The following is a 72,089-nucleotide window of genomic DNA, read 5'->3' on the forward strand; positions in this document are numbered from 1 at the left end:
AACGAACGTCTCTCCACATGCTCAGGTCTGAGAGTTAAGTGTGTGTGAAAGCCGTCCTTCACCTAGCTTGTTGGGAACACAAAGATACTTCTCAGTTGCAAAATACACTCCATAAATATATATGGGTAGGTACTATCTCCAACTCGGTTTTACAGGGAAAACTGCAGGAACCTCCAACGGACACTAGGAAACACACTGAGAAACCAGAATAAAAGTTTCCCCTGCAACCCGTTCCCTTTTTGCTAGATGAATATACGTCTCTCCAGATGCTCAGATCTGAGAGATAAGTGTGTGTGAAAGCCGTCCTTCACCTAGCTTGTTGGGAAAACAAAGTTTCTATTCATTTGCAAACCACAATCCATACATATATAAGGGGATGTACTAGCTCCAACTCGGGTTTACAGTGAAAACTGCAGGAACTTCAAACCGGAACTAGAAAACAGATTGAGAAACCAGACAATTCTTTTTCCTGCAACTTGCTCCCTTTGTGCTAGATGAATGAACGTCTCTCCACATGCTTAGTTCTGAGAGATAAGTGTGTGTGGAAGACGTCCTTCAACTAGCTTTTTGGGAAAACAAAGTTTCTTTTCAGTTGCAACTGCACTCAATTCATATATATGGGGAGGTTCTAGCTCAAACAGGTTTTACAGTGAAAACTGCAGGAACTTGAAAACAGCACTAGGAAACATTCGCAGAACCAAGAGTAAAAGTTTCTCCTGTAAACCGTTCCCTTTTTCCTAGATGAACGAACTTCTCTCCACATGCTCAGTTCTGAGAGATATATGTGTGTTAAAGCCGCACTTCACCTAGCTTGTTGGGAACACAAAGATTCTTTTCAGTTGCAAAATACACTCCATGCATATATATGGGGAGGTACTAGCTCCAACTCGGGTTTACATTGAAAACTGCAGGAACTTCAAACCGGCACTAGGAAACAGACTGAGAAACCAGGGAACAAGTTTCCCCTGCAACCCGTTTATTTTGTGCTACATGAACGAACGTCTCTCCACATGCTCAGTTCTGAGAGATAATTGTGTGTGAAAGCCATCCTTCACTTAGCTTGTTGAGAACGCAAAGTTTCTTTTCAGTTGAAATCTACACTCCATACATATATACGGTTGGTACTAGCTCCAACTGGATTTTACAGTGTAAACTGCAGGAACTTCAAACCGGCACTAGGAAACAGACTCAGAACCCAGAGAAACAGTTTCCCATGCAACCAGTTCACTTTGTGCTAGGTGAACGAACGTCTCTCCACATGCTCAGGTCTGAGAGATAAGTGTGTGTGAAAGCCGTCCTTCACCTAGCTTGTTGGGAACAAAAAGATACTTCTCATTTGCAAACTACAATTCATAAATATATATGAGTAGCTACTAGCTCCAACTCGGATTTACACAGAAAACTGCAGGAACTTCCAACGGACACTAGGAAACACACTAGTAACCAGAGTAAAAGTTTCCCCTGCAACCCGTTCCCTTTGTGCTAGATGAATGAAAGTCTCTCCACATGCTCAGTTCTGAGAAATAAGTGTGTGTGAAAGCCGTCCTTCACCTAGCTTGCTGGGAACACAAAGTTTCTTTTCAGTTGCAAAACACACTCCATACACATACATGCGAAGGTACAAGCTCAAATCGGTTTTATAGTGAAAATAGCAGGAATTTCAATCCGGGACTAGGAAACAGACTGAGAATGCTGAGTAAAATTTTCCCTTCAAAACGTTCCATTTGTGCTAGATGAACGAACGTCTATCCACATGCTAACTTCTGAGAGATAAGTGTGTGTGAATGTATTCCTTCACCTAGCTTGTGGGAAAACAAAGTTTCTTTTCAGTTGCAAACAACAATCCATAAATATATATGGGGAGGTACTAGCTCCAACTCGGTTTTACAATGAAAACTGCAGGAACTTAAAACCGGCACTAGGAAACAGACTCAGAACCCAGAGTAAATGTTTCTCCTGTAAACCGTTCCCTTTGTCCTAGGTGACGAAATTCACTCCACATGCTCAGTTCTGAGAGATAAATGTGTGTGAAAGCCGCACTTCACCTTGCTTGTTGGGATCACAAACTTTCTTTTAATTTGCAAAATACACTCCATATTTATAAGTGGGGAGGTACTATCTCCAAATCGGTTTTACAGTGAAAACTGCAGGAACTTCAAACCGGCTCTAGGAAAAATACTGTGAACCCAGAGTAACATTTTCCCCTGCTACCCGTTCCCATTGTGCTGGATGAACGTACGTCTCTCCACATGCTCATTTCTGAGAGAAAAGTGTGTGTGAAAGCCATTCTTCACCTAGCTTCTTGGGAACACATAGTTTCTTTTCAGTTGCTAACTACAATCTATACATATATATGGGCAGGTACTAGCTCCAACTGGGTTTTACAGTGAAAACTGCAGGAACTTCATACCGGCACTAGGAAACAGTCTCAGAACCCAGAGTAATAGTTTCTCCTGTAAACCGTTCCTTTTGTCCTAGGTGAACGAAAGTCTCTCCACATGCTCAGTTCTGAGAGATAAGTGTGTGTCAATGCCGAACTTCACCTAGCTTGTTGGGAACACAAAGATTCTTTTCAGTTGCAAACTACACTCCATAGATATATATGGGGAGGTACTAGCTCCAACTGTGTTTTACAGTGAAAACTTCAGTAACTTAATTCCTGCACTAGGAAACAGTCTCAGAAACCAGAGTAAAAGTTTCTCCTGTAAATCGTCCATTTGTCCTAGGTGAACGAACGTCTCTCCACATGCTCAGTTCTGAGAGATAATTGTATGTGAAAGCCAACCTTCACCTAGCTTGTTGAGAACGCAAAGTTTCTTTTCAGTAGCAAACTACACTCCATACATATAAATAGGGTGTTACTAGCTCCAACTGGGTTTTACAGTGAAAACTGCAGGAACTTCAGTCCGGTCCTAGGAAATAATCTCAGAACCCAGGGAAACAATTTTTCCTGCAAACCGTTCAATTTTTGCTAGGTGAACGAACGTCTTTCCACATGCTCAATTCTGAGTGATATGAGTGTGTGAAAGCCGTTCTTCACCTAGTTTGTTGGGAACACAAACATACTTCTCAGTTGCAAACTACACTCCAAAAATGTATATGTGTAAGTACTAGCTCCAACTTGATTTTACACAGAAAACTGCAATAACTTCCAACGGACAATAGGAAACACACTGAGAAACCAGATTAAAAGTTTCCCCTGCAAAAAGTCCCCTTTGTGCTAGATGAATGAACGTCTCTCCAGATGCTCAGATCTGAGAGATAAATGTGTGTGAAAGCCGTACTTCAACTAGCTTGTTGGGAACACAAAGTTTCTATTAAGTTGCAAAACACAATCCATACATAAATAAGAGGAGGTACTAACACCAACCCTGGTTTACAGTGAAATCTTCAGGAACTTCAAACCGGCAATAGGAAAGAGATTGATAAACCAGAGAATAGTTTCCCTGCATCCCGTTCCCTTTGTGCTAGATGAATGAACGTCTCTCAACATGCTCAGTTTTGAGAGATAAGTGTGGGTGAAAGCTGTACATCACCAAGCTTGTTGGGAACCCAAAGATTCTTAACAGTTGCAAACTACACTCCATACATATATATGGGGAGGTACTAGCTCCAACTCGGTTTTATAGAGAAAACTGCAGGAAATTCAATCCGGCACAAGGAAACAGTCTCAGAACCCAGAGTAAAAGTTTCTCCTGTAAAACGTCCCTTTATCCTAGGTGAACGAACGTCTCTCCACATGCTCAGTTCTGAGAGATAAGTGTGTGTTAAAGCCGTCCTTCACCTAGCTTCTTGGGAACACAAAGTTTCTTTTCAGATGCAAACTACACTCCATACATATATATGGGCAGTTAATAGCTCCAACTGGGTTTTACAGTGAAAACTGCAGGAACTTCAAACCGGCAATAGGAAACTGACTGAGTTCCAGGGTACAAGTTTCCCCTGCAACCCGTTCCCTTTGTGATACATGAACGAAAGTCTATCCACATGCTCAGCTCTGAGAGTTAATAGTATGTGAAAGCCATCCTTCAACTATCTTGTTGAGAACGCAAAGTTTCTATTCAGTTGCAAACTACACTCCATACATATATATGGGTTGGTACTAGGTCCAACTGGGTTTTACAGTGAAAACTGCAGGAACTTCAAACCAGCACTAGGAAACATACTCAGAACCCTAAGAAACAGTTTCTCCTGCAAACCGTTCACTTTGTGATAGGTGAACGAACGTCTCTCCACATGCTCAATTTTGAGAGATAAGTTTGTGTGAAAGCCGTTCTTCACCTAGCTTGTTGGGAACACAAAGATACTTCTCAGTTGCAAACTACAATCCATAAATATATATGGGTAGGTACTAGCTCCAACACGGTTTTACAGGGAAAACTGCAGGAACATCCAACGGACACTAGGAAACACACTGAGAAACCAGAGTAAATGTTTCCCCTGCAAACCGTTTCCTTTGGCTAGATGAATGAACGTCTATCCAGATGCTCAGATCTGAGAGATAAGTGTGTGTGAAAGCCGTCCTTCACCTAGCTTGTTGGGAACACAAAGTTTCTATTCAGTTGCAAACCACAAGCCATACATATATAAGGGGAGGTACTAGCTCCAACTCGGGTTAACAGTGAAAACTGCAGGAAATTCAAACCGGCACAAGAAAACAAATTGAGAAACCAGGCAATAATTTCCTTTGCAACCCGCTCCCTTTGTGCTAGATGAATGAACGTCTCTCCTCATGCTCAGTTCTGAGAGATAAGTGTGTGTGAAAGCCGTAATTCACCTTGCTTGTTGGGAACACAAAGTTTCTTTTCAGTTGCAAACTGATATCCATACATATATATGGGTAGGTAAGAGCTCAAATCGATTTTACAGTGAAAAATGCAGGAACTTGAAACCGGCGCTAGGAAACATTCTCAGAACCAAGAGTAAAAGTTTCTCCTGTAATTCGTTCCCTTTGTCCTAGGTGAACGAACGTCTTTCCACATGCTCAATTCTGAGACATAAGTGTGTGTTAAAGCCGTACTTCACCTAGTTTCTTGGGAAAACAAATTATATTTTCAGTTGCAAACTACACTCCATACATATATATGGGCATGTACTAGTTCCAAATGTGTTTTAAAGTGAAAACTGCAGGAACTTCAAACCGGCACTAGGAAACTGACTGAGAAATCAGGGTACAAGTTTCCCCTGCAACCCGTTCCCTTTGTGCTACATGAACGAATGTCTCTCCACATGCTCAGTTCTGAGAGATAATTGTATGTGAAAGCCATCCTTCACCTAACTTCTTGAGAACGCAAAGTTTCTTTTCAGTTGCAAACTACACTCCGTACATATATAAGGGGTGGTACTAGCTCCAACTGGGTTTTACATTAAAAACTGCAGGAACTTCAAAACTGCACTAGGAAACAGACTCAGAACCCAGAGAAACAGTTTATCCTGCACCCGTTCACTTTGTGCTATGTGAACGAACGTCTTTCCACATGCTCAATTCTGAGAGATAAATGTGTGTGAAAGCCGTACTTCACCTAGCTTGTTGAGAACCCAAAGTTTCTTTTCAGTTGCAAACTACACTCCTTACATATATATGGGGAGGTAATAGCTCCAACTCGGTTTTAAAGTGAAAACTGCTGGAAATTCAAGCTGGCACTAGGAAACAGAGTGAGAAACCAGTGTAAAAGTTTCTCCTGCAACCCGTTCCATTTGTGCTACATGAACGAAAATCTCTATCATGCTCAGTTCTGAGAGTTAAGTTTGTGTGAAAGCCGTCTTTCACCTAGCTTGCTGGGAACACAAAGTTTCTTTTCAGTTGCAAAACACACTCCATAATTATACATGCGGAGGTACAAGCTCAAATCGGTTTTACAGTGAAATTAGCAGGAATTTCAATCCGGGATTAGGAAACAGACTGAGAATTCTGAGTAAAATTTTCCCTTAAAACCGTTCCATTTGTGCTACATAAACGAAGGTCTATCCACATGCTCACTTTGGAGAGATAAGTGTGTCTGAAAGCCGTCCTTCACCTAGCTTGTTGGGAAAAACAAATTTCTTTTCAGTTGCAAACTACACTCCATATATATATATGGGGAGGTACTAGCTCCAACTCGGTTTTACAATAAAAACTGCAGGAACTTCAAACCGGCACTAGGAAAGAGTCTCGGAACCCACAGTAAAGTTTCTCCTGTAAATCGTTCCTTTTGTCCTAGGTGACCGAACGTCTCTCCACATGCTCAGTTCTGAGAGAAAAGTGTGTGTGAATGCCGCACTTCAACTAGCTTGTTGGGAACACAAAGATTCTTTTCATTTGCAAACTACACTCCATACATATATATGGGGAGGTACTAGCTCCAACTGGGATTTACAGTGAAAACTGCAGTAACTTCATTCCTGCACTAGGAAACAGTCTCAGAAACCAGAGTAAAAGTTTCTCCAGTAAACCGTCCATTTGTCCTAGGTGAACGAACGTCTCTCCACATGCTCAGTTCTGAGACATAATTGTGTGTGAAAGCCATCTTTCAACGAGCTTTTTGAGAATGCAAAGTTACTTTTCAGTAGCAAACTACACTCCATACATATAAACGGGGTGGTACTAGCTCCAACTGTGTTTTACAGTGAAAACTGCAGGAACTTCAGTCCGGCACTAGGAAATAGTCTCAGAACCCAGAGAAACTGTTTCTCCTGCAAACAATTCACTTTTTGCTAGGTGAACGAACGTCTTTCCACATGCTCAATTCTGAGTGATATGAGTGTGTGAAAGCCGTCCTTCACCTAGTTTGAAGGGAACACAAATATACTTCTCAGTTGCAAACTACACTCCATAAATGTTTATGGGTAGGTACTAGCTCCAACTTGGTTTTACACAGAAAACTGCAATAACTTCCAACGGAAAATAGGAAACACACAGAGAAACCAGATTAAAAGTTTCCACTGCAAACCGTCCCCTTTGTGCTAGATGAATGAACGTCTCTCCAGATGCTCAGATCTGAAAGATAAATGTGTGTGAAAGCCATACTTCAACTAGCTTGTTGGGAACACAAAGTTTCTATTCAGTTCCAAACCACAATCCATACATGTATAAGGGGAGGAATTAGCTCCAACTCGGGTATACAGTGAAAACCCTGGAACTTCAAACCGGCACTAGAAAACAGATTGAGAAACAAGACAATATTTTCCCCTGCAAACCGCTCCCTTTGTACTAGATGAATCAACGTCTCTCAAGATGCTCAGATCTGAGAGATAAGTGTCTGTGAAAGCCGTCCTTCAACTAACTTGTTGGGAACAAAAAGTTTCTATTCAGTTCCAAACCACAATCCATACATATATAAGGGTAGGAACTAGCTCCAACTCGGGTTTACAGTGAAAACTGCAGGAACTTCAAACCGGCACTAAAAAACAGATTGAGAAACCAGAAAATAATTTCTCCTGCATCCCGCTCCATTTGTGCTAGATGAATGAACGTCTCTCCACATGCTCAGTTCTGAGAGATAAGTGTGTGTGAAGGCCGTCCTTCAACTAACTTGTTGGGAACACAAAGTTTCTTTTCAGTTGCAAAGTACACTCCATACATATATATGGGGAGGTACTAGCTCAAATCGGTTTTACAGTGAAAAATGCAGGAACTTCAATACGGCACTAGGAAACAGACTGAGAAAGTTTAGTAATATTTCCCCTGCAAACCGTTCCATTTGTGCTAGATGAACGAACGTCTCTCCACATGCTCAGTTCAGAGAGGTAAGTGTGTATGAAAGCTCTCCTTCACCTAGCTTGATGGGAACACAAAGTTTCTTTTCAGTTGCAAAATACACTCCATAAATATATATGGGTAGGAACTAGCTCAAATTGGTTTTACACTGAAAACTGCAGGAACTTCAATCATGCACTAGGAAACGGACTGAGAATGCTGAGTAAAATTTCCCCTTAAACCCGTTCCCTTTGTGCTAGATGAGCGAACGTCTCTCCACATGCTCAGTTGTAAGAGATAAGTGTGTGTGAAAGTCGTCCTTCACCTACCTTTTTGGGAACACATCGTTTTTTCAGTTGCAAACTACACTGCATACATATATGGGGAGGTATAATCTCCAACTCGGTTTTACAGTGAAAACTGCAGGAAATTCAAACCGGCTCTAGGAAACAGACTGAGAAACCAGAGTAAAAGTTTCTCCTGCAACCCGTTCCCTTTTTCCTAGATGAACGAACGTCTCTCCTCATGCTCAGTTCTGAGAGATAAGTGTGTGTGAAAGCCGTACTTCAACTAGCTTGTTGGGAACACAAAGTTCCTTTTCAGTTGCAAACTACAATCCATACATATATATGGGGATGTACTAGCTCCAACTCGGTTTTACAGTGAAAAATGCAAGAACTTCAAACTGGCACTAGGAAACAGACTGAGAAACCATTGTATGAGTTTATCCTGCAACCCTTTCCCTTTGTGGTAGATGAACGAACGTCTCTCCACATGCTCATTTCTGAAAGATAAATGTGTGTGAAAGCCATTCTTCACCTATCTTGTTGGGAACACAAATTTTCTTTTCAGTTGCAAACTACACACCATATATTTATTTGGGGATGTATTAGCTCCAACTCGGTTTTACAGTGAAAACTGCTGGAACTTCAAACCGGCACTAGGAAACAGACTGAAATATCAGAGTAAGAGTTTCCCCTGCAACCCGTTCCCTTTGTGCTCGATGAACGAACGTCTCTCCACGTGCACAGTTCTGAGAGATAAGTGTGTGTGAAAGTCGTCCTTCACCTAGCTTGTTGGGAACATTAAGTTTCTTTTCAGTAGCTAACTACACTCCATACTTATATATGGGGATGTATTTGATCAAAATTTCTTTATCGGTGAAAACTGCAGGAACTTCAAACCGGCACTAGGAAACACACTGAGAAACCAGAGTAAGTTTTTCTCCAGTAAACCGTTCAATTTCTGCAAGATGAACGAACATCTCTCGATATGATCAGTACTGAGGGTAACAGTGTGGGAAAGCCATCCTTCACCTATCTTGTTGGTAAAACAAATTTTCTTTTCAGTTGCAAACTACACCCCATATATAGATATGGGGATGTGTTTGCTCCAACTCGGTTTTACAGTGAATACTGCAGGAACTTCAAACCGGAACTAGGAAGCAGAATGAGGAACCAGAGTAAAAGTTTTTCATGCAAACCGTTCAATTTCTACAATATGAACGAACGTCTCTCCACATGCTCCGTTCTGAGTTATAAGTGTGTGTGAAAGCCGTCCTTCACCTAGCTTGTTGGGAACACAAAATTTTTTTTCAGTTTCAAACTAATCTCCATAAATATATATGGGGAGGTACTAGCTCCAAATCGGTTTTACAGTGAAAACTACAGGAACTTCAAACCGGCACTAGGAAACTGACTGAGAAAACATTGTAAGAGTTTCTCCTGCAATCCGTTCCATTAGTGATAGATGAACGAACGTATATCCACATGCTCAGTTCTGAGAGATAAATGTGTGTGAAAGCAGTCCTTCAACTAGCTTGTTGGGAACACAAATTTATTTTTCAGTTGCAAACTACACTCCATACATATATATGGGTATGTATTATATCCAACTATGTTTTACAGTGAATACTGCAGGAACTTCAAACCGGCCCAAGAAACAGACTGAGAAACCATGGTAAGAGTTTCCCCTCCAACCCTTTCCCTTTGGGCTAGGTGAACGAACGTCTACCCACATGCTCAGTTCTGAAAGATAAATGTGTGTAAAAGCCATCCTTCACCATTATTGTTGGGAACACATATATTCTTTTCAGATCCAAACTACATTCCATATATATATTTGGGGATTTATTATCTCCAACTCGGTTTTACAGTGAAAACTGCAGGAACTTCAAATCGGCACTAGGAAACAGACTGAGAAAACAGAGTAAAATTTCTCCTGCAACCCGTTCAATTTCTACTAGATGAACGAACGTCTCTCCACATGTTCATTTCTGAGATATAACTGTGTGTGAAAGCCGTACTTCACCTAGATTGTTGGGAACACAAAGTTTCTTTTCAGTTGCAAACTACATTCCATAAATATATATGGGGATGTACTAGCTCCAACTCGGTTTTACAGTGAAAAATGCAAGAACTTCAAACTGGCACTAGGAAACAGACTGAGAAACCATTGTATGAGTTTATCCTGCAACCCTTTCCCTTTGTGGTAGATGAACGAACGTCTCTCCACATGCTCATTTCTGAAAGATAAATGTGTGTGAAAGCCATTCTTCACCTATCTTGTTGGGAACACAAATTTTCTTTTCAGTTGCAAACTACACACCATATATTTATTTGGGGATGTATTAGCTCCAACTCGGTTTTACAGTGAAAACTGCTGGAACTTCAAACCGGCACTAGGAAACAGACTGAAATATCAGAGTAAGAGTTTCCCCTGCAACCCGTTCCCTTTGTGCTCGATGAACGAACGTCTCTCCACGTGCACAGTTCTGAGAGATAAGTGTGTGTGAAAGTCGTCCTTCACCTAGCTTGTTGGGAACATTAAGTTTCTTTTCAGTAGCTAACTACACTCCATACTTATATATGGGGATGTATTTGATCAAAATTTCTTTATCGGTGAAAACTGCAGGAACTTCAAACCGGCACTAGGAAACACACTGAGAAACCAGAGTAAGTGTTTCTCCAGTAAACCGTTCAATTTCTGCAAGATGAACGAACATCTCTCGATATGATCAGTACTGAGGGTAACAGTGTGGGAAAGCCGTCCTTCACCTATCTTGTTGGTAAAACAAATTTTCTTTTCAGTTGCAAACTACACCCCATATATAGATATGGGGATGTGTTTGCTCCAACTCGGTTTTACAGTGAATACTGCAGGAACTTCAAACCGGAACTAGGAAGCAGAATGAGGAACCAGAGTAAAAGTTTTTCATGCAAACCGTTCAATTTCTACAATATGAACGAACGTCTCTCCACATGCTCCGTTCTGAGTTATAAGTGTGTGTGAAAGCCGTCCTTCACCTAGCTTGTTGGGAACACAAAATTTTTTTTCAGTTTCAAACTAATCTCCATAAATATATATGGGGAGGTACTAGCTCCAAATCGGTTTTACAGTGAAAACTACAGGAACTTCAAACCGGCACTAGGAAACTGACTGAGAAAACATTGTAAGAGTTTCTCCTGCAATCCGTTCCATTAGTGATAGATGAACGAACGTATATCCACATGCTCAGTTCTGAGAGATAAATGTGTGTGAAAGCAGTCCTTCAACTAGCTTGTTGGGAACACAAATTTATTTTTCAGTTGCAAACTACACTCCATACATATATATGGGTATGTATTATATCCAACTATGTTTTACAGTGAATACTGCAGGAACTTCAAACCGGCCCAAGAAACAGACTGAGAAACCATGGTAAGAGTTTCCCCTCCAACCCTTTCCCTTTGGGCTAGGTGAACGAACGTCTACCCACATGCTCAGTTCTGAAAGATAAATGTGTGTAAAAGCCATCCTTCACCATTATTGTTGGGAACACATATATTCTTTTCAGATCCAAACTACATTCCATATATATATTTGGGGATTTATTATCTCCAACTCGGTTTTACAGTGAAAACTGCAGGAACTTCAAATCGGCACTAGGAAACAGACTGAGAAAACAGAGTAAAATTTCTCCTGCAACCCGTTCAATTTCTACTAGATGAACGAACGTCTCTCCACATGTTCATTTCTGAGATATAACTGTGTGTGAAAGCCGTACTTCACCTAGATTGTTGGGAACACAAAGTTTCTTTTCAGTTGCAAACTACATTCCATAAATATATATGGGGAGGTACTAGATCCAACTCGGTTTTAAAGTGAAAACTGCTGGAATTTCAGACCGGCACTAGGAAACAGACTGAGAAACCAGAGTAAAATTTCTCCTGCAACCCGTTCAATTTGTAATAGTTGAATGAACGTCTCTCCACATGTTCAGTTCTGAGAGATAAATGTGTGTGAAAGCCGTCCTTCACCTAGCTTTTTGTAAACACAAAATTTTTTCTTCAGATGAAAACTACAATACAAAAATATTTATGGGGTGGTACTAGATCCAACTCGGTTTTAAAGTGAAAACTGCTGGAATTTCAACCTGGCACTAGGAAAATTACTATGAAACAAGAGTAAAAATTCACCTACAAACTGTTACTTTTTTGCTAGATGAACGAACGTCTCTCCACATGCTCAAACCTGAGAGATAAGAATGTGTGAAAGCCGTCTTTCGAATAGCTTGTTGGGAACAGAATGTTTATTTTCAGTTGCAAACTACACTCCATACATATATATGGGGTAGTACTAGCTCCAACTGGGTTTTACAGTGAAAATTGCAGGAACTTCAAACAGGCACTAGGAAACAGACACAGAACCCAGAGAAACAGTTTCTCCTGCAACCCGTTCAGTTTGTGCTAGGTGAACGAAAGTCTCTCCACATGCTCAATTCTGAGAGATAAGTGTGTGTGAAAGCCGTTCTTCACCTAGCTTGTTGGGAACACAAAGATACTTCTCAGTTGCAAACTACAAACCATAAATATATATGGGTAGGTACTACATACAACTCGGTTTTACACAGAAAACTGCAGGAACTTCCAACGGACACTAGAAAACACACTGAGAAACCAGAGTAAAATTTCCCCTGCCACCCGTTCCGTTTGTGCTAGATGAATGAACGTCTCTCCAGATGCTCAGATCTGAGAGATAAATGTGTGTGAAAGCCGTACTTCACCTAGATTGTTGGGAACACAAAGTTTCTATTAAGTTGCAAACCACTATCCATACATATATAAGGGGAGGTATTAGCTCCAACTCGGGTTTACAGTGAAAACTGCAGAAACTTCAAACCGGCACTAGAAAACAGATTGAGAAACCAGACAATATTTTCCCCTGCAACCCACTCCCTTTGTACTAGATGAATGTATGTGTCTCCACATGCTCAGATCTGTGAGATAATTGTGTGTGAAAGCCGTTCTTCACCTAGCTTGTTGGGAATACAAAGTTTTTTTTCAGTTGCAAACTGCAATCCATACATATACATGGGGAGGTAATAGCTCAAATCGGTTTTACAGTGAAAACGGCAGGAACTTCAAACCGGCACTATGAAACAGACTGAGAAACCATTGTATGAGTTTCCCCTGCAAACCGTTCCATTTGTGGTAGATGAGTGAAAGTCTCTCCACATGCTCAGTTCTGAGAGATATGTGTGTATGAAAGCCTTCCTTCACCTAGCTTGTTGGGAAAACAAAGTTTCTTTTCAGTTGCAAACTACACTCCATAAACATATATGGGGATGTACTAGCTCCAATACAGTTTTACAGTGAAAAATGCAGGAACTTGAAACCGGCACTAGGAAACAATCTCAGAAACCAGAGTAAAAGTTTCTCCTGTAAAACGTTCCCTTTGTCCTAGGTGAACGAACGTCTCTACACATGCTGAGTTCTGAGAGATAAGTGTGTGTGAAAGCCGCACATCACCTAGTTTGTTGGGAACACATAGTTTCTTTTCAGTTGCAAAATACATTCCATACATATTTATGCGGATGTACTAGCTCCAACTCGGATTTACAGTGAAAAATGCAGGAACTTCAAACCGGCTCTAGGAAACAAACTGAGAACCCAGAGTAACACTTTCCCCTGCTACCCGGTCCCATTGTGCTGGATGAACGAACGTCTCTCCACATGCTCAGTTCTGAGAGATAAGTGTGTGTAAAAGCCGTCTTTCACATAGCTTGTTGGGAACACAAAGATTCTTTTCAGTTGCAAACTACACTACATAAATATATATGGAGATGTACTAGCTCCAACTCGGTTTTACACTGAAAACTGCAGGAACTTCAAACCGGCACTAGAAAACAGATTGAGAAACCAGACAATAATTTCCACCACAACACGCTTCCTTTGTACTAGATGAATGTATGGGTCTCCACATGCTCAGATCTGTGAGATAATTGTGTGTGAAAGCCGTCCTTCACCTAGCTTGTTGGGAATACAAAGTTTCTTTTCAGTTGCAAACTGCAATCCATACATATACATGGGGAGGTACTAGCTCAAATCGGTTTTACAGTGAAAACGGCAGGAACTTCAAACCGGCACTACGAAACAGACTGAGAAACCATTGTATTAGTTTCTCCTGCAACCCGTTCCCTTTGTGGTAGATGAGTGAAAGTCTCCACATGGTCAGTTCTGAGAGACATGTGTGTATGAAAGCCTTCCTTCACCTAGCTTGTTGGGAACACAAAGTTTCTTTTCAGTTGCAAACTACACTCCATAAACATATATGGGGATGTACTAGCTCCAATTCGGTTTTACATTGAAAAATGCAGGAACTTGAAACCGGCACTAGGAAACATTCTCAGAACCCAGAGTAAAAGTTTCTCCTGTAAAACGTTCCCTTTGTCCTAGGTGAACGAACGTCTCTCCACATGCTAAGTTCAGAGATATAAGTGTGTGTGAAAGCCGCACTTCACCTAGTTTGTTGCGAACACATAGTTTCTTTTCAGTTGCAAAATACATTCCATACATTTATATGCGGATGTACTAGCTCCAACTCTGATTTACATTGAAAAATGCAGGAACTTCAAACCGGCTCTAGGAAACAGACTGAGAACCCAGAGTAACAGTTTCCCCTGCTACCCGTTCCCATTGTGCAGGATGAACGAACGTCTCTCCACATGCTCAGTTCTGAGAGATAAGTGTGTGTGAAAGCCCCTCTTCACCTATCTTCTTGGGAAAACAAAGTTTCTTTTCAGTTTCAAACTACACTCCATACATATATATGGGGAGGTACAAGCTCCAACTGGGTTTTACAGTGAAAACTTCAGGAACTTCAAACTTGCACGAGGAAAATGACTGAGAAACCAGGGTACAAGTTTCCCCTGCAACCCGTTCCCTTTGTGCTACATGAACGAACGTCTCTCCACATGCTCAGTACTGAGAGAAAATTGTGTGTGAAAGCCATCCTTCACCTAGCTTGTTGAGAACGCAAAGTTTCTTTTCAGTTGCAAACTACACTCCATACATATTTATGGGGTGTTATTATTTCCAACTGGATTTTACAGTGAAAATTGCAGGAACATAAAACCGGCACTAGAAAACAGATTGTGAAACCAGATAATACTTTTTCCTCCAACCCGCTCCCTTTGTGCTAGATGAATGAACGTCTCTCCACATGCTCACATCTGTGAGATAAGTGTGTGTGAAAGCCGTCCTTCACCTAGCTTGTTGGGAATACAAAGTTTCTTATCAGTTGCAAACTACACTGCATACATATATATGGGGAGGTACAAGCTGAAATCGGTTTTACAGTGAAAACGGCAGGAACTTTAATACGGCACAAGGAAACAGACTGAGAAAGCTTAGTAAAATTTCCCCTGCAACCCGTTCATTTTGTACTATGTGAACGAACGTTTCTCCTCATGCTCCGTTCTGAGAAATAATTGTGTGTGAAAGGAGCACTTCAGCTAGCTTTTTGGGAAAACAAAATTTCTATTCAGTTGCAAAAAACAATCCATACATATATAAGAGGAGGTACTAGTTCCAACTCGGTTTTACACTGAAAACTGCAGGAACTTCATACCGGATCTAGGAAACAGACTGAGAACCCAGAGTAAAAGTTTCCCCTGCTACCGTTCCCATTGTGCTGGATGAACGAACGTCTCTCCACATGCTCAGTTCTGAGAGATAAGTGTGTGTGAAAGCCGTCCTTCACCTAGCTTGATGGGAATACAAAATTTCTTTTCAGTTGCAAACTGCACTCCATACATATACATGGGGAGATACTAGCTCAAATCGGTTTTAAAGTGAAAACTGCAGGAACTTCAATAGGGCACTAGGAAACAGACAAAGAAAACTTAGTAAAATTTTCCCCGCAAACCGTTCCCATTGTGCTGGATGAACGAACGTCTCTCCACATGCTCAGTTCTGAGATAATTCTGTGTGAAAGCCGTCCTTCACATAGCTTGTTGGGAACACAAATTTTCTTTTCAATTGCAAACTACACTCCATACCTATATATTGGGATGTACTTGCTCCAACATATTTTTACAGTGAAAACTGCAGGAACTACAAATCGGTTCTAGGAAATAGACTGAGAAACCAGAGTAAAAATTTCTCCTGCAAACTTTTCCCTTTTTGCTAGATGAACGAATTTCTCTCCACGTGCTCAGTTCTGAGAGATAAGTGTGTGTGAAATCCGTCCTTCACCTACCATGTTGGGAACAAAAAGGTTCTTTTCAGTTGCAAACTACACTCCATACATATATATGGGGATGTATTAGCTCCAACTCGATTTTAAAATGAAAATTGCAAGAACTTCAAACCAGCACTAGGAAACATACTGAGAAACCAGAAAAAATGTTTCTCCTGCAAACAATTCACTTTGTGCTAGATGAACGAATGTCTCTCCACATGCTCAGTTCTGAGAGATATGTGTGTTGAAAACCGTCCTTCACCTAACTTGTTGGGAACATAAAGATTCTTTTCAGTTGCAAAGTACACTCCATAGATATATATAGGGATGTATTAGATCCAACTCGATTTTACAGTGAAAAATGCAGGAAATTCATACCGGCACTAGGAAAAACACTGAGAAACCAGAGAAAGATATTCTCCTGCATCTCGTTACTTTTGTGCTAGATGAACGAACGTCTCCACATGCTCAGTTCAGAGAGATATGTGTGTTAAAGCCATCGTTCAACTAGGTTGTTCGGAACACTAATTTTCTTTTCACATGCAAACTACACTCCATACATATATATGGGGAGGTAATAGCTCCAAACAGGTTTTACATTGAAAACTGCAGGAACTTCAAACCGGCCGTTGGAAACACGCTGTGAAACCAGAGTAAGAGTTTCCCCTGAAACGCGTTCCATTTTTGCTAGATCTACGAACGTCCCTCTACGTGCCCAGTTCTGAGAGATAAGTGTGTTTGAAAGCCGTCCTTCAAATAGTTTGTTGTTAAAACAAATTTTCTTTTCAGTTTCAAACTAAACTCCATGTATATATTTCGGGATGTATTAGCTCCAACTCGGTTTTACAGTGAGAACTGCAGGAAAATATAACCGGCACTAGGAAACAGACTGAGAAAACAGTGTAAGAGTTTCTCCTGCAGTCCGTTCCATTTGTGCTAGATGAACAAAAGTCTCTCCAAATGCTCAGTTTTGAGAGATAAGTCTGTGTGAAAGCCGTGCTTCACATAGCTTGTTGGGAACACAAAGTTTCTTTTCAATTGCAAACTACACTCCATACTTATATATTGGGATGTAGTAGCTCCAACATATTTTTACAGTGAAAACTGCAGGAACTACAAATCGGTTCTAGGAAATAGACTGAGAAACCAGAGTAATAATTTCTCCTGCAAACTTTTCCATTTGTGCTAGATGAACGAATGTCACTCCACGTGCTCAGTTCTGAGATATAAGTGTGTGTGAAAGCCGTCCTTCACCTAGCTTGTTGGGAACACAAAATTTCTTTTCAATTGTAAAATACACTCCATAAATATATATGGGTTTGTACTAACTTCAACTCGGTTTTAAAATGATAACTGCAGGAACTTCAAACCGGCAATAGGAAACAGTATGAGAAACCAGAGTATATGTTTACCATGCAACCGGTTCCCTTTGTGCTAGATGAACGAACGTCTCTCCACATGCTCATTCCTGAGGTGTAAGTATGTGTGAAAGCCGTCCTTCACCTAGCTTGTTGGGAACAAAAAGGTTCTTTTCATTTGCAAACTACACTACATATATATATATATGGGGATGAATTAGCTCCAACTCGATTTTAAAATGAAAATTGCAAGAACTTCAAACCAGCACTAGGAAACAGACTGAGAATCCAGGGACATAGTTTCTACTGCAATCCGTTTTATTTGTGCTAGAAGAACGAACGTCTCTCTACATGCTCAGTTCTGAGAGATAAATTTGTGTGAAAACCATCCTTCACCTATCTTGTTGGGAACACAAATTTTCTTTTCAGTTGCAAACAGCAGTCCATATATATATTTGGGGATATATTAGCTCCAAATCGGTTTTACAGTGAAAAATGCAGGAACTTCATCCTGGCACTAGGTAACAGACTGAGAAACAAGAGTAAGAGTTTCTCCAGCATCCCGTTCCCTTTGTGCTAGATGAACTTACGTCTCTCCACATGCTCAGTTCTGAGAGATATGTGTGTGTGAAAGCAGTACTTCACCTAGCTTGTTGGGAACACAAATTTTCTATTCAGTTGCAAACTACACTCCATACCTATATACTGGGGGGTAATAGATCCAACAATGTTTTACAGTGAAACTGCAGGAACTACAAATCCACACTAGGAAACAGACTGAGATACCAGAGTAAAAGTTTCTCCTGCAACGCGTTCCCTTTGTGCTAATTGAACGAACGTCTCTCCAAGTGCTCAGTTCTGAGACATAAGTGTGTGTGAAAGCCGTTCTTCACCTAGCTTGTTGGGAACACAAAGTTTCTTTTCCGTTGTAAGCTACAATCCTTACATATATATGGGGAGGTACTATCTCCAACGTGATTTTACAGAGAAAACTGCAGGAACTTCAAACCTTCACTAGGAAATAGACTGAGAAACCATAATAAGTGTTTCTCCTGCGAACCGTTCCCTTTGTTCTAGATGAACGAATGTCTCTCCACAGGCTCATTTCTGAGAGATAAGTGTGTGTTAAAGTCGTCCTTCACCTAGCTTTTGGGAAGACAAAGTTTCTTTTCAGATGCAAACGACAGTCCATACATATATATGGGGAAGTACTAGCTCCAAATCTCTTTTACAGTGAAAACTGCAGGAAATTCAAAGCGACACTAGGAAAAGGAATGAGAAACCACACTAAGTGTTTCACCTGCAACCCGTTCCATTTGTGCTAGAAGAACGAACGTCTCTCCATATGCACAGTTCTGAGAGTAAGAGTGTGTGAAAACCATCCTTCACTTAGCTTGTTGGTAAAACAAATTTTCTTTTCAGTTGCAAAATACACTCCATATATATATTTGGGGATGTATTAGCTCCAACTCGGTTTTACATTGAAAACTGCAGGAATTTCAAAACGGCACTAGGAAACAGACTGAGAAAACAGTGTAAAAGTTTCCCTGCAATCCGTTACCTTTGTGCTATTGAACGAACGTCTCTCCACATGCTCAGTTCTGAGAGATAAGTGTGTGTGAAAGCCGTCCTTCACCTCGGTTGTTTGGAACATAAAGTTTCTTTTCAGTTGCAAACTACACTCCATACTTATATATGGGTATGTATTAGATCCAACTCGATTTTTCAATGAAAACTGCAGGAACTTTAACCCAACACTAGGAAACAGACTGAGAAAACAGAATAAGAGTTTCTCCAGCAAACCGTTCCATTTGTGCTAGATGAACGAACGTCTGTCCACATGCTCAGTTCTGAGAGGTAATTGTGTGTGAAAGCCGTCCTTCAAATAGCTTGTTGGGAACACAAAGTTTCATTTCAGTTGCATTCTACACTTCATAAATATATATGGGGAGGTACTAGCTCCAACTCGGTTTTACAGTGAAAACTGCAGGAACTTCAAACCGGCCCTTGGAATCAGGCTGTGAAACCAGAGTAAAAGTTTCCCCTGCAACCCGTTCCATTTTTGCTTCATCAACGAACGTCCCTCTACGTGCCGACTTCTGAGGGATAAATGTGTTTGAAAGCCGCCCTTCACATAGTTTGTTGGTAAAACAAATTTTCTTTTCAGTTTCAAACGTAACTCCATGTATATATTTGGGGATGTATTAGCTCCAACTCGGTTTTACCGGGAATACTGCAGGAAATTCAAACCGGCACTAGGAAACAGACTGAGAAACCAGAGTAAAAGTTTCTCCTGTAAACCGTTCCATTTGTGCTAGATGACCGAAATTCTCTCCAAATTCTCAGTTCTGAGATAAGTGTGTGTCATAGCCGTCCTTCAAATAGCTTATTGGGAACACAAAATTTCTTTTCAGTTGCAATCTGCACTTCATAAATATATATGGGGAGGTACTAGCTCCAACTCGGTTTTACAGTGAAAACTGCTGGAATTTCAACCTGGCTCTAGGAAAATTACTGTGAAACAAGAGTAAGAGTTTCACCTGCAAACCATTCCCTTTGTGCTAGATGAACTAACGTCTCTCCACATGCTCAATTCTGAGAGAAAATTATGTGTGAAAGCCTTCCTTCACCTAGCTTGTTGGGAACACATAGTTTCTTTTCAGTTGCTAACTAAACTCCATACGTATATATGGGGAGGTACTAGCTCCAACACATATTTACAGTGAAAACTGCAGGAACTAGAAATCGGTACTAGGAATCAGACTCAGAAACCAGAGTACAAGTTTCTCCTGCAAACTTTTCCCTTTCTGCAAGATGAACGAAAGTCTATCCACATGCTCAATTCTGAGAGATAAGTGTGTGTGAAAGCAGTCCTTCACCTAGCTTGTTGGGAACACATAATTTCTTTTCACTTGCAAACTACACTGCATATATTTATATGGGTATGTAATAACTCCAACTCGGATTTAAAGTGAAAACTGCAGGAACTTCAACCCGGCACTAAGAAACAGACTGAGAACCCAGAGTAATACTTTCTCCTGCAACCCGTTCAATTTGTACTAGATGAAAGAGAGTCTCTCCACATGCTCAGTTCTGAGAGATAATTCTGTGTGAAAGCCGTCCTTCACCTACCATGTTGGGAACACAAAGTTTCTTTTCAGTTGCAAACTACACTCCATACATATATATGAGGATGTATTAGATCCAAACTGGGTTTACATTGAAAACTGCAGGAACTTGAAACCAGCAGTAGAAAACATACTGAGAAACCAGAGTAAAAGTTTCTCCTGCAAACCATTCACTTTGTGCTAGATGAACGAATGTCTCTCCACATGCTCAGTTCTGAGAGATAAATGTGTGTGAAAACCGTACTTCACCTAACTTGTTGGGAACATAAAGATTCTTTTCAGTTGCAAAGTACACTCCATAGATATATATAGGGATGTATTAGATCCAACTCGGTTTTACAGTGAAAAATGCAGGAAATTCATACCGGCACTAGGAAAAACACTGAGAAACCAGAGAAAGATATTCTCCTGCATCTCGTTACTTTTGTGCTAGATGAACGAACGTCTCCACATGCTCAGTTCAGAGAGATATGTGTGTTAAAGCCATCGTTCAACTAGGTTGTTTGGAACACTAATTTTCTTTTCACATGCAAACTACACTCCATACATATATATGGGGAGCTACAATCTCCAAACAGGTTTTACATTGAAAACTGCAGGAACTTCAAACCGGCCGTTGGAAACACGCTGTGAAACAAGAGTAAGAGTTTTCCCTGAAACGCGTTCCATTTTTGCTAGATCTACGAACGTCCCTCTACGTACACAGTTCTGAGAGATAAGTGTGTTTGAAAGCCTTCCTTCAACTAGATTGTTGGTAAAACAAATTTTCTTTTCAGTTTCAAACTAAACTCCATATATATATTTCGGGATGTATTAGCTCCAACTCGGTTTTACAGTGAGAACTGCAGGAAATTCTAACCGGCACTAGGAAAAAGACTGAGAAAACAGTGTAAGAGTTTCTTCTGCAATCCATTCCATTTGTGCTAGATGAACGAAAGTTTCTCCAAATGCTCAGTTTTGAGAGATAAGTCTGTGTGAAAGCCAAACTTCACATATCTTGTTGGGAACACAAAGACTCTTTTCAATTTCAAACTACAATCCATACATATATATGGGGAGGTACTAGCTCCAATACCAATTTACAGTGAAAACTGCAGGAACTACAAATCGGTACTAGGAATCAGACTGAGAAACCAGAGTAAAAATTTCTCCTGCAAACTTTTCCATTTGTGCTACATGAACGAAAGTCTCTCCACATGCTAACTTCTTAGATATAAGTGTGTGTGAAAGTCGTCCTTCACCTAGCTTGTTGGGAACACATAATTTCTTTTCACTTGCAAACTACACTCCATATATTTATATGCGTTGGTAATAACTCCAACTCGGTTTTAAAGTGAAAACTGAAGGAACTTCAAACCTGCACTAGGAAACAGACTTAGAAACCAGAGTAAAAGTTTCTCCTGCAACCCGTTCAATTTGTACTAGATGAACGAAAGACTCTCCACATGCTCAGTTCTGAGAGATAATATTGTGTGAAAGCCGTCCTTCAACTAGCTTGTTGGGAACATAAAATTTCTTCTCAGTTGCAAACTACATTCCATACATATATATGGGGATGTATTAGATCCAACTCTGTTTTACATTGAAAACTGTAGAAACTTCTCACCAGCACTAGGAAACATACTGAGAAACCAGAGTATTTGTTTCTCCTGCAAACCATTCCCTTTGTGCTAGATGAACGAATATCTCTCCACATGCTCAGTTCTGAGAGATAAGTGTGTGTGAAAGCCGACCTTCACCTAATATATTGGGAACATAAAGTTTCTTTTCAGTTGCAAATTACACTCCATAGATATATATGGGGATGTATTAGAACCAAATCGCTTTAACAGTGAAAAATACAGGAAATTCATACCGGCACTAGGAAACACACTGAGAAACCAGAGTAAGATATTCTCCTGCAAACCGTTCCTATTGTGCTGGATGAACAAACGTCTCCACATGCTCAGTTCAGAAAAATATGTGTGTTAAAGCCATCCTTCAGCTAGCTTTTTGTGAACGCATAGATTCTTTTCAAATGCAAACTACAATCCATACATATATATGGGGAGGTATTAGCTCCAACACGGTTTTACAGTGAAAACTGCTGGAAGTTCAACCTGGCACTAGGAAAAAGACTGAGAAACCAAAGTAAGTGTTTCACCTGCAAACCGTTCCCTTTGTGCTAGATGAACGAACTTCTCTCCACATGATCAGTTCTGAGATTAAACTTTATGTGAAAGCCGTCCTTCACCTAGCTTGTTGGGAACACAAAGTTTCTTTTCAGTTGCAACCTACACTCCATACATATATATTGGGATATATTAGCTCCAACTCAGTTTTACAGTGAAAGCTGCAGATAATTCAAACCGGCACTAGGAAACAGACTGAGAAACCAGAGATAAAAATTATCCTGCAAACCTTTCCCTTTGTGCTAGAAGAACGAACGTCTCTCCATATCATCAGTTCTGAGGGTAAGAGTGTGGGAAACCCGTCCTTCACTTAGCTTGTCGGTAAAACAAAGTTTCTTTTTAGTTGCAATCTACACCCCATATATATATATATGGGGATGAATTAGCTCCAACTCGGTTTTACAGTGAAAACTGCAGGAAATTCAAACCGGCACTAGGAAACAGATTGAGAAACCAGAGTAATAGTTTCACCTGCAACCCGTTCCCTTTCTGCTTGATGAACGAACGTCCCCCCACATGCTAAGTTCTGAGAGATAAGTGTGTGTGAAAGCCTCCTTCACATAGATTGTTGGGAACATAAAGTTTCTTTTCAGTTGCAAACTACACTCCATACTTAAATATTGGGATGTATTAAATCCAAATCGCTTTTACAGTGAAAACTGCAGGAACTTCAAAACGGCACTAGGTAACAGACTGAGACATTAGAGTAAAAGTTTCTCCTGCAAACCGTTCCCTTTGTGCTAGATGAACGATAGTCTCTCCAGATGCTCAGTTCTGAGAGATTCGTGTGTGTGAAAGCCGTCCTTCAAATTGCTTGTTGGGAACACAAAGTTTCTTTTCAGTTGCAAACTACACTCCATACATATATACGGGGAGGTACTAGCTCCAACTTGGTTTTACAGTGAAAACTGCTGGAATTTCAACCTGGCACTAGGAAAAATACTGAGAAACCAGAGTAAGATATTCTCCTGCAACCCGTTCCTTTTGTGCTAGATGAACGAACGTCTCCACATACTCAGTTCAGAAAGATATGTGTGTTAAAGCCATCCTTCAGCTAGCTTGTTGTGAACGCATAGATCCTTTTCAGATGCAAACTACAATCCATACATATATATGGGGAGGTATTAGCTCCAACTCAGTTTTACAGTGAAAATTGCTGGAAGTTCAACCTGGCACTAGGAAAAAGACTGAGAAACCAGAGTAAGTGCTTCACCTGCAAACCGTTCCCTTTGTGCTAGATGAACGAACTTCTTTCCACATGCTCAGTTCTGAGATAAAACTGTATGTGAAAGCCGTCCTTCACCTAGCTTGTTGGGAACACAAAGTTTCTTTTCAGTTGCAAACTACACACCATACCTATATATGAGGATGTACTGGCTCCAACTCTATTTTACAATGCAAACTGCAGGAACTACAATTCGGCACTAGGAAACATACTGAGAAACCAGAGTAAATGTTTCTCCTGCAACCTGTTATCTTTCGGCTAGATGAAGGAACATCTATCCTCTAGATGTGCTCATTTCTGAGAGATAAGTGTGTGTGAAAGCTGTGCTTCACCAAACTTGTTGGGAACACAAAGTTTCTGTTCAGTTGCAAAGTACACTCCATACATATATATGGGGAGGTAAAAGCTTCAAATCGGTTTTACAGAGAAAACTGCAGGAACTTCAAAGCGACACTAGGAAACAGACTGAGAAACCAGAGTTAGAATTTCTCCTGCAAACCGTTCCATTTGTGCTAGATGAACGAATGTCTCTCCACATGGTAAGTTCTGAGAGATAAGTGTGTGTGAAAGCCGTCCTTCACCTAGCTTGTTGGGAACACAAAGTTTCTTTTCAGTTGCAAACTACACTCCAAACATTTATATAGGTATGTATTAGCTCCAACACGGTTTTAAAGTGAAAACTGCAGGAACTTCAAACCGGCCCATGGAAACAGGCTGTGAAACAAGAGTAAGAGTTTCCCATGCAAACCGTTCCATTTTTGCTACATCAACGAACGTCCTTGTAGGTGCCCAGTTCTGCGAGTTAAGTGTGTTTGAAAGCCGTCCTTCACCTAGTTTGTTGGTAAAACAAACTTTCTTTTCAGTTTCAAACTAAAGTCCATATATATATTTGGGGATGTATTAGCTCCAACTCGGTTTTACCGTGAAAACTGCAGGAAATTCTAACCGGAACTAGGAAACAGACTGAGAAAACTGTGAAAGGGTTTCTACTGCAATCCGTTCCCTTTGTGCTAGATGAACGAACGTCTCTGCACATGCTCAGTTTTCAGAGATAAGTCTGTGTGAAAGCCGTACTTCACCTAGCTTGTTGGGAACACAAAGTTTATTTTCAGTTGCAAACTACACTCCATACATATATATTGGGACGTACTAGCTACAACACATTTTACAGTGAAACTGCAGGAACTACCAATCGGTACTAGGAAACAGACTGAGAAACCAGAGAAAAAGTTTCTCCTGCAAACTTTTCCCTTGGTTCTAGATGAACGAATGTCTCTCCACGTGCTCAGTTCTGAGATATAAGTGTGTGTGAAAGCCGTACTTCACCTAGCTTGTTGGGAACACAAAGTTTCTTTTCAGTTGCAACCTACACTCCATACATATATATGGGAATATATTAGCTCCAACTCAATTTTACAGTGAAAGCTGCAGATAATTCAAACCGGCACTAGGAAACAGACTGAGAAACCAGAGACAAAGATTATCCTGCAAACCTTTCCCTTTGTGCTAGAAGAACGAACGTCTCTCCATATGATCAGTTCTGAGTGTAAGAGTGTGGGAAAGCCGTCCTTCACTTAGCTTGTCGGTAAAACAAAGTTTCTTTTTAGTTGCAAACTACACCCCATATATATATATGGGGATGAATTAGCTCCAACTCGGTTTTACAGTGAAAACTGCAGGAACTTCAAACCGGCACTAGGAAACAGATTGAGAAACCAGCGTAATAGTTTCACCTGCAACCCGTTCCCTTTCTGCTAGATGAACGAACGTCCCTCCACATGCTAAGTTCTGAGAGATAAGTGTGTGTGAAAGCCTCCTTCACATAGATTGTTGGGAACATAAAGTTTCTTTACAGTTGCAAACTACACTCCATACTTAAATATTGGGATGTATTAAATCCAAATCGCTTTTACAGTGAAAACTGCAGGAACTTCAAAACGGCACTAGGTAACAGACTGAGACTTTAGAGTAAAAGTTTCTCCTGCAACCCGTTCCCTTTTTACTAGATGAACGATCGTCTCTCCAGATGCTCAGTTCTGAGAGATTCGTGTGTGTGAAAGCCGTCCTTCAAATTGCTTGTTGGGAACACAAAGTTTCTTTTCAGTTGCAAACTACACTCCATACATATATACGGGGAGGTACTCGCTCCAACTCTGTTTTACAATGCAAAATGCAGGAACTACATATCGGCAGTAGGAAACAAACTGAGAAACCAGAGTAAATGCTTGTCTTGCAAACTGTTCCCTTTCGGCTAGTTGAAGGGACATCTATCCCCAAGCTAATTTCTGAGAGATAAGTGTGTGTGAAAGCCGTGCTTCACCAATGTTGTTGGGAACAGAAAGTTTCTTTACAGTTGCAAAGTACACTCGATACATATATATGGGGAGGTACAAGTTTCAACTCGGTTTTACAGAGAAAACTGCAGGAATTTCAAAGCAACACTAGGAAACAGACTGAGAAACCAGAGTAAGAATTTCTTCTGCAAACCGTTCCATTTGTGCTAGATGAACGAATGTCTCTCCACATGCTAAGGTCTGAGAGATAAGTGTGTGTGAAAGCCGTACTTCAATTAGCTTGTTGGGAACACAAATTTTCTTTTCAGTTGCAAATTACACTCCATACATATATATAGGAATTTTTTAGCTCCAATTCGGTTTTACAGTGAAAACTGCAGGAAACTCAAACCGGCACTAGGAAACAGACTGAGAAACCAGAGTAAAAGTTTCTCCTGTAAACCGTTCCCTTTGTGCTAGATGACCGAAAGTCTCTCCACATTCTCAGTTCTGAGAGATAAGTGTGTGTGAAAGCCGTCATTCACCTTGCTTGTTGGGAACACAAAGTTTCATTCAGTTGCAAACTCCACTCCATACCTATATATTGGGAGGTACTATCTCCAACAATGTTGTACAGTGAAACTGCAGGAAATACAATTCCACACTAGGAAACACACTGAGATACCAGAGTAAAAGTTTCTCCTGCAACCCGTTCCCTTTCTTCTAAATGAACGAAAGTCTCTCCAAGTGCTCAGATATGAGATATAACTGTGTGTGAATGCCGTTCTTCACCTAGCTTGTTGGGAACAAAATTTACTTTTAATTTGTAACCTAAAATCCTTACATATATATGGGGAGGTACAATCTCCAACTCGGTTTTACAGAGAAAACTGCAGGAACTTCAAACCGGCACTAGGAAACAGACTGAGAAACCATAATAAGTGTTTCTCCTGCGACCCGTTCCCTTTGTGCTAGATGAACGAACGTCTCACCAAATGCTCAGTTCTGAGAGTTAAGTGTGTGTGAAAGCCGTCCTTCACCTAAGTTGTTGGGAACATAAAATTACTTTTCAGATGCCATCTACACTTCATAAATATATATGGGGACGTACTAGCACCAAATCGGTTTTACAGTGAAAACTGCTGGAAATTCAACCTGGCACTAGGAAAATTACTGTGAAACAAGAGTAAGACTTTCACCTGCAAACCGTTTCCTTTGTGCTAGATGAACGAACGTCTCTTCACATGCTCAATTCTGAGAGAAAAGTATGTGTGAAAGCCGTCCTTCACCTAGCTTGTTGGGAACACAAAGTTTCATTCAGTTGCAAACTCCACTCCATACCTATATATTGGGAGGTACAAGCTCCAACACTGATTTACAGTGAAAACTGCAGGAAATACAAATCGGTAATAGGAATCAGACTGAGAAACCAGAGTAAATGTTTCTCCTGCAAACTTTTCCCTTTGTGCTAGATGAACGAACATCTCTCCACATGCTCACTTCTGAGAGATAAGTGTGTGTGAAATCGTCCTTCACCTAGCTTGTTGGGAACACAAAATTTCTTTTCACTTGCAAACTACACTCCATATATTTATATGCGTTGGTAATAACTCCAACCCTGTTTTAAAGTGAAAACTGCAGGAACTTCAAACCGGCACTAGGAAACAGACTGAGAAACCAGAGTAAAAGTTTCTCCTGCAACCCGTTCAATTTGTACTAGATGAACGAAATTCTCTCCACATGCTCAGTTCTGTGAGATAATTTGTGTGAAAGCCGTCCTTCATCTAGCTTGTTGGGAACATAAAATTTCTTCTCAGTTGCAAACTACATTCCTTACATATATATGGGGATGTATTAGATCCAACACAGTTTTACATTGAAAACTGCAGGAACTTCACACCAGCACTAGGAAACATACTGAGAAACCAGAGGTAAAGTTTCTCCTGCAACCCATTCCCTTTTTGTAGATGAACGAACGTCTCCACATGCTCAGTACAGAGATATATGTGTCTTAAAGCCATCCTTCACCTAGCTTGTTGGGAACACATAGATTCTTTTCAGATGCAAACTACAATCCATACATATATATGGGGAGGTACTAGCTCCAACTCTGTTTTACAATGCAAACTGCAGGAACTACAAAACGTCACTTGGAAACAAACTGAGAAACCAGAGTAAATGTTTCCCCTGCAACCTGTTAACTTTCGGCTAGATGAAGGAACATCTATCCCTGTGCTCATTTCTGAGAGATAAATGTGTGTGAAAGCCGTGCTTCATCAATCTTGTTGGGAACACAAAGATTCTTTTCAGTTGCAAAGTACACTCCATACATATATATGGGGCAGTACAAGCTTCAACACGGTTTTACAGATAAAACTGCAGGAACTTCAAAGCGACACTAGGAAACATAGTGAGAAACCAGAGTTAGAATATCTCCTGCAAACCGTTCCATTTGTGCTAGATGAACGAATGTCTCTCCACATGCTATGTTCTGAGAGATAAGTGTGTGTGAAAGCCGTCCTTCACCTAGATTGTTGGGAACACAAAGATTCTTTTCAGTTGCAATCTACACTCCACACATATATATAGGTATGTATTAGCTCCAAATCGATTTTACAGTGAAAACTGCAGGAACTTCAAACCGGCCCATGGAAACAGGCTGTGATACCAGAGTAAGAGTTTCCCCTGCAAACCGTTCCATTTGTGCTAGATGAACGAATGTCTCTCCACATGCTATGTTCTGAGAGATAAGTGTGTGTGAAAGCCGTCCTTCACCAAGTTTGTTGGTAAAACAAATTTTCTTTTCAGTTTCAAACTAAACTCCATATATATATTTGGGGATGTATTAGCTCCAACTCGGTTTTACCGTGAAAACTGCAGGAAATTCTAACCGGCACCAGGAAACAGACTGAGAACAGAGTGTAAGAGTTTCTCCTGCAAACCGTTCCCTTTTTGTTAGATGAACGAACGTCTCAGCACATGCTCAGTTTTGAGAAATAAGTCTGTGTGAAAGCCGTCCTTCACCTAGCTTGTTGGGAACACAAATTTCTTTTCAGTTGCAAACTACACTCCATACCTATATATTGGGACGTACTAGCTACAACACATTTTACAGTGAAAACGGCAGGAACTACAAATCGGTAGTAGTAAACAGACTGAGAAACCAGAGAATAAGTTTCTGCTGCAAACTTTTCCCTTGGTTCTAGATGAAAGAATGTCTCTCCACATGCTCAGTTTTGAGATATAAGTGTTTGTGAAAGCCGTCCTTCAGTTAGCTTGTTGGGAACACAAAGTAACTTTTCAGGTGCAAACTACTCTCCATACATATATATGGTGATATATTAGCTACAACTTAGTTTTACAGTGAAAGCTGCAGATAATTCAAACCGGCACTAGGAAACAGACTGAGAAGCCAGAGACAAAGATTATCCTGCAACCCGTTCCCTTTCTGCTAGATGAAGGAAAGTCTCTCCACATGCTGAGTTCTGAAAGATAAGTGTGTGTGAAAGCCGTCCTTCACATAGATTGTTGGGAACATAAAGTTTCTTTTCAGTTGCAAACTACACTCCATACTTATATATTGGGATGTATTAAATCCAAATCTCTTTTACAGTGAAGACTGTAGGAATTTCATAACTGAACTAGGTACCAGACTGAGACTTTAGAGTAAAAGTTTCTCTTGCAAACCGTTCCCTTTATGCTAGATGAACGAACGTATCTCCAGATGCTCAGTTCTGAGAGATACGTGTGTGTGAAAGCCGTCCTTCAAATTGCTTGTTGGGAACACAAAGTTTCTTTTCAGTTGCAAATTACACTCCATAAATATATACGGGGAGGTACTAGCTCCAACTCGGTTTTACAGTGAAAACAGTTGGAATTTCAACCTGGCACTAGGAAAAATACTGAGAAACCAGAGTAAGCGTTTCAACTGCAAACCGTTCCCTTTGTGCTAGATGAACGAACGTCACTCTAAATGCTCAGTTCTGAGAGATAATTTTGTGTGAAAGCCGTCCTTCACCTAGCTTGTTGGGAACATAAACTTTCTTCTCAGTTGCAAAATTCATTCAATAAATATATATGGGGATGTATTAGATCCAACTCTGTTTTACATTGAAAACTGCAGGAACTTCACACCAGCACTGGGAAACATACTGAGAAACCAGAGTAAATGTTTCTCCTGCAACCCATTCCCTTTGTGCTAGATGAACGTATGTCTCTACACATGCTCAATTCTGAGACATAAGTGTGTGTGAAAGCCGTCCTTCACCTAACATGTTGGGAACATAAAGTTTCTTTTCAGTTGCAAACAACACTCCATAGATATATATGGGGATGTATCAGATCCAACTCGCTTTTACAGTGAAAAATGCAGGAAATTCATACCGGCACTAGGAAACACACTGAGAAACCAGAGTAAGATATTCCCCTGCAACCCGTTCTTTTTGTGCTAGATGAACGAACGTCTCCACATGCTCAGTTCAGAGAGATATGTGTGTTAAATCCATCCTTCTCCTTGGTTGTTGGGAACACATAGATTCTTTTCAGATGCAAACTACAATCCATACATATATATGGGGAGGTACTAGCTCCAACTAGGTTTTACAGTGAAAACTGCTGGAAGTTCAACCTGGCACTAGAAAAAAGACTGAGAAACCAGAGTAATTGTTTCTCCTGCAAACATTTCCCTTTGTCCTAGATGAACGAAATTCTCTCCACATGCTCAGTTCTGAGAGAAAATTGTATGTGAAAGCCGTCCTTCACCTAGCTTGTTGGGAACACAAAGTCTCTTTTCGGTAGCAAACTACACACCATACCTATATATGTGGAGGTACTAGCTCCAAATATGTTTTACAATGCAAACTGCAGGAACTACAAATCGGCACTAGGAAACAAACTGAGAAACCATAATAAGTGTTTCTCCTGCGACCAGTTCCCTTTGTGCTAGAAGAACGAACGTCTCTCCATATGCCCATTTCTGAGAGTAAGAGTGTGTGAAAGCCTCCTTCACCTAACTTGTGGGTAAAATAATTTTCTTTTCAGTTGCAAACTACACTCCATATATATATTTGGGTATATATTAGCTCCAACTCGATTTTACATTGAAAACTGCTGGAACTTCAAGCCGGCACTAGGAAACATACTGAGAATACAGTGTAATAGTTTCTCCTGCAATCCTTTCCCTTTGTGCTAGATGAACGATCGTCTCTCCACATGCTCAGTTCTGAGAGTTAAGTATGTGTGAAAGCCGTCCATCACCTAGGCTGTTGGGAACATAAACTTTCTTTTCAGTTGCTAACTACATTCCTTACATATATATGGGGAGGTACTAGCACTAACACTGATTTACAGTGAAAACTGCAGGAACTACAAATCAGTACTAGGTATCAGACTGAGAAACCAGAGTAAAAGTTTCTCCTGCAAACTTTTCCCTTTTTGCTAGATGAACGAACGTCTCTCCACATGCTCACTTCTGAGAGATATGTGTGTGTTAAAGTCGTCCTTCACCTAGCTTGTTGGGAACACAAAATTTCTTTTCACTTGCAAACTATACTCCATATATTTATATGCGTTGGTAATAAATCCAACTCGGATTTAAAGTGAAAACTGCAGGAACTTCAAACCTGCGCTAGGAAACACACTGAGAAACAAGAGTAAAAGTTTCTCCTGCAACCCATTCAATTTGTACTAGATGAAGGAAAGTCTATCCACATGCTCAGTTCCGAGAGATAATTTTGTGTTAAAGCCGTCCTTCACCTAGCTTGTTGGGAACATAAAGTTTTTTCTCAATTTCAAACTATATTCCATACATATATATGGGGATGTATTAGATCCAACTCGGTTTTATATTGAAAACTGCAGGAAATTCACACCAGCACAAGGTAACAGACTGAGACTTTAGAGTAAAAGTTTTTCCTGCAACCCATTCCCTTTGTGCTAGATGAACGAATGTCTCTCCAAATGCTCAGTTCTGAGAGATAAGTGTGTGTGAAAGCCGTCCTTCAACTAACTTGTTGGGAACATAAAGTTTCTTTTCAGTTGCAAACTACACTCCTTAGATATATATGGGGTTGTATTAGATCCAACTCGCTTTTACAGTGAAAAATGCAGGAATTTCATACCGGCACTAGGAAAGACACTGAGAAACCAGAGTAAGATATTCTCCTGTAACCCGTTCCTTTTGTGCTAGATGAACGAACGTCTCCATATGCTCAGTTCAGAGAGATATGTGTGTTAAAGCCATACTTCACCTATCTTGTTGGGAACACATAGATTCTTTTCAGATGCAAAATACTATCCATACATATATATGGGGAGGTACTAGTTCCAACTCGGTTTTACAGTGATAATGCTGGAAGTTCAACATGGCACTAGGAAAAAGACTGAGAAACCAGAGTAAGTGTTTCACTTGCAAACCTTTCCCTTTGTGCTAGATGAACAAACGTCTCTCCACATGCTCAGTTCTGAGAGATAAGTGTAAGTGAAAGCCGTCCTTCACCTAGCTTGTTGGGAACGCAAAGTTTCTTTTCAGTTGCAAACTACACTCCATACATATATATGTGGAGGTACTAGTTCCAAATAGGTTTTACAGTGAAAATTGCAGGAACTTCAAACCGGCCCGTTGAAACAGTCTGTGAAATCAGAGTAACAGTTTCCCCTGCAACCTGTTCCATTTTTGCTAGATCAACGAACGTCCCTCTACGTGCCCATTTCTGAGAGATAATTGTGTTTGAAAGCCGTCCTTCACCTAGTTTGTTGGTAAAACAAATTTTGTTTTCAGTTTCAAACTAAACTCCATATATATATTTGGGGACGTACTAGCTCCAACACATTTTACAGTGAAAACTGCAGGAACTACAAATCGGTACTAGAAAAAGGACTGAGAAACTAGAGTAAAAGTTGCTCCTGCAAACTTTTCCATTTGTGCTAGATGAACGAATGTCTCTTCACGTGCTCAGTTCTGAGAGATAAGTGTGTGTGAAAGCCGTCCTTCACCATGCTTGTTGGGAACACAAAGTTTCTTTTCATTTGCAAACTACCCACCATACCTATAGATTTGTAACTACAAGCTCTAACTCGTTTTTACACTGAAAACTGCAGGAACTTCATACAGGAACAAGGAAAAAGACTGAGAAACCAGAGTAAGAGTTTCCCCAGCAACCCTTTCCCTTTGTGCTAGATGAAATAACGCCTCTCCTCATGCTCAGTTCTAAGAGTTAAGTGTGTGTGAAAGCCGTCCTTCACCTAGCTTGTTGGGAACAAAAAGTTCCTTTTCAGTTGCAAACTACACTCCATATATTTATATGGGTAGGTACAAGCTCCAACTCGGTTTTACATTGAAAACTGCAGGAACTACAAAGCTGCACTGGGAAATAGACTGAGAAACCAGAATATAGCTTTCTCCTGCAACCCCTTCCCTTTGTGCTAGATGAACAAACGTCTCTCCACATGCTCAATTCTGAGAGATAATTTTGTGTGAAAACCGTCCTTCACCAAGCTTGTTGGGAACACATAGTTTCTTTTTAGTTGCAAACCACACTCCATACATATATATGGGGATGTTGTAGCTCCAAATCGGTTTCACAGTGAAAACTTCTGGAACTTCAAACAGGCACTATGAAAGAGACTGAGAAACTAGAATAAAAATTTCTCCGGCAACACGTTCCCTTTGTGCACGATGAAGGAATATCTCTCCACATTCTCAGGTCGGAGAGATTTGTGTGTGTGAAAGCCGACTTTAACCTAGTTTGTTTGGAATACAAAGTTTCTTTTCAGTTGCAAACTACACTCCATACATATATAAGGTTAGGGATTAGCTACAACTCGGTTTTACAGTGAAAACTGCAGGAACTTCATACGAGCTCTAGGAAACATACTGAGAAACCAGAGTAAAATTTCTACTGCAACATGTTCCATTTGTGCTACATGAACGAACGTCTCCCCACATGCTCAGTTCTGACAGTTAAGAGTGTGTGAAAGCCGTCCTTAACCTAGCTTGTTTGAATCACATAGTTTCTTATCATTTGCAAACTACATCCCATACAATATATGGAGAGCTATTAGCTCCAACTCGGTATTAAAGTGAAATCTGCAGGAACTTCAAGCCGGCACTAGGAAACAGACAGAGAGCTGAGTAAAAGTTTCTCCTGCAGCCCGTTCACTTTGTGCTAGATGAACGAAAGTCTCTCCACATGCTCAGATCTGAGAGATAAGTGTGTGTGAAAGCCGTCCTTCACCTAGCTGGTTGGGAACACAAAGTTTCTTTTCATTTGCAAACAACAATCCATATATATATTTGGGGAAGTAGTAGCTCCAACTCTATTTTGCAGTGAAAAATGCAGGAATTTCAAACCGTTAATAGGAAAGAGACTGAGAAACTAGAATAAATATTTCTCCTGCAACACGTTCCCTTTGTGCAAGATGAACGAAAACCTCTCCACTTGCTGAGTTCTGAAGATAATTGTGTGTTGAAGCCGAACTTCACCTAGCTTGTTTTGAACACATAGTTTCTTTTCATTTGAAAATTACACTCCATACATATATAAGGGGAGTTAATAGCTCCAACTCGGTTTTAAAGGTAAAACTGCAGGAAATTCAAACCGGCACCATTAAACAGACAGAGAACAAAATTAAAAATTTCCCCTGCAACCCGTTCCCTTTAAGCTAGATGAGGGAACGTCTCTCCACATGCTCAGTTCTCAGAGATAAGTGTGTGTGAAAGCCTTCCTTCACCTTGCTTGTTGGGAACACAAAGTTTGTTTTCAGTTCCAAAGTACACTCCATACATATACATGGGGATGTAGTAGCTCCAACTCTGTTTTACAGGGAAAACTGCAGGAACTTCAAACCGGCACTAGGAAACAGACAGAGAGTAGAATAAAAATTTCTCCTGCAAATCTTTCCCTTTTTGCTAGATGAACGAACGTCTCTCCATATGCTCAATTCTGAGAGATAATTGTGTGTGAAAGCCGACATTCACCTAGCTTGTTGGGAACACAAATTTTCTTTTCAGTTGAAAACTACACTCCATACATATATATGGGGAGGTAATAGCTCCAACTCGATTTTAAAGTGAAAACTACAGGAACTTCAAACCGGCACTAGGAAACAGACACAGAAACCAGAGTAAAATTTCTCTTGCAACACATTCTCTTTGTGCCTCATGACCGAAATTCTCTGAACATGCTCAGTTCTGAGAGATAATTGTGTGTGAAAACCTTGCTTCACATAGTTTCTTGGGAACACAAAGATTCTTTTCAGTTGCAAACTACACTCCATACATGAATATGGGTTGGTAAGAACTCCAAGCCTTTTTTGCATTGTATACAGTATGATCTTCAAACCGGCACTTAGAAACAGACTGGGAAAACAGAGTAATAATTTCTCCTGCAACCCGTTCCCTTTGTGCTAGATGAACGAACTTCTCTCCATATGCTCAGTTCTGAGAGATAATTTAGTGTGAATGTTGTCCTTCATCTTGCATGTTGGGAACACAAAGTTTCTTTTAATTTGCAAACTACACACCATACATATAAATGGGTAGGTACTAGTTCCAACTCGTTTTTACAGTGAAAACTGCAGGATCTTCAATCATGCACTAGGAAACAGACTGAGAAACCAGAGTAAAACTTTCTCCTGCAACCAGTTCCCTTTGTGCTTGATGATCGAACGTCTCTCCACATGCTCAGTTCTGAGTGATATGTGTCTGTTAAAGGCGTCCTTCACTTACCTTGTTGGGAACACAAAGTTTCTTTTCAGTTGGAATCTACACTCCATACATATGTATGGGGAGGTACTAGCTCCTACTGGGTTTTACTGTGAAAACTGCAGGAACTTCATTCCTGCACTAGTAAATATTCTGAGAATCCGGAGTAATGTTTCTCCTGCATCCCCTTCTCTTTGTGCTAGATGAACGAATGTCTCTCCTCATGGTCATTTCTGAGAGATAAATGTGTGAAAGACCTACTTCACCTAGCTCCTTTGGAACTTTATGTTTCTTTTTAGTTCCTGAAATCCCTACATTCATTTATATGGGGAGGTACTATCTGCCATTTTGATTTACAATGATATCTGCATGAACTTCAGACCGAAAGTAGGAAAAATACTGAGAAAACAGAATAATTGTTTCAACTGCAATCATTACCTTTATGCTATATGATCGAACATCTCTCCTCAAGCTCATTTCTGAGGAATAATTGTCCATGAAAGCCGCCTTTCACCTATCTTCCTGGGAACACAAATTTCTTTCCTGTTGGAAACAACACTACATATATATATTTTTGGGATGTACTAGCTCCTACTCAGTTTTGCTCTGAAAGCCTCCTGAACTTCAAACCGGCAGTAGGAAACAGACTAATAAGCCATTATAAGTCTTTCTGCTGAACCCACTCCCTTTTGCTAGATGAACGAATGTCTCTCTATATGTTGAATAGTGAGTGTTAAGTGTGTGGGGAGTCTTCAATCTTCTAGGTTTTTGGGAACACATTTTTTTTCCTATTGGAAACTGCCCTACATACATATATATGGGGATCACTAGCTCCAACTCAGCTTTACAGAAAAACTTCATGAAATTTACCCGGATCTAGTATAAGATACTGAGAAACCAGAGTAATTTTTTCTACTACAGTCCATTCCATTTATACTGGATGATAGAACTTCTCTTCTCATTCTCACTTCTGACAGATAAATATTTGTGCATGGCATCAGAAACCTTACTTGTTGGTAAAAGAGTTTCTTTTCAGTGGGTAAATACACTACATGCATATATATGGGGAGGTATTTGCTCCAACTCGCTTTTACAGTGAAAACTGCGTGAACTTCAATGCGGCACTCTGAATCATACTGTGAGTCCAGGGTAAGTGTTTCTATTTCAACCCTTTTCCTTTTTATAGATGAACGAACTTCTCTCCACTTGCACAATTCTGAGTGTTAAGTGTGTGTGAAAGTCTTCAGTCAAATTTCTTGTTGGGAACACACAGTTTCTTATGAGTGGGTAAATTCACTACATTTGTATAAATGTGGAGATACTAGTTACAACTCGTAATTACAATGAAAACTGCATGAACTTCAACAGCATGAGGAAGCATAGTGAGAATCCAGTGTAGGTGTTTCTCCTGCAAACCATTCCCTTTATGCTAGACAAAATGAATGTCTCTCCACATTCTCAATATTCAGAACTGAATGAGTGTTGAAGCCATCCTTCACCTACCTTGTTGAAAACCCAGAGTTTCAGTCCAATGGAAATTATGTTTCTTTCATATATATAGGAACTTTCTAGCACAGACTCGGTTTTATACTGCAAAGTGCTTTTATTTGAAACCGGCTTTGAAAAACATGCTGACAACTCAGAGAATCTGTTTCTGTTTATCACTTTAGCTTCAATGCTGGATGAAAAAACTCCTCTCCACAGGCTTACTTCTGACATCTGAATTTGTTTTGGAGACGACCTTCACCTAACTTCTTTGAAAACCAGAGGTTCTGTTATAGGGGAACTAAGCTACTTACGTATCTAAGGGCAGGCGCTCACTCCAACGTGGTTTTCCACACTAAATCACTTTTACATTGAAAACGGCGTTAGGAAACATGGTGAAATCTTAGAGAATGTGTGTCTGTAATACCTCTGCATTTTATTCTGCATAAAGGAACTCCTCTCAACATGCTCAATTTTCATAACTCTATGAGTTTGGAAGCTGTAATTCACCTAGCTTGTTGGAAACCCAGAGTTTCAGTCCAAGGTAAACTAAGCTGCTTCCATATATATCGGGATGTAATAGTACGAACTCAATTTTAAACTGCAAATCGCCTTTACTTGAAATTGGCTTTGAGAAACATGCTAAGAAATAAGAGTAATTATTTCTGTATGTCCCTTAACCTTCAATGCTGGATGAAAGAACGCCTCTCCACAAGCTCAATTCTGACATCTGAGTTTGCGTTGGAGCCGTCCTTCAGCTATCTTGTTGGAAATCCAAAGTTTCTGATATAGGGGAACTACGCTACTTACATATATAAGGGGAGACACTCGCTCCAACGCGGTTTTCCACAGCAAACTGGTTTTACATTGAAAAAGGCGTTAGGAAACATGCTTAGAAATCAGAGAATTTGTGTCTAGAATACCTCTGCCTTTTATGCTGCATGAAGGAACGCCTCTCAACATGCTCAATTATCAGATCTGTACGAGTGTGAAAGCCGTTCTTCACCTAGCTTTTTGGAAACCCAGTGTTTCAGTCCAAGGTAAACTACGCAGCTTTCCAATATATGGGGATGTACTAGCATGAACTCGATTTTTCACTGCAATCGGCTTTTACTTGAAACCGGCTTTGAGAAACATGCTGAGAAATCAGAGTACTTGTTTCTGTATATAACTTAACCTTCAAGGCTGGATGAAAGAAGCCTCTCCACAAGCTCACTTTTGACATCTGAATTTCTCTTGGAGCCGTCCTTCACCTAACTTGTTGGAACCCCAGAGTTTCTTGTATAGGGGAACTACACTACTTACATATGTAAGGGGAGGCTCTCGCTCCAACTTCGTTTTCCAGATCAAACCGCTTTTACATTGAAACCGGCGTAAGAAACATGCTCAGAAATCAGAGAATGTGTGTCTAGAAGTCCCTTTGCCTTTTATGCTGGATGAAGGAACGCCTCTCCACATGCTCAATTTTCAGGAATATAGGAGTGTGGAAGCCACCTTTCACCTAGCTTGTTGGAAACCCAGATTTTCAGTCCAAGGTAAACTTCGCTGCTTTCATATACATGGGGACGTACTAGCACGAACTCAGTTTTTCACTGAAAATCGCTTTTACTTGAAACCGGGTTTAAGAAACATACTGAGAAATCAGAGAACGTGTTTGTACATTTCACTGTGCCTTTTATGTTTACTGTGAAACGCTGGTTTGAAAGAAAAATCACTTTGCTTTGGTAAACTGCTTTGAATCGACTTCCTCCGCTTTGATATGTAAATTGGGTAGTTCCCGTTTTCCAGAAGCTCTGGTTTTCCAACATGTTAGGAGAAGGAAGTCTCCAACACAAATTCAGATGTCAGAAGTGATCTTGTGGAAAGGCGTTCTTTCATCCAGCATTGAAGGTTAAGTGACATACAGAAATACTTACTCTGAATTCTCAGCATGTTTCCTAATGCCAGTTTCTAAGGAAGAGCGGTTTGCTGTGGAAAACCGCTTTGGAGCGAGAGCCTCTGCTTAGATATGTAAGCAGCGTAGTTCCCCTAGACCAGAAACCCTTGTTTTCGAAGAAGTTATGTGAAGAATGGCTCCAACTCACATTTAGATGTCAGAAGTGAGCATGTTGCGAGGCGTTCCTTCTTCCACCATTGAAGGTTAAGTGACATACTGAAACACTCATTCTGATTTCTTAGCATGTTTCTGAAATCCGTTTCAAGTAAAAACGTCTTGCAGTGGAAATGAGAGTTGATGCTAGTTCATTCGCATATATATGAAAGCAGCGTTGTTTCCCTAGTCCAGAAACTGTTGGTTCCCAATGAGCTAGGTGAAGGATGGCTTCCATACATATACAGAATTGAAAATAGAGCATGTGTAGAGGCCTTATTTCACCCAGCATAAAAGGCAGAGTGACATGTAGAAACACATTCTCTGATTTCTCAGCATGTTTACTAACGCCGATTTAAAAGTAAAAGCTGTTTGTGAGGAAAACTGCATTGGAGCGAGTGCCTCCCTTTAGATATGTAAGCAGCGTAGTACCCCTAGACCAGAAACTCTTGTTTTCCAACATTTTAAGTGAAGGACGTCTCCAGCACTCATCCAGCTGTCATAAGTGAGCATGTGGAGAGGCGTTCTTTCATCCTGCATTGAAGGTTAAGTGACATACTGAAACACTATCTCTGATTTCTCAGCATGTTTCTCAAAGCCGGTTTCAAGTAAAGCGGTTTGCAGTGGAAATGCGAGTTGGTGCTAGGACGTCCCCAAATATAAGAAAGCAGCATAGTTCCCCTAGTCCTGAAACTATGGTTCCCAACAAATAGGTGAAAGACGGCTTCCATACATATACAGATTTGAAAATAGAGCATTTGGAGTGGCGTTCTTTCATCCATCATAAAAGGCAGAGTGACATGTAGAAACACATTCTCTGATTTCTCAGCGTGTTTACTAACGCTGGTTTCAAAGTAAAAGTGGTTTGCTTAGGAAAACCACGTTGGAGCGACTGCCTCCGGTTAGATATGTAAGTAGCGTAGTTCCCCTAGACCAGAAACTCTGGGTTTCCAACAAGTAAGGTGAAGGACACCTCCAACACACATTCAAATGTCAGAAGTTATCATGTAGAGAGGCGTTCTTTCGTCCAGCATTGATGGTTAAGTGACATACAGAAACACTTACTCTGATTTCTCAGTGTGTTTTTCAGAGCGGGTTGCAAGTAAACACGGTTTGCAGTGAAAAACCGTTTCGGTACTAGTGCATCCCCATAGATATGTATGTAGCGTAGTTTCCCTACCCCAGAAATTGTGGGTTCCCAATTAGCTAGTTGAAGGACAGCTTCCAAACTCATAAATTATCTAAAAATTGAGCATGTGGTGTGGAGTTCTTTCATACAGCATAAAAGGTGGAGTGACATATAGAAACACGAACTCTGATTTCTCAGCATGATTCTGAAAGCTGGTTTCAAGTAAAAGCTCTTTGGAATGGAAAAGCCAACTGGAGCTTGTGCCTCACCTTATACAAGTAAGTACCGTAATTCCCCGAGGCCAGAAACTGGGTTCTCAAAAACCTAGGTGAAAGTTGGCTTCCACTCACATCTGTTTCCAAAATGGAACAAGTGTAGAAGAATTCCTTTATCTCACCTAAACAGCAAGGCTAAATCTCAAGCACTTACCATGATTTCTCTGCATGTTTACTTGAGTAGATTTAAAGCTAAAAGCATTTTTCGCTCAGAAACCTAGTTAGAGCTTATTCCTGCTGTTATATATGTCGGTCAGGCAGTGCCCAAACACCACAATTCTGTGTTTCCAGCAGTGTTGGTGAAGGATGGCTTCCACACACATTCGGTTTTCTCTCCTCTTCACTCATCTGCATAGACATCAATGCAGGTTGTGTATTGTGGAAGCCAAGGAAATTTTTTTTCATTTAGGATCAGCCTCGGAGAAAACTGAGACCTGCTTCTGCTTCTTTTCCCTGCTAGATTTCCTCTTGGTGCATTACCAATCCTCAAGAGTGAGTTCCTTTAACCAAGTATTTATTTCAAAAAAATGAGCAGGTTTCCATAGGGCCATTACTTCTTTTATATTCTTGCTTTTTAATACCTCTCTTCCATCTCTTTATCTCCAGGTGTCTTATTTCTATGTCCTTTGGTTTGGGCTGATGGCTAATCAGCATTAGTGTAGAAATTGTTGCTTGATATTACTGATCTACATTCTTTCCATGGATATTTGATTTATTATTGGATTTTAGGGAAGAGTTTCTTTTAAAAAATTCTGGTAAGTAACTTGTGGGGGGCTCTGATTCTGTTGGTCTAGAACTATAATGCTTAATTTCTGAATAAGTGATACTTTCACAGAGCTCAAAATTCCAAAGGTTTGAGTGCCACCACTGTCCCGAAGACTTTCAAACTTTTCTTTGGGGGCACTCAGAACTGAGTGTGTGTGTGTGTGTGTGTGTGTGTGTGTGTGTCCTTCTGGACTTAGTTTAGCCTGAAATGAGCAAAGGCAAGTACCCCCCATTTTACACAATCAACAGACGACTTTCACAATTTGATAACTTTTAAAAATATATGAACTGTAATGTAGAATTTTACAAGAGGCAGTGACCTTCAGGACTGTCAGCAATGGAGGCAGAACAGTTGGAGGGACAGCAGGTGCTCGTGCTCAGTGGCTGAAGTCACACAACATCCACGGCCACCTCTGGTTAAACTTATAGAGTTGGTGCTGTCTGCAGGCTTTCAGGGCTGTGCCCACCTCCCCACCAAACATATATATTAGGAAAAGTGGTGAGCCTCAGTATGAGAAACAATAAAGAATTAGTAGGGGAAATTGAGTTTATTGTTTTTAAAAGAAAAATTAGCATCCAGGTAGTTTAATTTCAGCTCCTAATAGACTGATGTGTTGACATTCACAAGGATGCGTAAACACCTGCAAGGTCATGGGGCAGGACCGGAGACTCTGAAGCAGAAATCACCACACACAACTTCCACTGCTGTCCTTGACAGCCTTATAGAATTACTTGATTAAGAAAAGGCCATAGATGTTAAATATCATCATTTTGAGAAACCAGTTCTTTTGAAATCTTATATACTAATGTAACTGAATTGGATAAAGAAATGCTAAATGTGTAATAAAGTATCCAAAGAGGTAATGATTACTGAAAACACCACAAATTGAAGAGGACCACAGCATAATGTGCATATATATTTTAATGATCTGGAAGAATCAGCTCAGCAGTGTATTCGAGACATCTAGTGATGATGTCAAAAGTGGGTGTCCTTGGATAGTTTTTGTGAATGTTAGAGTGAAGTCAGGGTCAGGTACACAAATTTAGTTTAAAAACAAAAGGTGAAACAGATTTCTTTTCAAAAATCTATTGTGTCTTGTTAGAAATCATCAAATCCAGGGTCAAGGGAAGGAAAAAAAACCTAGTGACCACGTGACTGTTTCAGGAGCTGGTAGTAAAATGACAGTGGACAATTATGTAAATTAGATATGATCTTGATGTCCAACTGACCCAAAGATTTTTAGTCCATGTGCCAAAAATATATCAAGGAATAAATAGTGATCTATGTTTTATCAGCTCTCTTATCCCCCCTTCAAGCCTGCATTCTGATTGGGAAACTAAGAACTTCTACTGCAGGGAGGGGGATTTTCAAAAATGGAGTTTCCCCCAACCGAGAAAATAAAGAAAATGTAGCCATACTCTGTAGAGACACAGGGAGATCTTTTGAGACAGATGACACTTGCTTTACTGTCAACTAGTGGAGGTGCAGCTTTTTGATGACTTGGGTAGCACGTTGCTGCCTTTCTCAAGGTATTGCCCACGGCTCTTGAGAAGCGATGAAGTGGGGCCAAGGAATTAGCCTCCAAATGCCCTTTGCCATGGATGTTGTCTCTATTCTCCACTTTTAAGCTTTAGCTTAGACAAGTTGCCGTGTCTTGCCAAGTGAGCTACAGACAGTAAGTACATCTTGAAGCACACGGCTCTTTCCTCCTCACTGCAGCAAAGAACCTCTGCATTGGAGCATCCTGAGATGTCATCGATGCTCATTTTTCATGTTAGGAATCAGTAAGGATGCTATGTCCACATGGATGAGGAGGATAAGATTTCAGTCTCTAAAGTGGCAATGATGGGTTGACCTTTTCACTTAAAGAGTCTCACATCAACAAATGCGTGTCTGTTCTGGACCAAGAAGAAACAAGTGTTTGAAAAAGAATAGCTTGAAAGGTCAGTGGGACATGTCAGGCTTCATGTCCTCAAGTTCGGGTATCCAACATGTTTTTCCTATCCTGAGTGATGCTGACAATTTGCCGTGCTCTGTGCCTCATGTATACCAAAGGCTTTCCTAAATAAAATATCTAGAAATGGTAACATTCTTGATATGTGTTAAACCGGGGGAGGTGAAGGATTTAAAATTAGTCCCTAATGTGCATTGATTTTTTTAAAGACATCAATTTTATAGATACTTTTGAAGAATTAAAGTGACAGAAAATTACAAAGCACCTTTTCCTTCTGATAAGAAAGGGTTCTGTATTCCTTTATTGATGAATCTAACATAGAATCAGTACTAATATTGTTTGTATTGTACTTAGTGTTTACAGAGTGATTCACAGATATTCTCCTATTTCATCTGTGCAATGACCTCTGGAAGATAAGATTTCCAAGTTATGCTTTTTAATGTCTATTTTTAACTCTGTCTAAAAGCAGATTGATTGAGCCCCATTTGCTCAATTTAGAAGGCTGGACTGATTAATTGTGTCAGAACATTCCAGGAGGCAGAGGAAAGGAAGAGACAGGGGTTCTACATGATGGAAGCTGCTCCTGAAATGATTTGACCAGCAGTCTTATCCATTTTCCCCAAGGCTGGAAACAAAACATAACCCAAGACAAGGAATACAGGGAGCCCATGTGACTCCAGCCTTGGCACATAGAGTCACGGCTGTCCTTTTGTGCCTCGGAGAGGAGGATGATTTGGGTCTCTGTTCTACAAACTCTGTTTTGCTTTATCTCCACAGTGTCTTGTTTTTCTGGCATATGCTGAAACTTGATTTACATTTCATAGCATTAAAACAAAAATCAAGATTTCTTTATCATTTATTAACTATTTGGTAAATAGTTTTTGGTGAATATTTAACTTTAATAGGTCTTACCACGGCAATGCACAACACCTAGTTCCCCAGATAACAGCAGTGGCTTAAACATGCTAAAAATGTATTTCCCTCTTACATAAAGAAGTCAAGCAATCGGTAGCCCAGGGCTGGTTTACAAGATGGCCCCTGGGTCAGAGAACAAGATGCCTGTTATCTTCAGCCCATCAACCTGATGGCCCAAAGTGGCTGCCTGAGGGTCAACCATCAGGTCCACATTCAGGCAGCAGAGAGGAGGGAAGAAAGGTGCTTCAGTTCCCTTTTGGGATGGTTCTGTAAAGTCCCAGGTAGCTTTCCTGCTTTTATCTTGCTTTAGACAGAGGGCTGAGAGACAGCTTGCTATAAGGTAAGCTCAACTCAGGACCAGCCTTCTCTCTCGAGGGGAGGGGAGGGAGTGGGCGGGGAGGAACCGATCATCCTGCACATGGTGTAAGACACCACGATGAGCCGCCGGGGGCCTCTGCAGTCCGCCCATTGCTTTAGGCTGCACTGAGCGGTTGGTAACGGTTGAGATTTTCACGTAGAGGTGTGTGTATGCTTGAACAATTGCTCGGTTCATTTAAACTAGTGGTTACCAGAGCATGATGGAGAACACATTTGTTCTCACCTTCTAGCCAGTGACCCTCCCGCCAGGTTTCTTTCCTGCTGTTCATTTCCACGTTATTTTCCAAGACTTCCAGAGGAAATGTAAGCAGCCTGATGCTCAAATGCTTTTCTGTGTGATTCCCCCCTTGTTCTTTGAAGGAACAACAAATTTCCTAGAGAAGAGTGGACAAAATTCCAACCCTCCATTTCTTTAAAGCTCTGAGATTTGGTGTTAGAAAATAGAAGAAATTTCCAGAAACACCGTTAAGAAACATTATTTCTTTCAAATGTGATTTGGAACAGCAAAGGACAATATATTTTATAGAACAACTTTTAAGACAACTGAATTGGCAGTAAGTTCACATAATGAAACTTCCAACAAGTCTTTATATTTCTCCTGGAAATTCATTGGCTCTTCGTGTAAATTATTAATAATTAATATAAGCTTTCTATTCTTTCTCTTCCTGTAGTTGTAGAGTTAACGTGAAAATAGCTTATTGTGTCACTGAGAAAGCCTCCTTGTCAGCCTTCTAGTTAAACAGCTTGTGTGCGTTTCAGTGGCAGGTGTGTTAAATAGTAGTTTTCAGGCACTTGGGGGATGCCCATCACACCAGCACTGTGGGAGCCTATTTCTCACCCACGACCAGGTGAGACCCTCCTTTCCTCCGCTGCCTCACCCAGCCCCCCGCATTCTGGTTCTTTCTCACCACCCATTTTCATCAGGTTCAGCCCAGCACAAGCAGAGAAATTCTTGGTTTCTCAAAGACCAGGATCTTAGTTCTAGGCTTTCTGTTAAAGAACAGTGTATAAAATCAGGCAAATTTATGTGTCTTTTGAGGCCTCGGGATCTCTGCAATTAAAACATGAACTTGAGTTACAATACTATTCTTTTCCACTTCTGAATTACTATAACTCCACACAATAGCTTTTTTATTAATTAGCTAAAAAATTTTTCCAGAATGTATTTTCCTAAGATTCACAAATATCTGTTACTTTATATTTAAAGATGCTATATTTAAGAAATGGAATAATTATTTACTTTTAAAAAGTAATTTAAGTCAAGAAATGTTTGATACTGAATGTTTACTATGAGTTCAAGTATGTAAGCTTAATTTTTGTGGTACTGTCGATAAACCACACAATGTGAGATTTGTGGGTTAAGTTTTACCTGGGGCAAAATGAGGACCAGAGCCCAGGTGTCAGCATCTCTGAGAACTCGGAGGAACTGCTCTGAAGTTGAGGGGGAGTTCAGCATTATATGAGATTTCATTGAAGGGGGATGTGCAGTCAAGTATACGTTAAGTCAGAGGCTGCTGCTTGTCGAGGAACAGGTGTCTCTGTTAATGATTTTAGTGCTTTTCTAGATAGGAGGAGATGCAAGAATTTGGGCTCATAAAATTTCCTGAAAATGTCTAACTATCTGAAAGATTTTCTGCTCATTTTCCCAGAGCAGAGAGCGCCCCATTCCTGATCTCCACCCTGAACTACTTTCAGAGGGTGTTCAAGGTCAGCACCTGCAGCAGCTCATGACTTAATCAAATCAGAGGCAGATGACAAGTGCCAATTTTTAGTTGACAATATGTATATATTGTAGGAAAAAATGTTACTTTCCAACCCTACCCCTCTTTTACTTTTAGTTAGAGCTCAACCGATAACTGTTAGATGCCTTAAGTCAGATGAGGGGTGAAGGAGTCATCTCGTAAGCCGGCCAGTGCTCTATGTCAGCCTCCTTGATCACATTCAATTTTCTTTCTGTTCAAACAGCATACATCTGATTTTATGAAGTCTGGAGCCTGTCCTGAGCACATGGGGTCTGGAGGTGGCCCTGTTCCTGGGGTCTTTGTTTATTCTGTGAATTATGGTGTGAATCTTTATGTGCCCAAGCTTCATCATAATTTCAAACTTTAAGGATTTAAATATGGGAGATGGATGCCAAGTTCTGGGAAAAGATTTTCAGGATAACAGCCAGGATTGGTAAAAAGTAGGGAGAATGGATACAGCCTTTAAAAAAGAAAAGTTATTTTACAATTTCTGGCAGATAAATTAAAGTCCTGGTTGGGATTCTATCAGGAATGTTTAATTGGGAGACCTACCTCCCATTTTCATGAAATAAAATAATTTTATTATTTGTTTAGTGCCTACTGTCTAACAAATAAGTATCCCCTTTTCATATAGTTTTATCGTTTAATCTCTACAAAGATTCCCTGGAGAACACATGTGTCACAGGTGAGGGAACCAAGATCATCCAGGGTAAGTGGCTGGAAAGCAGATGGGTTGGAGGGCTTACCCTCCTTCAGGCTGAGACAGAGACACCAAGGTTTATTGACAAGCATGTAGCTGAAGTGGTTTATTTAATACTTTGCTTCCTTGATGAATTGGATCTCTTGAAATTGTTTATGTCTGGCTTATCTTCCCCTCTCTCCTCTGCCTCAGGACTTCTCCTCGTAAGTAGTATGAATTCAGCCTGAGCTGATTCAGGAAAATCAGAAAATAAAAAATTAGCCCACACAAATGACTGCTTAGTCCTTGTAATTCAGTACTTCCTAAAACTCTCAGAAACGCAAGGAAGGTGTGTTACCTCGGGGACTGAGTGCATTTGAAGAGTGAGAAATGTTAAGTGTGATCTGGTAAAGGCGCAGGCTCTATAGACAAAGATCCGGGTTTGGATCCTGGCTCCATCAAGTACTGGAAACATGACCACCTAGAGCCTCAGTTTCTTCATGTGTTAAATGGGCTGATGGGGCTCACCTCCAAGTGGTCAGGTCAAAATGAGATGGTACGAGTGACTCTCAGGAAGAATGCTTGGCAAAGTGCTAGTTGCTCTTGCTGCTTTGTAATGTCCTCTTAGGTAATTCCATTGTCCATTGGCTTGAGAATACCTCCTCATTTGATTTAAGAAAAATAGCATGCCTTAAGAATTTTAAAAATAAGGAATGAAGATTTACTGATTAATGCTGGGTGTATTTTTATAGGTCATTTATTTTAAAAAAAAGTAGGAGTTCTCTAAAGAGAATTTATTCAGTGTGCCTAGAATATGATTCAGTTAAAAATGATTTTCCTTTAAATACTTTTCAGAAATTTTCTGTGATATTTTTCTTGAAAAGTACTTGAAGATTTCTGAGGAGGTTTTACATTTAGAAAAGTTTATTCTTGTAACAATTGACACATTAAATAAATGATTCATATCCCTGGACAGCATTAAGCCCTGGCTTTTTTTTTAAATATATATAATTTTGGTGGTTAGTTCTATGACATTTTATTGGGTAGAATTATCTCCCATTTCCATTTTACAGGCAGAGAAGATGAGTCATACGATACTCACTATACAAGAGAAGCAGAGGCTGATTAATTTGGGCAGAAGAGTAAAAGGGTGTGGAGGAAAAAATCCTTGACTCGCAAACTGGACGCATTCTGTGGTGCTGTGCAGCTGAAATGGATTTGATTTTGCTTCTGGGTTGTCCTAGGTTTCGGCGCATGTGCCTGGAAATGTCTCTCGGGCAAAGATGCTTATTTAAGAAGGTTGTCATTGTAAATGTTCTTAAGAGGATTAAATAAATTCCACAGCAAATAAATGAACATGTTTGGAAGGTTTTCCACCCTCATGTAATTTCCAGAAAACAGACATGTTTCACTTGCTAAACCAAACACACAAGTACAATAATGAGCCTGGCTCACATGACTGGACAGCATGGAGGGAGCCTCATCTATTGGTTTGGGTTATGCTGCAGTAACTGCACCTGAAATTTTAATTAAAATTTATTTACAGCGAGTGCTGCTTCCGTGTTTTTCTCCCCAAAGTAAGGAAGCGCCCTCCTTGCCTGGCCATTAGTCTGCAGAGCCCCGCGGCTCACACACTCCCCTGCTCATCAGGAGGCTGATGGAGCCAGTTTGCTTAGACACACTTAGCTACACTCGCAGCGGGGATCATCAGTCTCTTCTGTGTGTTGATCTCCACGTGCAGGGGAGAAAATCGACTTTTGCTGCCGACAAACGCTAATTGACTACCAGTTGTTTCAGAGGGACTATGATGTTGAAAACTGGTGTCCCATTCATTTTTATATGTTGGATGCTGACAAATTTCACGGCAACACCTGCACAGTAATTACACCCACCAGGGAGGGTGTCGGAGTTTGAATCTGTGTGTTTTAGTATTCAGATCCTGGCACTGGTCAGTTTTCAGTGTTCTCGCTGGGTTTGGGAGACTGTTTCTGGAGCGATTTCTTTGGCTTCCAATAAATTTGCAAAGCCGTCTCCTTCAGTCGATTTCTGATGAGTTCAGTTGGGAGGGGCATGTGAAATTGGGGCGGGCAGAGGGGTGCAATGAAAACTAGCCACCATCTGGTTACCTTTCATTTTTTGTGGGCCAAAAATTCTTGTCTTCTTTTCTTTTCTCCTCCATCCATCCCTTCAGGTCAGGGAGTCGTCTTCAAGAATTTCTTCCTAAAATGTAAAGTAATGATGAAGGCAGTGTGTTTCTGTGGTTGATTTCATTTGATTTGCTTTCATTGTTAAACTTTTTCTGGTGAGGTTCTTATGAGCTCTTAAAAGCTGGAAGAGCAGCAATACCAAGGAGAGAAGGTCAGAGAAATGAGTCAGCGGCCCCTGTGAGGTCTGGGGGACGAGGGCAGGAGGTGGGACAGAGGCAGCACCGTGGCCTCCCCTGCAGCCCTGAGGGCAATGTGTGCATGTAAAGCCAGCATCTCTTGTCACCATGTGTTCTAACAGGACTCCCACTAAAGGAATGCGAGGAGATTTGGGGGAGGCCTTACCTTTTACCCTCTTGCCAAACATCTTTAATGCTGACTGTATTTATTCAAGATGACACAGAAATCACCTGCAGAGTGTGAGGGAGCGGTGCTTGCTTCCTGTCTTGCCCGCCCCAGGCTCACTAATCAGACACCTGATTCTTGCAGGCACTGCAGTGCCCGTGGGGGGAGCTCTGCTTCTGGGGGTTCTCTGCTCCTGTGGGGGGAGCTCTGCTCCTCGGGGAGCTGGGCACGGGAGTGCGCACATTGGAGCCGGTCGCACCAGCACTGATTCCACTCCAAATGGTGAGATGAGCCCTTTGTGTAAGTAGTAGAGGTGGGATCCAGAGTCTTCCTATGTCTAAGGAGATCTGCAGTAAAGCCAACTTGGAGGAAAGAAAGAAAATGCCTACTGTCCCATGACTGTGTCCTAAGGGTTTAAAGCTCACTGCGGAGCACACGTGAGATCTCATCCAGTAAATACTCTGTGGTCTTGACTCTGACTTGTCATGTATTTGGCATTCTCATAATGTTATTTCTCTTAAAATATCTAAGCAATCATTTTTGTGTGATGGTTATGTGTGCGTAAGGGTCCTGAAGAAACTGTTGTGGATGGAAGTGTGGGCATCAGTGGTACCAGAAGAGCTGGTGGCCCTGGGGGCTGCCCGAGCTGCATACCATTTGTTACCAGCAGTCTTTCAGGTCGCATCTTATTCCAGAGCTCATCGGGGCTCCCATCTCTCACTACGTGTCTTGAGAGAATATTTGTTCAGAGGGGAGGGGACGGGGTGCTTCCAAGTTTGGGTTCTGGGGTTCCCTGTCTAAAGGTGGCACTGGCACAAATCATTTATTCATGGAGTAATGAAGCCCCCCAGTCTCGTTGCTAATTGGGACTCCCTGTCCTTCTTCATGTTAGGAGCTGGAGGGCTTGGGTTAGGCCCCCAAACCTGTTTCTGGTGAGCTTTCAGCCCTATCACACCTCCTGTGTTGTCCCGTTTCAGTCACATGACTTTGATTTTTGCAGGTAGGTGTGAATCCTGGATAGTGCCTGAGACTTCAAGGTTTCCCCTACAGTAGGGACACTGAAGAAATTTCACCCCATAAGGTGTGTTCGGGGGCCTCGAGGACAAGTAGGGACCCACAGACAGATGTCTGGATGGGTGGTGATCAGGCCCGAGTCTTGGAAGAACAGATATTCCATTACTGTTTTAACAGTGAAATTGAAGGAGTAATTCTGGAAGGTCTGATGCAACTGAGATTAAAATTATTATATTTTATTGTTAGCAGGAGTGGTTTTTAACCCTTAGACCCAGTCCCCCCTATTTATAATAAATATTTTGTAACCTTTCTTTTCTAGTGCCCGGAAGTGAACGTCATAGAAAATGTAACCTAACTATAAATATGATAAACAAATAGACAGGTAGATGAAAAGATGTGGTGTCTAAATTCTTATGGGGTATTTTATAGTTATGCTAATTAGTGACCTCTCAGGACAAAAGGCACATACAAAGGGAGTCACTTCTAATAAACTGTTTTTCCAAGCCTTATCTAACTGGGAAACAAGTGGCTTCAGAATGTTAGAGCCCCTCCCAGTCCCCCGGGGAAAACTCATTGTCAGAGTTACACTTGCTGATGGTGTCCTGTGCCAAGTGCAAGCAGATGCGGTTCGGAAGCTGCCCGGGGGCTGACTCCGGGGATTCCTTCTCCATAGCAGCTGTGAGGGAGCCTTGCCTTTCCTGACCACAACCACAGAGGCGATTTTGAATCTCTGAAAACTGCCATACCAGTGTATATCACAACCCCGACGAGATATGTTGAATAAAGTAGAAATCTTTAAGTGCCTCCTTTAGGATAGAAATAGGATATAAAATAAATCATGATTTAAAAAATTCTAGTGCCCGAATAAGTGCTACATTACACTGGCTGCATTATAAGGTTAGACAACTTCATTACCGCTTTACATACGACATCTTGTAGTTAGATTTTATTTATATTTTTTTCCCTAAAGAAAAAACAATCATTTGTTGAGTTCTTGTGTCAGAGGTGACGAGCAGAGAGCAAGTGTAAAACCGGGAATCGTGGTGCTGGTTAGTCTAAGACCATGTCCTTCACTGAGCAGATCATCTTTACTCATTTTACTGCACTTTTTGGAATCACATTCTCACTTGGAAAAACCCCTGTGTCAGTTGGATTTGCTAGTAAAACAATTAATTTTCTTACCTAGAACATCAGTGATGTTTTCAAGATGATAAAAAAAATTTGCCCATGGTATTTAAACAGTTGCTTGTTCCCGTAACTCATGGCTCACGGTCTCGTATTTGTCACAATTGGAGAACTGTGTTTTCTTTGTGCAAATTCTCATTGCTTTGGTGATGCAGGGACACTTGTCTTTACTGGATGGAGTATGATAGTAGTTTTTTGCATTCTCTCCCTAAATCTGGAGTCCTGTGTTATGTTTTCTGTTAACTTAAAAAATAGGAATATTGTTATTTACCTAAATATCTAACCTCACACCAGTGGTGCATATAAAATTCGTCCAAATAGGAATTCCAATATTAAATGAAACAGTAATTTCACAACCCACTTTTCCAAAAATTTGGATTGATGGTTCAATTATACCAGGGACATTAGCTGTTTTAATTGAATCAATCATTGCTTTCTTCAATAAAATTTTCCATTCCATCTGCTCTTTTGGTTTATTGTTCTTCAGTGTTTCATTTGCTTTCTTTCCCCAAAATATATGATTTTAGCTTTTGTCATTGAAAACCCTTACTGGTTTTGCTACCTCATGCTGGAGAGGAAGGCTTGTGACTGTTTTATAGTCACTGGTTTCATGGTTGTATGATTGCTTAATGCCATGTTGCAGGGGTGTGGAGACCTATTGAATTGTGTACATAAAAGGTTTAGTCTACACTGAGTGCAGGGTTAGTGTTCGCAGCCCATGTCATCAGTATCATAATTAATCCATTACAATCATCCTCTATTAATCAGTGTTTTCCTTCTAACGTCTCCAGGAGAGGAAATGTAGTAATCTAAATGCAAATCTTTGCCAAACTTTCAGTCAATTCAAAACTTTTAATGCTTTCCTGTCAATAGGACTGTGTGCCTTCTATCCCTAATTCTGCTCCTCCTGACCCAGGACACGTTCTCCACAGCTGATGATCCATGAGACACCGGATTCTTGATCCCATGGCTCTGTGTGTTCTGAGACATCTGGGGACTTCAGCAGTGTTTTAGGGGCTTTGGGTCCCACCTCTTCATAGCATTGCTGAGATGAGATCTTTGGGTTCACCCTCATTCTTGAGTGTACGGTGCATTTTTTCTAGAACCAACACACGCCACCGTGGCAGCACTGCTTTGACCACGTGCTGGGACAGTGTGTGCTTGTCAGTTCTTGGGTTTAAATTTTCTGTTCTAATTTCTATAATGGGGTATATTGACAGATACACTCCATGTAAACAGAAGTTCTGTGGGGTTTTCAGCAACTTCTAAGAACATAAATATTCCTGAAGCAGCTAATCTTCCTCCCAACAAGTGAGGAGCAAGCCGGCAAGCCCTGGGCGCCTGTGGCGGCCAAGCTGTGCAGCCCAGGCTGCTCACCGAGGAGCAAGGAGAAAATCTTAAAAACCTACTTTCATGATGTCTTTCACAGAATCTCAGAAATGAACGTTTTAATATCTAAAGAGGGGTGATTTTTTAAAATAAATTTTTTATTTTTTTCCTTTTTCAGTTTTATCAGGTAGAATTTTTACAGTTCAACTTCACATACACATATTGCATGTAAATACATGTATAGAGTATACTGCATTTTTTAGTTTACATATATGTACTAATTATTGTTTCTAAGAACAGATTAGAGCTTTAGATTTTTAAAATTAGTTACCAGAGGAATAAGGACATCTACAAAAGAATAAACAGAATATGGTAATCCAATCACAAAGGACAGTCAGATGTGCTTGCATATATTCAAGAAATCAAAACAATATTTAGTTCATTTGTGGTCTTATTATTATTGCTATTAATTTTAGATTCCCCATAAATGAAGTCATATGGCATTTTTCTTTCTCTTTCCACCCCACTTCACTTAGAATGACAGTCTTCATGTCCATCCATGTTGCTGCAAATGGCATCTTTTATGGCTGAGTAGTATTCCATTGTATATATGTATCACCTCGTCTTTATCCAGTCATGTGCTGATGGACATTTGTGTTGTTTACATGTTCCTTGTTCTATGTCCATTCTGGCAACAATTACGGATTTTAAATATTTTCCACCTTAAAATCCTACCTGAAGGAGATGTGGTAACTGGAATCAAAAACAGTTACAGCACAGGGTTGTTTGTGATGGGCCCTGGGGGCTTGGTAGAAAGGTTGGCAGAAAGGATTTCAGATTCTGATCAAATGAGTCCTCCTCTTGTAGCCCTGCTGACCGCCTCTCTCAAGGCCTGCCCTACAAGTCTGACCAGTCCCTTCTGTGAATCCTACTGTATTGTGCACAAATTTTGTCCAATTGGTGTCACCCACTAGGGACCTTAAGTGAGGCACCCAAGCTCCTGTGTTGGTTTCTTCCATCAGCCCTTAACTTCCTTGGGAGCCAGGACTGTCTCATTGCCCCAAGGATCCCTAATGCCTAGTGAGATGCCTGATAAAGCTGGTACTTAACGAGCACATGGGTCAAATGGAAAAATCTGATCAAAAAAAGGCCCTCATTTTTCAGACATGCCTACTTGAGCACATAGGGTAAAATGACATGTCTTCTTGGATTTGCTGTCAAATACTTCAACAAAGGACAAATAAAAGAACAAAGGTCTGAATAAAGGAAATATGGAAAAGTTTGTGAATTCCTTAATCTGGGTGATGGGCTGATTGTACTACACTTACTGATGTATACTTAAGTTAGTTTATAATTTTACTGTCATTAGCTGAATAGCAAGTATTAATATGTATTAATTGAAATCCTTAGAACTGAACAAACTTACCCCACACAAAATCCTTTATATCCTAGTAGTTTGTCTTTGAGAACTCTTTTCCCACAAAGACAGGAAAAAAGGGAAAGGCAGATACGTGCAGTATTTCCATGTTGTCAAAAGACCAAAGGCCGATACAAAAGAAGAGATTGTATAAAAGATAAAGAGGCTGAAATCAATGTCTGGAAAACCTAGCTAACAATCCTAAATGGCCCAACTTAACTAACCTCAGCACTGCTGCATCAAGAATGGGGCAAATAGCACCTAGTGGATTTTTTTTTTAATAAATAAATAATAATCCAGTTCCTACCACAGGCAATTATGATAAGACTGAGTATAATTTCTAACACCAACTAGTGTATAAATCATAATTTCTACTTGATTCAAACTGCTTCTTCTATAAAATTTGAATCTTTTTATTCTTAAGACAGTTTTGTGGCCTATGACCTAGTGATAAAATTTTCAACTGGCTTGTATTAAAAAAGTTCACCATAGTGAGGGTTTATTACATCAAGTATTCCTTTTTGGGAAACCCATGTGCCTTGTCACTCTCTTTCATAAGATTTCCTGTGGAAAATTCAATCCTTCATTCAGGAAAAGGCTGAGCAATATATCTCATGGAAAACCTTCATAAACTGCAACACAAGAAAATGAAAATGACAGTGAGCAGCTCGTGAAGCCAGCAGACACACAGCGCACGGCTGTGTTCCCGCCTCGACTTTCTGTAACCAGCAGGGAAAATGTGCATTTCAAGAAATAGACATAAACAATTTTCAGGACCTGAGCACAAAATTTCCCTTTCAGGGTTTAGCGGGCTTCCATTTAATTCTATGAGAAATGTTTAAAACAACAGAACAACAGCTGAGATAGGGTTTAAAGTAACTTTTATGTCTTAGTGAAAATAAAGCCAACTGATAGTTATCATTTTTACTTTATTTGATCTCACTCTCTTACTTTACCTCCCCAACCTCCTCCACAAAATGATGGTGAACATCGCCTCCTGGGTCAGAAGGCTAAGTAGAAAGTACCAATCAAATGGAGGTGTGCTTTGTTGTTTTATTTTTCAAAACAAACAAATTTCATTCATGTGATTTAATAATTAACATCAGAAAAAAAGTCTACTCAATAAATGGTAGCCAACACATGTCATCATAGCTGCTCATCAGGATTGGCCCCACGTTACACACTTTTACATGGACATGTGCCATGTGCTGTCATGGGAAACGGTGAGTGGGGACAGGGCCTCTGCTCTCACAGGGCACACAGCCTGGTGGGGGAGGTGGTGTTCAATCATTGCCCTTTTTTTTTAATGTACTTACAAATTATGGGAAATGCTATTTAAAAAGAACAAAATAAGTCAATGAAAGTGAAAAATACAAGGACAGTATTTAGGCTGAGGGAAGACAGGGAACCTCTTTGAAGGGCTGACATTCCACTGAGACCCAAAGGACAACTCCGGTGCTGCAGGTGAAGGGCAGGGACACATTGATAAAGGGCTGATATCCAGAATATACCAAAATCTCTTTAAACTCAACAAGAAGGATGAACAACCTGATTAAAAAATGAGCAAAATGCCTGAACACAGACCTCATCAAAGAAGAAATCTGGATGCCAAAGAAGTCTATGGAAAGATGGTCCACAGCATCTGTCATCAAGGGGATGCAGACTGAAACAGCGAGGTACCACAGCACACCTGTCAGAACTGCCAAAACGCAGAACACTGACAGCACCGAATGCTGGTGAGGATGTGGAGCATCAGGAATACTCATGCATTGTTGGTGGGAATGTAAAATGGCCCAGATACTTTGGAAGACGGTCTGGCAATTTTTTACAAAACTAAACGTACTCCTAACATATGATCCGGCAACTGTGCTCCTTGGTGTTTACTTGATGAAATGGAAACTTATGTCCACACACAAAACTGCATACAGATGTTAATAGCAGCTTTATTCACAATCACCAGAACTAAGAAGCAACTAAGCTGTTCTTCAGTAGGTGAATGGATAAACTGTGGTCCAGCCAGAAAATGGACTATTATTTGTTGTTAAAATGAAATGAGTTATCAAGGCATGGAAAGACATGGAGGAACCTTAAATGCATATTACTAAGTGAAAGAAGCCAATCTGGGAAGGTTCCGCAACTGTCTGATTCCCACTGTATGGTGTTCTGGGAAAGGGAAAACCACAGAGACTAAAGGATCAGTGGCTGTCAGAGGCTAGAGGGGAAGGAGCAATGAATGAGGTGCAGCACAGAGCATTTTAAGGTCACTAAGACAGACTACTCTGTATGATGCTGTGACGGTGGATACATGTCATTGCACATCTGTCCAAACCCACAGAGTGCACACCACCAAGTGTAAATCCTAGTGTCAAGTCTGGGCTCTGGGTGATGATGACGTGTCAGTGCAGGTTCACCCACTGTCACAAATGCACGCTTTGGTGCAGGCGTCAATAGTGAGGAGGCTGTGGGGACAAAGTGCAGTTCATACACCGAATCCAGCCCCAGCCACCGCTGTTAATAACGCTCTGTGGGTGTGTGGAATGTCCGGCTGCTCTGGCGTCTGAACAGCAGAGCTGAGCAGCTGCACCAGAGATCAGGAGGTTTACAGACCCTGAAATACTTACTCCCAAGCCCTTGACAGAAAAAGTCTGCTGAGCCCTGTTCTAAACGAATCAGGATTCACCCTGATGAGACAGGACAGCAGGGCCCAAACCAGGCATGGTTAATGGGACTGAAGCAATGTTTTAGTTCCAACACCTTTGCTGAAGTCCTGCGAAAACAGTGACAGACTGTAGCCAGGAAGCGTCTGCAGAAGGAGCCGGTAGCAGGCCTTCCCGCCAGGCTCTGGGATGCAGGGGGCCGTGAGCTGCACGGGGGCCACCCGCTTGAAGAAGGCGGACTTGCGGTGGAAGCCGATCAAATCATAGAGCACGGAAAGGATGCTGCACTGCTGAATTCTCTCCTAGGAATGCTGAAGCACAGGGAGAAAAGCAACAAACATCTGAATGAAACATGTAATTGAAAAAAGACCCGTAAAATACTTTCCCTTAAAACAGAGACCCAATGACACAGGAAGGAAGAGGAAGGCTGACTTCATGCACTGATGGGACCGGATGCAGAAATGCAGGGAAGCAGCGCTTTGCAGATGCTCCAGACACCCTCTGGGCCCCACCTTTCCGAGTTCCGCCTCTCCTTTTATTAGAAAGGTCCGTATTCCCTGAAACAGAGGAATCTGCTACCTAAACATGGGACACAGAGAAGGGAAAGAGGAAAAGGAAGGGAAAGTAAAGGAACAACAGTTCATCTAGACCCTAGGGTTTGGGCGGGACTTTCACCAAACACACAACCTCTCAAAGCACAGAGCACACAGTGAGAGGCTAACAGAGTGTCTGCGACTTCTGCTCCTTAAACACCAGCTACCTGCCAGCACACGCTGTGCCCATTACTGAATCATTACAATCATTTCAGAAACTATTACTACCCCGGCTCACAGGCAAGGAAATCTGAAACTCGGGGAGGAATTATTATCATCCTGGACAAATTCCCACAGCCCAGAAGTGTCAGAGCCTCCGGCAGACCCTGGACTAAAATGCTCCTCATCAAAACGGGCCCTGAGCCTCAGGCTGAGGCCATGTTAGTTCTGCACGGGCCCAGAGCACGAGTCTGTGGGACAGGGAGTGGTCCCACTCGAAGTGCCAGGCCAAGGCCCTCAGGAACCTATGTAATGAAACCAAATCCCCAAACTCATTTCCAACGCACTGCCCTGTCCGGGAGGACTGCTCAGCACATCTGGCTTATCACCTGTGCACAGGCTGTGCAAGGGGCCCAGACAGTGATGTGACGTCCCAGTGGAAGTGGCTCGGAGACTGCTTCATCACAGGACAGACTCTCCCGGCTTCCAACGTTAACTCTCCATTCCATTTCCAACTGGAAAGTAAGTTTAGACTTGTTTTCCTCTCCAGAAACAAAGAGAGTGGTAAAATCAGCGGGAAACTCAAGACTGAGGAAGAGTCTCCTGGCCATTTGGAAGGATAGGCTGGGGAGGGAACAGAGACAGGGATCAGAAAGACCCGTGTTCCAGTCCAAAGTCTGCACATCACTCGCTTTGATAATTTCCTTATTAATACAGGTGATAAAATCTAATTATGATTGTTAGGAAAACTAAATGAAATAACGTATGCCACTAGCATAGGTGTAAAACCCTCCATGAGTGTTCCAGAAATGGACGTGACCATGGTTAGATACTGTCTGCCAAGTCTTGTGTGCTAAGCTCACATCAGCCAGCCAGAGATGTGCCAGAGAATGCCTCAACAACCAGCAGCCTTCTCCAACTTGGAAACTCACAGTGTCCGAAGAACAGGCAGTGGTGGATGCTTTGGGAAACTCTGGAGGTAGCACTTCAGTGATGACTTAAAAAGCTGGGGAGAATTTAGGGGACCATACAGTTCAAATACAGAAAACTCATTCCATGTCTACAAATATTCATCTAGAGCCATGATGATTCAGAGAGGAAATACATATTCAAACATACATCATTTTCCCACATAAGTGTATCAAAACAATTTGGAAAGAATGTAACTTTCTTCTCTAGATCACACAGTGGGGATTACAAGGTTTGTACTGAAAGCCCTACATGTAAATCATCTGCAAACGTAACTGGGTCCATTATCAGTCATCATCATTCGAAGGGAAGGATGAAAAGAACAAAGCCAAGCTAATACGCTCCGGTATTTTGTTGGGTTACGATGTCACAGAGGAGACGGACAGGTCATCAAGGAACCACTCTGCCGTGATCACGGAGCCAGGGAGCGGGATGGGCGGCAAGATGTAAGGCGCAGCCATAGCTGTGCCCGCGCTTCTAGGCAGGTACCCAGTCACTTCAACAAGGTGTCAAAATTGTATGCCCACGTCCTCATCACCTGTCATGCATTAAAGAGAAATGGAAACCTATAAATGGCCAAAAACCTCGGTGGGTACACCGTCCAAAGAGCAAAGTCACAGTTTGACAACTGGCCATCCCGGTTCCCTGGGATTCATTCTTGGAGAACCTTAAAAACCACTCTTTTGTCCTCAAGAAGTGCTGCCTACTTGTCCTATCTTTGGCTCAGGGATACAGCACGTTCACATGGACTTGAATGTCTGCACAGATTTGACTGTCTTTCTCCAGGTTCACTTGTCCATTCTGAAGAGGCCTGAGTTAAGTCCAAATTCCATAAAATCAATTCCCTCCAGTGACAACTCAATGAGTCTGCAATTACAAACCAACTGAACAGGACTGTCCTCAGCTAAAAATGTCACCCACCCTTCACTGTTTTCTTAATCTCCTCTCCTGGCTAATTGCAACAGACTAACACCACCCTCCACCAAGTTCCCCGACTATGTCAAATAGAAAGTAAGGTCCATAAAAGAGGAGACAACTCCATAGTCACCTCTGAATTCCTAGCATATATTAATGTCAATAAATTGAACTATGATTATGGCTTCTTTCCTTTAAAACCTTTCTGGTTATTTAAATGAGACCATGGAAGGGAGGTGTTTGGGTCCAGTATCTTGATCCAGAAGACTCTGGAGGCCTTTTTCGGAATGGCTGCCCACTGATTCATTCAAAACACAACTTCTCTTTCCGGGAGGAGCTGTGATTTTCTGCCAGGAGTTTGTTGTCACTCTCATGCCAGAACAGATTTAAACTAAATACTTACATTGGATATGTTATTTTTCCCCGCTTCCAAAAAATTGACTTTCCTGACTTCCTTGCCTTGAGGAATGCTTTTTTACTTTTCTTTCTAATTCCCCCTTTTATAAAGCAGGATTCTCAGGATGTGCTTGGGCTTACATAAGAACAGCCATCCAACTCCCAGTGTGAGAGGCCTGGGGCTCACCTCCAGCCCTCCTGTCAAGGCAACTGAAACTCAGTTCATGATCCAACTGGCCCCCCAGGGCTTCTAAGGCTCGCGTATCTCCCAGAATCCCTGCTTTCTGGTTTGACTTGGCTTCTGAAGATTTCCCCTCACTTTCTTGACAATTAGCTGTGCAGCTTGAAAGATGAGGAAGGAAGGTCTTATTTCTTAATCAGCATTTTAAGGAACTTATGTAATGAAGGTTTTCAAGAGTTTCTAGAACCCTCCATTGCCGAGACAGAAAACACACTAGATATTTTCTAAATCTAGCCATCATGTGCATTTTTTCTTTGCTTTTGTTTTCTTAACTGCTAACAGACATTTTTTAATTAAAAAATAAAATAAGGCCCCAAATAGGATAGAACATTGAAGAGGAAACAAAATTAAAGGGCAAAGACAGAAAAATGATAAGTACTCTACAAAGTTAATAGAAAACATACACTATGGATCAGATCAGCAGTTCTCAGTAACAGCTAATTGAAACCTGACCATGAGGTAAAATGTCTCTCCTGTCAGGAGACGGCCAACAGAAAACAGAATTAAATCAACAAACTAAAATTCTAAGTCTGGCGAGGTAGAGAAGTCTACCAGCTATATGTGTTTTCTTCTGGAAAAGAGGGAGACTCACAAGATCTTTTCTGTGGAGCCTGAGCCCAGGTGAGGACGGTGAAGTGAGCTCTGTAAGTGCCCAATTAGCAAAGTGAGTGATGAATAAAGAGACGTGAGCTTTGATGACAGAGATTATACCACTATTCACTTGTCCTGTAAGTATGTCTTCACGTTCAATGATCAATACCTCGGCATCCTCAGGGATTGAGATTATAGGAAAATGCACAGCCCGGGCCTAGACCTTCTCTGTGATTGTGGCACTGCACTTAGATGTTTCAAGGGCACCTCCAACTCCACCTGCAAATAGCTGACTTCACGGTGCTCCTCCCATAGCCGTCGTGTCCAGGGCCCCTTGTCGGGGGGCAAGGTCTCTCTGCCTCTCCCAGCTCAGTCCCATCACTCACAGATGTGACTGGACCCCTCCTTCAGGGCCCAATTTCCTCAGTCAACGAGTCCCACCACCCACACCTCACCTACCAGGTTCTCACTGGCACTCCCTCAGCACTGACTCTGTACTGGGGACCACACTGCACATTGTGCACACGTTATCTCACTGGATCTCCACAGAAGTCCTGGGAAGTCGGTATATCACTGCTTCAATTAATAAGATAAATTGTTTCACTTCCTTGAGTGTGTCATCCAAAGTGACACAGGTACTGAGCCACAAACCTGGGACTGAAAATCACTTGAAAATTGAACACTGCTACACCTCACAGCCACCCTACTCTGACTTATCACATCACCTCCTGTGGAGCCTTCTAAATGTTTCTAAGCATTCTACAAGACAAAAGTGATCTACGAGAGCACCCCACTCCCCTACTTAAAATCTGTCAATGACGGTCCACTGCCCTTAGGAGAAAGCCCCACCGGACCTGAGCACAGCCCAATGGCCCGGCATCTGCGTTCCCTGCGCGGCCTCGCCGCCTCACCCACCACGCAGCCCTACACGTGCCATGTCCAGGACAGGGATGCTGACTCCGTACAACACGGGGCTCGTCTCACTCAAACAATGATCACCCTCTTCAGTGCTGACTCTCAGTAAAATGTTTTCTCTGGATGAATCAATATCTTTTTCCTTACAACTTCCCATCATTTATAATGAGTTCCCCCCAAAAGAGAGAAGACCTAATTCTCAGTCTCCTTATCTGTAAAGTGAGAATAACAAGGAAATATGTGAGGTTTTAAAAGAAATAATATTCATGTGAGGCTGAGGGACAATTCCCAACATACAGTAAGCACTCAGTATGTGCTTATTTAATATTAATAAAGTAGATTCCATTCCAGCAACCTTAAATCAATGCTTTATGGCTTTGTCCAAAAGACTACCGACAAACTATTGGACGAAACCCTTTGAGCAGATCAGCCCAAGCGTACTGGGATAGGTAAGCCTTGACTCCAGTTACAGCTGCAGCCAACCAGCACTACGGGGTGGGGGCAGGTTGCTCAAACTCTTACATGTTGTTTGAGCATTTAGTTGTCGTTATTGAATAAAGACAGGTATTATATAGTCAAAGCTCCTGAAACATAAATCTTCAAAGATTGATGCAAATTAGGTTTCAAGTACAACACTCTCACTAGAAATTATTTGAAAATTATAGTCTTAGCTCCTCCACACAACAAAAGGGCATGTTCTTAATGTATCTGACTATATACACTGAAAGGATTGTTTAAAAGACATTAAGATGAAGCCACACTGAATAAGCTCTCAGTATAATCTGCACAAAGCCCCACCCAAGGGTCTCACTTCTCACTTCCACATAGGTGTTCAGGTAGCTTAACCTGGGTCTTGGTTTCTTATGACACGGGGGTGGGAAGAATTGTGGATAGATTTATGTAGCAAATATAAATCTAGGGTATTTGCTGTGTAGGAATCCTAGAAATAAATAAATTGATATATAGTCCCACCCTTAGGAAGCTCAGACTTTCCAATTAGAACAGCATTAAAAATAAAATGAGAGATACATTTAACAAAATTTTACAAGACTTGCACATTGAACATTTTGAAGTATCACCAAAAAAAATTAAAAGATCTACATATATGGAAGGCATCCCATGTTCATGGAATGGTAGACAATATTGTTAAAAATGTTAAGACTCCCCAAAGTGATCTACAAATTTAATGGAATCCCTATCAAAATTCCAGCTGACTTCTTTGCAAAAATTGAAAAACTGATGCCAAAATTCATATGGAAGTGCAAGGGACCCAGGTCAGCGAAAACAATCTTGAAAAAGAAGAGCAAAGTTGGAGGACTCACTCAAAGGTTACTACAAATCTATAGTACTCAAGTCATTATGGTACTGGCATAAGTTTGGATGCATAAATCTATGAAACACAATAAAAAATCCAGGGGGGAAACTTACATTTACAGTCATTTTTCCAGAAATTTGCCAACAACACTCCATTGAAAGAATAGTCTATTCAACAAATGGTGCAGAGACACCTGGGTATCTTCAGGGAAAAGAATGAATCTGGAATCTGGACCCCCGTATTTTATATAACAAATATAATATTAATTCAAAATGGATCACAGACAGAAACGTAATAACTAAATGCATAAACTTTCTAAAAGAAGACATAGTTTAAATCTTTGTGGTCTTAGGATAGGCTATGGCTTCCTAGATACAATACCAAGAGCACATATGAAAAAAAAAAAAAGATAAAATGGACTTCATCAAAATTAAAACCATTTGTTACAAGGACATCATCAAGAAAGTGAAATGAAAGGGGAAGGGGGTAGCTCAAGTGATAGAGTGCGTGCTTAGCAAGAAAAATAAAATGAATAAATCTAATTAATTCCCCTAGAAAGAAATTGTTTTAATGTTTAAAAAAAGTAAAGTGAAACGACAATCTGCAGATTAGGAGAAAAATTTTGCAAAGCATATATCTAATAAGAGACTAGTATCCAGGATATAAAACAAATGCTTACAACTGACCAATACAAAGAAAATCGACCCAATTTTTAAATATGCCAAGTATTTAAATAGATACACAATTGGCCAATAAGCATATGAAAAGATGCTCAGCATCACTAGCAAAATCAACATCAAAATGAGATCTGATTTTACACTCACTAGGATGGTTATAATCAAAACATGGACAATAACAAGTGTCGGTCAGGAGGCAGAGAAATGGGAACCCTCAATACGCAGCCGTTGGAAAGGGGTAATGGTGCAGCTTCTTTGGAGAAGTCTGGTGTTTCCTCAAAAGGTTAGAGTTATATGGCTCAGCAATTTCACTCCTACATGTAGATTCATCCCTTAGTATCCTTGGGGGGTTGGTTTCAGGAACCCCCCATCCTGGATTCCATAATCCAAGGATGTTCGAGTCCCTTTACAATCAGCTATCTGGATCCATGAAGTGGAAACTACAGCTATGGCGGGCGAACTGTACAGCCAACAGAATGAAAACATATTCTCACAAAAATATGCACATCAATATTCATGGCAGTATCATTCAGAGTAGCCAAAGTTTACAAACAATATCCATCCATCAATGAACGGATAAACAAAATTACCAAGAATAGTCCCACAAACTTTTGTTCATTGAATCTTTGACAAAGGGGGTGAGAACATACAATGGAGTAAAGACAGCCTCTTCAGCAAGTGGTGTAGGGAAAACTGGACAGCTGCATGTAAATCAATGAAGTTAGACTACTCCCTCACAGCATACACAAAAATAAATTAAAAATGGCTTAAAGCCTTAAACATGTAGACAAGACACTATAAACCTCTTAGAAGAAAACATAGGCAAAATATCTGACATACATCTCAACAATGTTTCCCTAGAGCAGTCTACTCAACCAATAGAAATACAAGCAAAATAATACAAGTGGGATCTAATTAAACTTACAAGCTTTTGCACAGAAAAGGAAACAAAAAGCAAAACAAAAAGACAATCTATGGAATGGGAGAAAATAGTGGCAATAAATGAAACTGGCAAGGGCTTAATTCGCAGAATATGTAAACAGCTTTTACACTTAATAAGAAAGAAAAACAAACAATTCAATTCAAAAATGGGCAGAAGTCCTAAAGAAACTTTTCTCCAATGAAGACATACAAATGGCCAATAGGCACATGAAAAAAATGCTCAATATCATTATCAGAGAAATGCAAATCAAAACTGCAATCAAGTATCACCTCTCACCAGTCAGAATAGCCATCATTCAGAAGTTCACAGACAGTAAATGCTGGAGAGGCTGCGGAGAATTGGGAATCCTCCTACACTGTGGTGGGAATGCAGTTTGGTGGAGCCATTGTGGAAAACTGTGTAGAGGTTCCTCAAAAGACAAAAAATTGACCTTCCAATGACCCAGCAATCCCACTCCTGGACATATATCCAGAAGGAACCCTAATTCAAAAAGACACTTTCATCCCAATGTTCACAGCAGCACTATTTACAATAGCAAGACATGGAAACAACCTAAATGTCCACTGAAAGATGACTGGATGAAGAGACTCTAGTATATTTCTCCAATAGACTACTATTCAGCCATAAAATAATAATAAAGTAATGCCATTTGCAGCAACATGAATGGACCTGAAGAATGTCATTCTAAGAAAAGTAAGACAGAAAGAGAAAGAAAAATATCATATGAGATCGCTCACATGTGGAATCTAAAAAAAAAAAAAAAAAATCAAAAAAACAAAGACACAAAAAGATAAACTTATCTACAAAACAGAAACAGACACAGAGACATAGAAACCAAAATATGGTTACCAGAGGGGAGAGGGTGTGGGAAGGAATAATTTGGGATTTCAAGATTTGCAGATACTGACTATGTATAGAATAAACCGCAAGTTTATACTGTATAGCACAGGAGAATATATTTAATATCTTATAGTAACTTATGTTTAAAAAGAATATGAAAATGAATACACGTATGTTCCTATTTAACTGAATTGTTGTGCTGTACCCAAGAAACTGACACAACATTATAAACTGACTAGACTTCAATGAAAATATTTTTAAATAGACCAAAAACGAAAAAAAAAAAGGATATTATGAAACCAAAAGAATAAAGTACTGACTCAGGCTACAATATGGATGAACCTTGAAACTTTATGCTAAAATAAGCCAGACACAAAAGGACAAAGAGTGCCCTTTAAGGTGAACTGTATCTAAGCATTCACTGTACTACTTCTGTAAATTTTCCGGAGGTTTGAAGTCTATCAATATCAAAATAAAATGTATTATTCATTAAAATCATAAAACGCTTCCTCACAGGAGGGCTTAAATTATTAAATGCAGAAATGCATGTAAAGCTCCTGGAAAAACAATTTGCACGTCCACACACAGACACTGCTGTCACTGCCGCTCAGAGGGTGGTGCCAGCGCTGATGAGGGCTGCCTCCACTCGCTGCCCTGCAGACAGGAGTGAGGGCCTGGGCTCTGACAGGCAGGGTGAGCGTGATGCTGAGTCAGACACAGCCATGCCCCAGACTCTGCGTTACCCAACTTTCTTATACAAACTGCAACATGTAATGTAAACACGCTACAGGGATGTATCTTACAACACAGGGAATACAGCCAATGTTTACAGTAACTATAAATGGAGCATCTATTGTACACCTGAAACATATCATATTTTAAATCAGCTATATCTTTGTAAAAAATTAAAAAATAATTTAAAAATATTATCACTTTAATATTCAATTCGGTTTTTAAGTAACAACTAAACAGCTTAGAATGTATAAAAGCATTTAAGTGTGCTGTTTGTTTACATATTTATTTACTTTCAGCCTCCTGCTAAAAGAGAAATTAAACAATTTTTTTAAACACACCTTAACAACCATAACAACAAAAAGGCAAAACTGAGAGTGAAGAGAAATTGGAGATTCAATACTTAAATGAAATCAGGGGGAGGTAAAGTCATAAAAATGGATTCCCTGGAGCCAGGGCAAGTGTTAAAGGCCGACTAGAAATTCAGCTGTAAGATTCTTGGCAGCTAAAGCAAAAAGAAAAGATCATGGGAGGATGGTAGAGCGTGTGCTTAGCGTGCACGGGGTCCCGGGTTCAAGCCCCAGGGCCTCCACTAACAGATAAATATACCTAATTACCTACCCCCCAAAAGAGTCCCAAAGAAAAGAAAAAGAGAAATTTCTTTCCAAAAAAACCTGATATTAAATTTGGATTAAATACTTAAAAAAAAAAAAAAAAAAGAAATATAGAAAAGATGAGTGACACTGTGAAGGAAAAGCCCAGCTGGGCTAACGAGCTAAGTCACAAATATAAGTGTGATAAGTGTCGGTTTACTGATCTAAGTATTGCTGGGCTAACTCGTAAATCTGAAGTTTAGTGTCAGTTTACTGGGCTAATAAGTTAACTCGTAAATCCAAGGTCAACAATTGTCAGTAAAGTGATCTGTTCCAAATTCATAAGCTTCAGTGTATGGATTCCTTGCTTTTTGTTGTTTGAGCCTTATTGGCTAATAGCCCCTTACTTGTAATTAACCCTATAGAACCTCATGTGCAGGTCTTGGAGGTGCTCAGAGCTTCGTAACAGAAGCCCCTCTGAGCCCGCCGGCGTAATAAATCTCAGTGCTTGTTTCTTGGCTGGCCTGTTCTTTCCGTAACAACACAAGCGATAATGCCCTTGAGATAAATCTGTGATGGCTGCTGGCAGGTCCCCATGTCTCACTTGGCAAAATCTGAAACATCCTTCTCACCACTTAGAGTCATCATAAGCCCACCCCACACTTCCCGCTGTTAAATGCAGGAGCACAGGCAGGGCCCGGCCTTTGCTCTCTCTGTGTCATCACAGTGAGACAGGATGGAAGGGGGCAGAGCACAGCCATTCAAGGAAGGCCACAGCAATTAACATCAAAATGGTGAAGGATTCAACCCCCAGTAGGCCTTGAGGCTCAGGATGATGAGATTTAACTTCTAGCAGAGCTTGAGCTTCATTATACACCCATTGTAATACTAACATGGTGAATAACATGCCCCAGGCACCATGGAAGTCCCAAGGCTAGCCACAAAATGTCAAAGGGTGGGAAATGGCCAACTCCCTGGGAATCTCAGCCCCTTGCACTTGGGCTGGTCCTTCTACATATTAGCAAATGAAACCACCAAGCCCAAGAAAACGAGCAACACTGCGCCACCTTGCGGTCACCCCTCTCTCTCCCTCTTCGGAGAAAGCCCACACTCTGTGGAGTGTGTACCTACTTTTAATCTGAGCAACAAACCCTCGCACCTCGTGGCCTTTCTCTTGCCTTTCAATGTATCTCTCTGAGTAAATCTACCTTTACTCAACAGTGGCTTGCTCTTGAATACTTTACTTCAAGAAGCCAAGGAACAAAATCTGGTGGGGCACATCCCAGGGGCTCAACCAAAGCCTGGGACACAGCCCTTCTCATGCCTCACGTTTTTTTTCTTGTATCAACAGGACTGGGTTGTGAAGGGAGCTCTGAGGCCCCAGCTAAGGGACAGAAGCCGCCCCCAGGGCTCGAATTGGCGGGCAGCCTCTTCCCCAGCAGGGGCCTTGGGGTCTGCCCGGTTCTCTGTGTTTCTCTGTTGTGCTGACTCCCCAGCCACAGAGCGTTCTCCCTAGGTCTGTCCCCACAAAACCCTTCTCTCCAAAATACAAGCACATCATGTCACAATCCTCTTGTTCAACCAGTAAATGTTCAACCCACTTTTTCCCTCCACAGTAAAGTACTTAACTGTCCTCCCTCCCATCCCAACACTTCTTTCTTTGTGAGAACTCTGCACTCCCCACACACCATCCTGAACGCAGGTGCCTTGCTGGCTGGGACCGAGATGTTCCAGTCTCACAGAGCCTGCATCCTTTCACTTTCCCCTTGTTACCTTAAAACAGCCTATCCTGAGTCACCCACAAATCTGATTCTGAACTTCATAAAGTGCTGAGTTTGCAGTCACTGTGTGCATACCTCCCAGGTTTTGACTAAGTTTCCTTCACGAGATCTTCATTAAGGAGCTGCATCTAGAAGTTTAAAGGGGCTATTCTTACATCTGAGCGGAGGAGCCTGCAAAAAATTTAAATGGCTTTGAAGAGAGAGTTAACCAGGGACAGAGAGGTCGCAGGTCCTAGTCAACAGTGTCATGAGGCAAAATGTTCTTCAAAGGCTCAGAGAGGCTTCTGAACACCGAGTCAGCAGGGAGGAGGTGACACGCAGTGAGTGGGGTGAGTGACACAGGGTAGGCTCCCCCAGCTGGGGAAGAATTGGATTTTGTTCTAGTTTTCCAAACAATTTCTTACTACCTTTTTCTCCTATTGTCACATACCATTTCCTACGAATTAAGAATATCAATGTCAGTCATTTGGGCCCCTTGGGAGAAGCAACACGATGCCAGGGCTGGGGCATGACAGCCACACCAGTCTAGGTTGAAAGACCAGCGGGGGTATTTCCATGGTGATCACGGGCATGCAGCAAACTCCCCAGCTTCAATGACCTCATCTCAAAGGTGGGGCAATAAAACTACCAAGAAAAGTGGGTGATGATTATGGAAGACATCTGTTTACTAGGTAAGTGCCCATGACACTGCAGCTTATTGGGGAATGAGTATGATTAACAAGGCCCTGTCTACCTGGCCACACGCTCCCTGCCTTCCTGCCTTGGTGCAGCAGCAGAGTTTGTTTAGCTGAGATGAACGCCCCCAGAGCAGCCACGACGGGAAAGCTCTCAGCTCTGCATTGCGAGGCGTGTTCCATTCCTTCTCAGTGCTGATCACAGTTTGCTGTCATCTGTTTTTATGTTTATCCCTTTTGTAACTTCCTCTCCTCCGGAGTTTTTGCTCAAGCAGCACAGGGCCAGGTGTGTCTTGCGGCCTGCCCGATATTCTGGGCTGGGTAACAGACGACCCCACATCTGGCTTTGATGCTGAAAGGAGAGGGCAGAAGGCCCTGGGGCCCATGCTGAACCGAGGCCCCTGCATCCAAAATTATGGTCTGAATTTGGGCAAATTACACAGTCTTCTTTACCCTGAGATTCCTCATCTGTCCATGAAAATAACTGCCCATGGCACACAGAGTTACCAAGATTAAAGGAAATTACCAAATTCACAACCTATTCAAGGGGCTACCAGTGCATCCTCAACAGACACATGCTGCCTTTACAGCTCTGACACACGCAAAGCAGGGCGGCCGCACACAGTGAACACTGCTAAGTGCCAGTGTGTTAAGTGCTTCATGTGTGCTACAATACTCTTTAGAACTTACAACAATCCCAGGTAGAAACGAATATTATCATGCCCATTTCACAGATTCACCAACAGGTTAGGAGAGGTTACATTCTAATCCAAGGCCCCATGGTGAGGAATTGGTGATTTAAACCTGAATCTGGGCCCAGGCCTGGGTTCCATCTCTCTCCCATCCACCTGACCACTTGCCTATGAAATCCACCTGTCCAATACACAAGTTTGCAGCCGGCCAGCTCTTAAATGCAATGTGTGCCACCATTTGTCAATGTTGGTTAATTACCATAAACTGTTCTCAGAAACCACTACAGAAAAGAAAGGTGGACTTAAGGAATTCTGCATTGTGTTCTCCTGTAATGTGCAGAAACCCTTCCCTACACCACCAAATCCAAATGTATGCTTCCTCCATGCCTATGTTTGCACACGGCTTATTTAAGAAGGTACCTGCAGTAATTCCATCTTGGTTGCTTTCCAAGGTTGCAGATTATCCATAATCAGTCCTTGAACGAAAATACTGCAATGTGAATGAAAATACTTCAACCATGTCAGTAAACAAAGAATGCTGAAACCAAGTCATTAGCGGCTGCTGTCACCCCCCAGCAAAGACAGGCCCCTGCAGCAACTCACAATGGTGCCCTCTGAGCAGACTCAGAATAAGAAAGGACAGGATACTGGTCCTAGATAGCTTGGTGCTTGTCTAAAGAATGAATTCAGTGAGTCCAAAATATTTGCTTCCTCCCATACATAGAAAAGCACTAAATTCTTGAACTTGAGATACCTGGCTTTCTTTAGATAACAAGCAATCTTTTATTGTTCCAACAACCTGGTCTCTGTTGTAAAGCTCCTATATATCCTAGCTCCTCCTCAACCTTTTGGGAGCAGTCCCTCAGAGAGATCTGAGAGGCTGTCATCCCGGCTCGAGTCCTCCCACCAAATAAAACATAACTCTTAGCTTTTAGGCCGCACATGTATTTAAGTCAACAGTTTTGGACACCATAAAGGGACCCAGAGCAGACTTTCTCCACCTGAACTCTCCGAGTAACAGGGGCCTTTGTACCAGCAGTGGCCCTTTGTGCCCGTCCACCTCCTCGGGGAGTCCATATGAATTTCGGTGAGTCTCTCCTGGTTCTCGGATCTCACATATTGGTTGATATTCCTGAGTTTTATTTGGCGGTGTTTCCAGGTATCTGGCCCTCCAGTTGAAGGAGACTGGGGGGAATTACCCACCCAGTGGAGACATACTGGGTGGGGCCTGGTTGAAAGATAACGGGAAATACCCACCTTGAGGAGACGTCCGATGTGGGCTGGTGGAAACATATCAGGAAAATACTCACCCAGTGGAGACATCCCGTGTGTCCAAGTTGAAAAACACTGGGTTCAGGGCTCAGTGGTTAGGTAAGTGGCTGGTCTAATGTTTTCCTCAATTTGGTTACATCCATTGAATTTTTCAGGATAAAAGTAAAACTCTTATGAGGAATCTTTCAACTCC

This window comes from Camelus bactrianus, chromosome 28 (assembly GCF_048773025.1).
Source record: "Camelus bactrianus isolate YW-2024 breed Bactrian camel chromosome 28, ASM4877302v1, whole genome shotgun sequence".
NCBI classification, from domain to species: Eukaryota; Metazoa; Chordata; class Mammalia; order Artiodactyla; family Camelidae; genus Camelus; species Camelus bactrianus.